The 54632-nt window shown below is 35.4% G+C and overlaps 5 protein-coding genes and 1 long non-coding RNA gene across 7 annotated transcripts; 2 read left to right on the top strand and 4 right to left on the bottom strand.

The window, feature by feature from the left end:
- Positions 1–441: 441 nt before the first annotated feature.
- Positions 442–3068, bottom strand: LOC113712515 (uncharacterized). Its single transcript, XM_027235994.2, has 2 exons — positions 2129–3068; positions 442–1556 (listed from the first exon to the last, which is right to left on the bottom strand). Exons 1-2 carry the CDS (start codon positions 2770–2772, stop codon positions 800–802), a joined length of 1401 nt encoding a protein of 466 aa, XP_027091795.1. The 5' UTR covers positions 2773–3068; the 3' UTR covers positions 442–799.
- An 11070-nt stretch (positions 3069–14138) lies between these two features.
- On the bottom strand, positions 14139–16422 carry LOC113712680 (probable inactive poly [ADP-ribose] polymerase SRO3). Of its 2 annotated transcripts, XM_027236188.2 has the most exons (5): positions 16052–16420; positions 15279–15977; positions 14920–15161; positions 14704–14843; positions 14139–14576 (listed from the first exon to the last, which is right to left on the bottom strand). In XM_027236188.2, exons 2-5 carry the CDS (start codon positions 15974–15976, stop codon positions 14481–14483), a joined length of 1176 nt encoding a protein of 391 aa, XP_027091989.1. In that variant the 5' UTR covers position 15977; positions 16052–16420; the 3' UTR covers positions 14139–14480. The 2 variants fall into 2 exon arrangements, with proteins under 2 accessions (XP_027091989.1, XP_027091988.1); XM_027236187.2 differs by having other exon boundaries at positions 15279–16422.
- A 3300-nt stretch (positions 16423–19722) lies between these two features.
- On the top strand, positions 19723–24500 carry LOC113712401 (RNA-binding KH domain-containing protein RCF3). Its single transcript, XM_027235809.2, has 9 exons — positions 19723–19862; positions 20001–20736; positions 21228–21638; positions 21750–22004; positions 22155–22508; positions 22758–22837; positions 22956–23067; positions 23714–23871; positions 23999–24500. The coding sequence occupies exons 2-8, from the start codon at positions 20002–20004 to the stop codon at positions 23855–23857; spliced, it is 2091 nt and encodes a 696-aa protein (XP_027091610.2). The 5' UTR covers positions 19723–19862; position 20001; the 3' UTR covers positions 23858–23871; positions 23999–24500.
- A 533-nt stretch (positions 24501–25033) lies between these two features.
- Positions 25034–30663, bottom strand: LOC113712402 (amino acid permease 6-like). The gene is made up of 7 exons (XM_027235810.2): positions 30412–30663; positions 30001–30234; positions 29799–29892; positions 29420–29634; positions 29188–29330; positions 25634–25861; positions 25034–25541 (listed from the first exon to the last, which is right to left on the bottom strand). Exons 1-7 carry the CDS (start codon positions 30518–30520, stop codon positions 25116–25118), a joined length of 1449 nt encoding a protein of 482 aa, XP_027091611.1. The 5' UTR covers positions 30521–30663; the 3' UTR covers positions 25034–25115.
- On the top strand, positions 26970–27396 carry LOC140015288 (uncharacterized). The gene is made up of 2 exons (XR_011821889.1): positions 26970–27107; positions 27208–27396. It is a non-coding gene; the product is annotated as an uncharacterized lncRNA (long non-coding RNA).
- Positions 30664–47195: 16532 nt separating the features above from the next.
- LOC113712403 (amino acid permease 6-like) lies at positions 47196–50584 on the bottom strand. Its single transcript, XM_027235812.2, has 7 exons — positions 50423–50584; positions 50044–50260; positions 49838–49931; positions 49456–49670; positions 49224–49366; positions 47781–48008; positions 47196–47688 (listed from the first exon to the last, which is right to left on the bottom strand). The coding sequence occupies exons 1-7, from the start codon at positions 50546–50548 to the stop codon at positions 47263–47265; spliced, it is 1449 nt and encodes a 482-aa protein (XP_027091613.2). The 5' UTR covers positions 50549–50584; the 3' UTR covers positions 47196–47262.
- Positions 50585–54632: the final 4048 nt, after the last annotated feature.

Raw genomic sequence — 54632 nt, forward strand, 5'->3', positions numbered from 1 at the left:
TTTGGTGCGTACAGCTAAGCTAAGCCAAATTCAAATGGTTGTAGCGTAATCTATTACTTTGATATGCTAAAGCATTACAGCTATCTCCCAACACCCTTAATGACATGATTTTAATTATCCCAACCCTTCAGTTTTCAAACCTTGCGTGCAGGCGACATCATCCTCCATCTGCCCAATCGTCAATTGACATTACTTCATTTCACAATTTGATTATGATTAGAAACTTATCTCTCTGTTTTTTTTCCAATTTTCAACTGACCTACTCCACAAGGACAACAACAATAATATCACATCTGTAGTGGAGTCAAGCTCGCATAACGCAGAAGAATGCTCAGCAGAAAAGTGTAATACATTACCTCAAGAAAAGACCGAACAAAAGAATTACGTACCATCTAGAAAATCACTTCAACGTATGCTCAAATTAACGCAAGCGTTATTCAGTTAGGCGATCAACTTGGACAGATATTATCACAAGAGAAGAAGAAACCACCCTTGACAAACCAAGAAATGGTAAAACCCCAGAAAAAAAAATACATTTAATTAGCCACACACCTAACAAAAAAACAGGGGTGCCCTGTCAGTCCCAAGTTTTCCACTCTCTCTTATACACAAATCAAATGCTATATAGGCTATATAGGCCTATAGCAATCTCTCGTTAGTAGTACTACTACTAAAAACTAATCGCCATTAGACAATCTCCTAAACGACGACGGATCACAAAAAACCATCATCATCTTTTTAATTTCTTTTTACCACTCGCAAATACCCCTAAAAAATTATGTAATGCAAGTAAAAATGATCAGCAGGGTAAATCCTGTGGAGGGCACAATTCTTTGCGCAACTTTTGCGAGAAAAGCCGACACGCATCCATGCTAAGATCAACGGCAGCTGACAGAGCCACGTACGCAGCTGCATCCTCCGTGCAGTTCACGTGCTGCACACTAACTTCCACCGTAGGTGGTCTATTACATTTGCTTTTTCTGCCGTCACCCTCCCCTGCCACCCTGGCAGACATCACAAACCCCCTGTACACGCAGTAGGGCCACAACCCATATCCGAAGTCCCCGCTGCTCCTAGGGCTACACGCCGGTGACGCCACGCTCCCAGGGGTCGACCTCCCATTGGCCGTTCCGCCGGCACCACCCGCGGGTGACCCTGAGCCCAGGTCTATCACGAACTTCCCGCCTTTGCTGCTGCTCAAAGTCGACTCGGCTAAGACTATCCCGGCAGCAGCGGCTGAGTCGGGGATGAGTTCGAACCGGTAGCCGAGGCCGTCCGCTGAGCCGCGCTCTCGCCAGGCCTCCAGCCGGCCCCACGGCTTCCAGGTGCCGTCCCCGGGGCGTAGGATGAGCCACGAACCGGGATTGGACCGGCTCACCCGGTCTGAACCGGGTGAAGCCACAAATGGAGTGACCATTGAAGCAGCTGCCACGGGCGAACCGGACAGGTCGTGGACCGTAATGGACCATCCTTTTCGCTCCTTTCCGGGCCTCTCCCTTTCGCTCCCAAATGAACTTAGCCAGCCCCGTGAACAACTCAGCTCCGACGGCAACGACCTATATTTATTTATTATATTATATTATATAATAATAACAATAAAGCCCAAACAGGACCCAAAAAAAAATTTAATTATTACGTGTAAAACACTAAAGATTAATCAAACAAAGTAAACAGTAGTAATTAAAAGCGTGACAGAAAATAAAGGTAGGGATCTTTGCTTTAAATTGAACCTAGGGAGCTCGAACAAGATACTTGTATAATTAGGCCCTGTAAAGATATCTTACTAATGTATTAAGTACCCTTTTAAGCTCTAATTTTCGTTATAAAAGAAGAGTAAAGTAAGTTCTACCTAGTAAAAATTTGCCTTTATCGTACAATTCCAGCAAGCATTTATTCTTCACTTTCACACTTTTTTTTCCTATTTTTTACCAAAAATAGTACGCATCGAATTAATACTACTTTGGTAGAGAGATTATTAAATACTAGTAATGCTCAACAACAGGAAAGGCCAGTAGAGTTTTAGTAACATTATTTTAAGTACTCATGCAAAATTAAAAGCAAATTGTTGAAACACAGAAAAGAAAAGGAAGGGAATTAGGGGGGAAAAAAAAAAGAAGTAAAAACTGACCAGGAACGTTGATTGCGGTCGGGGGCGGAGCGGAAGCTGAATTTGCAAGTGAAAACGGGTTGACGGATGCTTCCTTGAATCTGAAACACTTGCGGGCTGCATTCCGGTTCTCCGTCGAACTGGAAAACGAACCTCGGGTCGGGTTCCGACTTGACGTTCAGGTGAAACTGGGCACTGGAGTTTTTGGATTCTTTGCCCACATTAATCCACCCGTTATGGAAAATCACAGCCCTAGTCTCGGTTCCCGCCAGATCCAGCGGCACTCTAATTTTCCCCAATAATCTCCCGGAATTCACGCCGCAAGTGGTGCCCCGGCCGCCGGTGTAGATCGAGACTGTGAGGTGAAGCCTTTTCGAACTCCCACCGAAGAGTGATTTTCCGGCGAGCTTCTCGAGATCCGACTTGCCGAGATTGAACGTCGCCGCGGCTGCTGAGGCCTGGACTTGTGCGGCGCCGTCAGGGGACTGAGGCTCCGGAGTAATGTACGGGACTACAGCCGTCTGGAGAGGGAAATTCTTGAGCTTTATCTTACAATAACACGGCGACGACGAGGGGTGAACCACGGACCTCGCCGGCTTCGCCGCCACCGGGATTTTCAGCCCCAGATTACCCACAGTAAGTCGCACGAAAGGACACGGATCCATGTGAAACACTCGTGCCCTCCGGAGCGAGTTGAGTCAACCCAGCTCGGAGAACAAACCCCAAGACTAAAGCAGCTACGACTTCAGGAGGGTTTTTATTGTTAGGCTCTAAAGTGAGGAGGCAAAGGAGAGAAAAGGGCTGAAGGGAAAAGGAAGGAGAGTCATGGGAAAGCGTGAAGTCGAGCTCCTCTAAATGCACCAAAACGATAACCAAAATTTGACGTTATATCAGAAACTTCAGCCATGTTTTTGGAGATATCGTCGAAGAGTTACTTATCTGGATTCTGATTTTAGGTCACAAGCAAAAAAAAAAACGAAAGAAAAAGGAAACTACGGGATTTGTATATTTTGAACAGTAGGATTTTCGTTGGAGGGTTTTGGAGTTTTGCTCAATCGGATGAGATGAGTGTACGGGGAAGCGGAGGAGGTTACCAAATTAAAACGAACTGTAGGGAAGAGGGAAGTCTTGGGGCGGGGCTGTGGATTACAGCTGTGTACAAGCTGGAATTTGGAATTAATTAATGAGTGGGACCCATGATGTAGGGCATCTCTTATTCTCAGCTATGTTTTCAGAATCGGATTTGAGTATCAACTATCAACTCGGTCAAGCTCAGACGTAAAGGTCAATGGTTCAATCGAATTCGATAGGGGTTTAACCGAATGATATTATAAATAAAAATTATTTAAAAATTAAAATATTATATGTAAAATACCTAATAATATGTTAATATTAATAAAGATATATTCATATATATGTGATATTTTAAATATATTTAACAAGAAAATACAAAGAAATTAGAACAATCAAGAAATAATTTATATTATTTAATGAGCAATAAGAAGTTTGAAATTAAAATTATGGATTTAATTGAAAAATAATACCAAATTTTAAGAAAATATTGATAAAGTATGAAATATTTGAGATATATTAATAATTTTTAACAATTTAGGGATCAAAACATAATATTGAAAAAGTTTAAGTTTTTTTTTCTTTTTTTGAAAAATTTATTTGAACCGAAAAATCCGATTTTTTCCGGTCAAACCTGATTTTTGATTAGAATTTTACTTACCTGATTTTTAAGCATGATTCAGACAGAACCGAGTTTTAAAACACATCTTATCAGTCCACTCTTCTTCTTCTCTTTTTTTTTTTTTCTGGGCCCGCATTTTTTTATTTTTACCAAATCGCTCCTGCTTTGTCTGGCAATGCTTTTAATGTCCTCCCACTGATATAAGCTATACTCATCAAGTTTCGGGTTGCAAGACCCTTTTGAGTAATTTTCTTTACCCTTTCCACCAATAAGAAATGCTAGTTTTCATTTCATGCTTTGAATCGTACATGCAAGTTTTAAATTGATGCTAATTGAATAGCGTGCATTCCTTAGACGTCTGTCTAAAATTTCTATTATATATAACATGCAAGTATTTCTAGAAAAATAATGGTGTGTTTACTCAAAACATTAAAAAATATATTTTTTTTTCCGGAAAACTCCCTACCACCCTTCACTCGCATGGCATCCTTCGCCACCCGCACTACTAGCAGCCACTAATATTCTATCTAATACATTTTTTAATATATTATTAAGGATTAATCTTATCTATAAATGCTGATAATATATGCATTATCACCGTCAAATGTTTGAGAACTAGGACTGCAAACGAACCAAGCCGCTCGCGAGCGGCTCGAGTCGATCGAGCTCAAACTCGAGATCAAGATATTATATCTATATATATATTTTTTATTTTAAGTATATATATTTTTTAATTTTTTATTTTAATAGTAAATTTACATATATATCCTTAATATTTTATTATTTATTAAGAAAAAATATTATTTTATTTATTTTTAAAAAAAATAATTATTTTTATTTTTTTTCGAGTTCGCTCGAATCAAGTCGAGCTCGAACTCAAGTTTGAAATTGTCGACTCGTCGAGTTTGAATTCATTAAAATTATGTCAAGACTCAATTCGATTAGGCTAAAACTTGACTCGGTTCGACTCGTTTGCAGCCCTATTGACAATTAATGTGAATTTTAAATTGTAATTCAAATTTGGGAAAATCATTCAAAACGTCCATCACATTTTACAAGATGACTTTTTTCGTCCCTCACTTTTAAAAGTGTAATTTTACATCCATTACAAATTCAAATTGACCAAATTTGGTCCCTACCTAGGTTTCTGACTAGTTTTTTACCAGAATTCACCACGTGACTTACATGTGATCATTTTTCAATGGCAAATTTGTCAAATCAAATTTTTACATAATCTGATTCATAGTTTCTCACATTTCACATTCCCTACCTAAGTTTCTGACTAGTTTTTTACCGGAATTCACCACGTGACTTACATGTGATCATTTTTCAAGGGCAAATTTGTCAAATCAAATTTTTACATAATCTGATTCATAGTTTCTTACATTTCACAAAATGAATTTTTTCATCCCTAACATTTTACAAAATGAATTGTTTCGTTCCTCACATTTCAAAAAATGAATTTTTCCATCCCTTACATTTTTTAAAATGAATTTTTTTATCCCTCATTGATCATGTGTATGAAAAGATTTTTTTCTATAAACCCACGTATATGTCTATTTGATTTTATCTGAACAGTACGAATAACATGTAATTTATCTCTATTGGATTTCATCTAAATATGCTAATCATAGTTATACACATGCTATACAATAGATATATATAGAGGTTTAAAACTAATAATTTTTTTTGAAACCCATGTATATATTTATATGATTTCACCATTTAAACCTATTCAATATTCACCTGCTATTCATATTGTTCAAGTGAAATTAATAGATATATACATGGATTTTTAAAAAATTATTCACACACATGATCAATAAAAGATGAAAAAATTCATTTTAAAAAATGTGAATGATGAAAAAATTCATTTTGTGAAATGTAAGGGACGAAAAAATTTATTTTATGAAATGTGAGGGATTATAAATCGAATTATATAAAATTTGTTTTGATAATTTTGTCCTTAAAATATGATCACATGCATGGCACGTGGTGAATTTTGATAAAAAAAAAAAACTAGTCGGAAACCTAAGTAGGGACCAAATATGACCAACGAAAATTTATAAGGGACGTAAAATTATATTTTTAAAAGTGAGGGACGAAAAAAGTTATTTTACAAAATGTGAGAGATTTGAACGATTTTCCCTTCAAATTTTATATCGTTATCAAATATTCAACAATTATAATATTGTATATGCTGTTAGTTAGTGTATATAAGATTAATTTTATTCTTAAAGGATTAATCTTATGTACATTGTATGTATCAATAGTTTATATCTATTTATCGTTGGATGCTTGATAACTAATTTAAATTTGAAATTGAAATTGAAATTTTGTATTGTTTTAAGTATCCAATCGTTATCTTATTACACCATTAGTCAGTGTATATAAGATTAACTCATTCTTAAAACTTGTAAGTAATTTAAAAATGTAATTGTAAATACTGCATGCATTAGGATAAAAGCTCGTTATTTTCATCTAAATTACTCATGCGGACAGCATGTGCCAAGATTAGGTATTTAAGTGGCGAATAAATAGGGATTGGAGTTGACATAACTCATCTTGTTTGCAAAAAATGAATAGTTCTTGCATTTGTTTGAATTGCGATTTTTCTTCCAAAAAATTTTGAACAAGTCTTTCTTATGCTGCTGCTGTCATTGTATACACCACAGAGTTGAATAAATATCACGTTATTTAAATTTGATATTTGAACATCAAATTTTATATACGTGACGTGGTACAGCGTATTTTTGCTATAAAAGTTTTATAAAAAATAGCAATCCAAAACCATGACCTCCCTCGGAGTTTGTGCTCCATCGTCCGTGACGTGAGCCGAAAACAGAAATAAGGGTCTACGAGGTGACAAGTGCACGTGCGACGCAGGCTGGTGCGAGAACTTGAGTACTGGTATAAGAGAGAGACCAGCGGATGTGAACGTGGGGATTAGCTGCCTTGAATGATGGTACGTAGCTGCGTCACCATGGTGTCACGTACTTGTAGTGGCGTTGGAGTTATAATAATAAAAAAACAGAATGAATATTAGTACTAGCTTGATTTTAATTTAAAAAAGAAAAAAAAAAAAAGAAGAAGATGATGCAATAGCTTAACAGGGTAGGGACTCGTATGCAATTAAGTGATTCAATATGAGTGTGAGATACCTAAATGCTATGTTTCTCTTTCCATAATGAATCCTATCTTGTTTCATCGTCAATCCAAGCTGTTTATGGTTCTTTCTATCTCTCTGTTAATGGCAATTTAATCATTTTAAAATTCGTTGAAGTGGGAAAGTCAGCAAAGATTGAGGTTTTAAGTTAACCTGAGATTTGCGTCTTGGTATCTGTATCCATCTGTACCGTTTTGGTAATAAATAAACAATTGATATTGGATTTGGGGCTCTGGCAAACAGAGGAGCTGGATACAAACTAATGGATTTGTACCAGTATTTCTTTGCTGTCACGATGGAGCGTATAATTGCTAGAAGATCCGTTGGTCACCAAATTGCTGTTGTCCTAGTATGATTCCTCTTTTTTTTTTTTTTTTTCCTTTTTTAATAGAATTTTTCTAGCGGGTAACACTCATTATCACGTCCAAATTTTACATAACCTATCATGTATATATATACACACTAATAATTATACATTTTATCTAATTAATTTTAACTTTTCAAAAATCTAACACCTGATATATAGCTTAACAACCGTTAGAGAGATCATTTTCAATTATATTAATCCATCTAGGTTGCTATTTTTTGAAATTGTTATAGAAAAATATATTGTAACGATTTGATGTATATGAGACAAAAAAAAGGTGATCGAGAAATGTAATCACAGAAAGTATAAAAAAAAAATTTGAAGAAAAAAGGCGGTCCAAAACAGGTAAGAGTACTAAAGTCACGAGAACCTAATGTGATACTTTTGTATTTTTACTCTTGACAGCAGGAATAAATGAGTTTGGGATTGGTAAAAGGTTTTTGTTATTTGGTATACCCTTTCTTGAATGCTCTAGAATGGTTAGTTCATGTGACAAAAGGAAAAGGGTGCAATATTGGCTGGTGCATTGCATGGCCCTTCGCATTACACCCCTTTGAAATTCTAGTAGATTAGGATGCGCAGTCTCCTTGCTGACCGTCAGATTCAATATGAAAATATGAATTCCCCCACTTTTTAGTAAATTATTTCGTCTGAAATGTGCAACTCCTAGCCAACAGTTATTCTTGAACAGCAAAATGTTGGAAATGGTAGATTAAACATGTGATTGAGATTTTGAGTTATAGCAAATTTTGCTTTTTCGAGTGGCTATTGCTTAGATAGGTTGTCGTGCCCATATTTAATTCACCAGTTAAACTACTTGCAAAGGGCTATAATCTTGCCAATTATCAGCACCTCACCTGCTTATAAATGCACCTTAAATCCTTGCCTGCTCATTTTTCTAATTTGTTGCTTTTATTATTGTTTTAATCGTAAAATCTCCGATTTACGTGGTATCGGATGCAAATGTAACCCTCTTTGGCACATAAAACAAAGTAACATGTAGGCGTGACAATTTTCTGATACGACACGACACGAATTTAACACGAAATTAATAGATTTTGACTGAGATTTTACGGGTTCTAGGTAGAATTGGGTCAAACCTAATGAACTCGAAAAGAAAACAGGTCGGATTCAGATCATTCACGGGTTGACCCGATAACCCGTTTATGAATTAAAAAATAATTTAATAAATGTAAAAAATACTTTATTTAACTAAACTAAGTTATTCTTTTTTTTTTAGAGGCATTAACCACTTAGGTTCCGTTTGATAAAACTGAATCTGAATTCTGAAATCTAAAATCTGAATGCTAAAGCAATTAATTTGCTGAATTTTAAGCATTGAAAAGAAATATATGAATTTCTAAATTTTAATGCTAAACATATTTATACTGTTTGATAAACATTTATAACTAAATGCTTAATAAGCTAAATTTGATAATTTTGTCCTTATATCTTTTCATCCAAAAAAGAAATAGAACCTATGATTTAATTAACTTAAAATAGTTAGATATGAAAATGATAATATTTATTTTTAAATCAAATTAATATAAAATATGCAATATATTATACGAGGAGTATGAACAAGATTTGAAAGACATTAAAAAGGGAGAAAGGATAAATAGAAAAATGTTAGATAGAAAATATCAGATTGTTTGATTAGATAAAAATTTTGAACATAATTATCAAACAAGGGTAGATTTGGTAGATAAGATAAGGTAGTTCAAATAATTCTATTGATTCTTTTTAGAATTAAGCATTCAGTTAGGATTCTTGTACTGAAAAAAATATACATAAGTTTAGCAGACGAATTTTTATTTATCAAATATTCAAAATATCTGAATATCTGAAAAAATTCAGTTTCAATACTTTTTTATATTATCAAACAGACCCTTAATCCTAAATGAATTTATTTAACTTGTATGAAGTTGGGATTGTTATGTTTGGACAAATGATGTATTATATTATTTTCTACTTTTATAGTGTTTTAATTTATTTCAGTTCTAGTTTGGGATAAAAAACATTTACTGTATTTTAATTTATTTCAGATCTGGTTTGGGATTGTTTTATCAAGATTTTTATTGCTTGATTATGTAGTCTTGTGCGGAATAGGTTTTGTTAGAAATTATAGTGGCAAATTCGTAAATTGAAATTATGTTTCGAGTCATATCAAGTCAATCGGATAACCCTTCAAATCAAAAATTTCGAGTTTAGGTTAGATATCCTGACCCGTCACGAGTTGGAAAGTCAGATTCAAGTCAGCAGGTTTCTGTTGTACCTGTCATCCACTTGATTGCCACCTCTAGTAATACGTAGTTGCACCTATAACTCACACCACTTGTATACTTCTCGTAGCAGTTAGACCTAGCTTCCTCGTGAATTTGTTCACGATATTTGTCCAAAGTAATAAAGCATTGAGAAGCTATTACTTGTCTCTTTGTTACCCCCTCTTCATTTTTTTTGGCGGAAATTCAATCAATTTTGTTCTAATTCAAGGTGCAAACAAGTCATATTTAATCGAGCCGTTCGCGAGCTTATTTGGTTGAAACTCAAGTTGATTTTGAAACACTTGAACTTGAGCTTTACAGATGAAAGTCAAAATTTCGTTAGGTTTAATAGAGCTAAATCAAATATATTTTGGAGGTTTCTTTTTTAGTATTTATTGCTATCAAATGTGTATCATATGCCCTGTTTAAAATTATACAAAATATTTATCATTTAAACTTGATTGAATTCAAATCAACTTGATTGGACTGAAGTTTGCTAAGAGTTCAAACTCGAGTAAACTGAAAATTAATTGAGTTCAATTTCGAGTTCAAGTTTTAAGAATTTGACTGAGATTTTGAAGCATTTTAGCTCGAGTACACGATTCAAGTAGCACCCATAGTTACAATCCTCTCTGCCTTTCGTTTGGGCCAAGTCAATCGCAAATCCAATTGGTGACTCGTGACATACCATGACCTACAGAAATACTGAAATAGAAGCCGTCCATTGCAGGCAAGAAACGAAAACAACAACGTTGCTCAATCTGGTGTGCATAAAAAGCCCAAGACCGAAAAGGCCCCATTTTCAACTCAACTACGAACGTGCAATCCAATATTTAAAAAAAAAAAAAACATATATTAGTGCCCCAACTCCATTATCCTCTCGGGGCTGTGGAGGAGGAAAACCAGACACAAAAGAAAATGTCAGTCTCAGCCATATTCGGTACACGGATGGTGACGATGCCGAACCCAGTTGCGATAAGCGGTGGCGCCACCAAAAACACGGCGGCAACAAGAATTGTTCCTGCCGGCGATTTCAGCGGCAGCGGTGGTGTTGGGTTGGTGATAGAATGCTCGTCGAGGCCACAGAAGAAGGCAACAGCACATCACAAGAAGACTCGCCCGCGTAAGTCTCAACCGTGGGACATCCGCCGACGTGGGCCCACTGTTTACCCGCCTCTCCCTCCTCTGCCGCCGGAGTGGACGTTTGTCAGTGAGACCACGGCTGATGGTCAGTCTACCGCTCCTACTCCTCCTCAGCCAGCTGAGTCCTGATAGTGGCTTCTTTGGTTCATTGGCCTTCTAGGTTTACCATTTTATGCCAACATGCTTGAGGGTAAAATTGCTTGAGGTTGTTATTTATTTTACTCCAACTTTTATTTTCAAACTTAAATGCAACTTTAACATATGTCGGGTATTTTAAAGGAGGACCCTTTTTTTTTTTTTTTCATTGTGCACATTGGGTGGATGGTAAATTTGTATCTGCAATCAGTGATACCAAATGTTTTGTGTGTCAGTCTCGGCCTTATCACTTGTACCATCAGCTTTGGCGCAACAATTGGTAGAGAATATATTACAGATCATTCATTCAACTGAAACGGTACGCAGAAAGTTGCCTCTTAAACGGCTAAAACTCTGGGACTTGGTGGCTGGTTAATTGTTTTTTTCCCGCAAATGAGGAAAGGGGGGAAAAAGGAAAGAAATACTTAAAGAAAGACAGACTGGTTGGTTCATTTGCCTCTGAAGGACAAACAAAGGACGTGCCTGCATTGCTTCCTGATGATTTGAAACATTTATTTTCGTCCAAATAAGTTGATGTTTTGAAACGTGTAATGTAGACTTTCTCTCGATGCCCAACAAAAAGAAAAAGGAAAACAAAAGAGAAAATGAATTCATCGACTCATCTTACATATTAACCACAAAAAAGTAATGTGGGTTCTATTGCCTTAGGATCCTCTTTTCTGCAGTTTTTTTTTTTGTCGCACTTTTCTGAGTTTGACGTCCAAACGAAGAGTTGCAACTACTACTGACATGATACGGAAATTCTTCTGCTTTTAGTTTTAGCGTGCTTACTGCTGACGAACCTTTCCAAGTTGAGGGCTTGAATCGGGCCAATACGGAAATTCTCCGAACGAGCAAGCAACACTGACGAGACCATGCTCAGGTTTAGTTCCATGTGTCCAGCTGACAGGATAACTGCTTGCCCATCAGATGAACCTTTTTGATTTGCAAGTACAGAACCCAGATAGTTTTAAAGCGATGGACACAGTTCTCCCTACTGCAGACCTGTTTTCAGTTTTCACTTGTGCCGCTAAATCCGTGCTTGACACAAAATCATAGTAAGCTGATGAACCCGAAAACAAATACGAATATGCTACAGAGATGCTACAAGTTCAAAACCGCTCTTCCAGAGGTGATTCGAACCACAGGTTCTACACAGAAACTACCACAAAAATGAAACCTCATGAAGGCGGGCGAAAACACCATTGCAACACAAAAAGGAAAAATTCTCTGGTAAAGCTTCTTAAGACGTATACATTCCACTAAAAGGATATACAGTTGTGCAGCATTGGCCGCCCACTCCAAATTAGATAATACATAATAGAGAATGTAAACCGAAGAATAAGAAGAAATCAAAAATACAAAAAGAGATCAACAAATAGCAATGGCTAAGGTGGTTGGTTAATTAGGACTGTACAAGCTGGATCAGCCAAATTCTTCCCTCTACACTAGCAGGATCAGAAGATAACTTGGAAAATCTCCTTCAAATTTCCAGCATAGGAACTGCTTTGCAGCAGCATGAAGTCCACCACATGTACAGTTGGGAATTTCTTCGAGTTGTACAGCTTTGCTGATAAGCACTCTCTCTCAAAAGCTGCTTCCCAAGCTTTCAGCGCAGTCATCATCTCTACTTGCTCCTTGCTAGACTCAGGAGAAAATCTGTGAATAAAAGAATCAGCCAGCTACTGGCACCGAATTATTTATTTGGGAAAGGAAATGCTCGACAGCAACTGCGATGAAAGGGCTGTAGGAGATGAGCTATAGCTTGAGACTTGAGTTGACCGGGGACAGCCGGCCCAGCTACCCCGCTAAGCTGCGGAATAAACGTAGAAACTTCTCACTGTACCGTCAGCAACTGCACTCAAAACTCACGTCGTCACAAACCAAACACCACCACATATTCCACCGGATACACAATTTTGCTCCTGCTACACTCTTTTAACTCAAAGGAATGATATATTTCCAATGCGGAACTGGAAAAAACTACCACCGACAATATTTTGCTCCTGCACAAAGATCCTCGACGTTGTGCACCAGGCTCCAACCAGCGGCAGCGGCAGTTCCCCAAATGACGCAAACTGCATGACTTACTGAGACGGAGCAAAACTCTACAGACGCAAAATACAACCAAGCGAAGAAACAGTCGGGGGGAAAAAGAGACCGTGCAAGCCAGACCAGCCGGCCTCCAGGTACACGTGTCGCTCATGTAACACATGCTGCCAAGCATGAGATGTCTTGATGACCTTAAGATGACGCTTGAGATGATGGTATATTCATTGAATAACCAGAACGGTTGAGGGACCATCCGCCAAGTCACTAAACTAGGAAAAATTGTTTGTTAATTAAATTTAATGCCTAGCCATTTATTCATGTGCTTTCCACTACTAGAGCTCCAAAAAAGAACTAATTACGCAGATTGCCTGCTAAACTTGGTCTTAAGAGTATCAATCCACTGGGTCCTCTCCTCGACACTTAAAAATATTTGATGGATGACTACAAAATCCCTGCCACTTATCATTCAAAGCAGATCCACTGCCAAACTTTCCATCTAAAAGCCACTGCAAAAGAGTCAACATCCGACTTAACATTTGAAAGAAAAAATAAAATAAAACCCAACAGGAGTTGATTGAGTCAGGCAAATACACCCTAAACAAAACAAAAAATAAAAAAAAATGTTACAGGACTCTAGAGCTGTTGAAACGCACTTCACGTGGAGTCTACTCAAGGTCAATGAACCAAACATCCAACTCAATGACTGCAAGAACAGGCCATGCCCACAGCAACAGATGATACACCTCGCCTAAGTTGTCTTTGATAAGTGTGTACGAATGTAACCATAGAAGTTGCGCAAGCATGAAATTATCCTCACTTTAAACATGCCAGAAAGACATTAACTTCAACAAAAAGCCACAACAGGAGGATTGTTAAGGGCATTTCCCTACCTAGGCATCATAAGTTTCAAACTGTCTGCCATCAGTATTTTGGTATGCAAATCATCCAAATGTCACCAACCTGCATCTTTAACCAGTGTATTGACTTGTTAATATAACCTCCTAATGCAGTGCACCCAACCTCTTATAAGGCTTAAAATTTTAATTCTTTTCAATATTTCCAGAAATCCTTCACCTTCAAAGTGCTAGTGACATTGCAACGTGTTTCAGTTAACGTGTTTCAGTTTTAATGACCCTTCATGAGTCATGGCAAGACATTCGCCAGCAATCTACTGTAGTTGCAACAAGTTTATAATTTGACTAACAAGAGAATATTCACATAGCATCCCTACACCATATAACTTGATCCCAACATAAGAAGTTCTCCTCAAAATTGAGAGGAGGAGGATCATAATGCCAATGAAATTACATAACCGAGCTTTGCTCAAAACAAGTTCTAAATAACTAGAAGCATCACAACAACAACAAATGTGACCATAACTACAAAAGGAGTTGCGAGAGTAAAATAGTATAAGCCTAAGTTTTCTGCTGTATTTGAGGATTCCCTCCATGATCCTATCACAGGTAACATTACACGGTCTCTATAAAAAGGAAACTCCAAGTAAGGATAGTTTCTTTGTTTTCCAACATTTTAAAACTAAAAGGACCTCAATCTCAACCACGAATTTCATTAATAGCCGAGCGCAGCATTTCGTCTCCCACAACTGATCTCAACTGTTCCATAAACATATCTTTCCCCACCTTCCCATCCTGTAACACAGATTTCAGGACTAAAATCAGTCAAAAATAGGAAAAGAAATCAGGTGTGCATAACCAATTAATATTTTGCTTGAACTAATATAATGTCTTGATCACACTATTTCATTGCAATACATACCTTGAGTGAGCCACACAAAGTTTGTAATTGAAGAACTTTGAGAGGAGGAAGAGATCTCCCAAGCTTGGCAAATAACTTTGCAACAAAGGGACTTGGCACAGGAGAATCCAACTTAACACATGGAGTACCAGTAACTTGATCTGAAAAGACACAAGCAGTTATTTTTGCACGAACACACAAGTCATCCAGACTGAGAAGATATGGAAGAATATCTACCTTGCACATGATTGGCAGATTTATAGCTGACCACCAGCTCTGGAAGAATGTGTGTACTCATATTGGTAGGCCATACCACATACCACTTAGGATCTGTCAACTGATCCACACCAGTATCAAAATCCAAACTTGAAGGCAACTTCTGGTTAGAACCAGCCTCAATTTTCTCACATTTGCCCAACAGGACTCGGCACAAAATTACATGCTTTTCGCCATTATCATCTATGTCTGACATCATGGCACTAAAAGTGCACCCAAGCAACAATCAGAAGAAAAAAAAAAAGAAGATAGCAGATTAACGTGAGAACAGCTAAACCTGCTCTGCATGGTCAGAATACACCTATAAAAAAATCAAGTACCTGATATGCGGTAACTTAGCAGGAGATAAATATACACCAACTCCATGAGGTCGAGGAGTTTGGACCTGATCAGGCATTCCAAACCCATGAGCCAAAATACTATCTACACCCTCTGCTGACGTCCCATGCCATGCAAAAACCATGTTAGCATCTCCTCTAGCTTTCTTCATTATCTCCATCTGCTTCATAAAAACTTCATATCGCGCCTTGTCCAATACCCCCGTCCTTGTACACTGATGAATCCTAGTGATTGTAGCATCAGGCTCCACCGATAGCAACCCAGACAAAAACAAATTTTTAACAATGGTATACTCCTTCTCCCCTTCCTTCAACAGCTTAGTCTTCTCCCACCTTGCCTTATCCACTTCATTCGCAACAATTTGCCGCCTTTTAGCGTCTAGATTCCTGACATTGGACGAACTCCCTTCCGATTTTCCCCTCTCAATTTGCTCGACTTCAATTTCCTCACCGACTCTCTTTCTCTTGCCCGATAAACTGTCCAAATTATCAGAATCCTCCAAAATCTTTACCTCAATTTCAATTTTGGGACACTTATTCCCCAAAATTTCCTCATTTCCATCATAACTCACAAAAGCCTCACTAGAATTAACAAAAACTTTAGGGAAAAAACACTTCCCTTTCACATCAATCCAAGCAATTGACTTTTCATCGCCACTATCAAATTGAATTTCCAACATCCTATAAAAATCAAGCAAAAAATCACAACCTCGAATATTTACCTCAACCATTGGTTTACCTGCCAAGAAGCTTACCTTCACCAAATCCAAAACCTCCTTCGGATAATCCACCCACGACCCGTTCACGTCGTAGTACATGACCCGCACCGGTTCAGCACTCTTCCTGAAATTCTCGTGATTCTGAACTAGGAGCTGCGCTTGGCGGTCACAAAACGAAGATCCGGAAGCAAATCTCCGCTGCGGAGGAGAAACCCTAATTCTCATTTTATTATTGTTTCTCATATTCACAATTTTTTCCGAGCAGAAATTCCCATTTCCCGACATCGCCGAATCGGAACTCATATAATTCATGTCCGAAGAAAATAAAAAACAAAAAAACCGCCCTTTTTGAGAAGTTCTGTAACAAAATGAGATGAACAAAAGAACTTCTGGAATGAAAGGGCTTCGCCGCCTCACTATATATACACGAGATCAGTAGACTATCACGGGTCAGTGAATTTACCGTTTAGACACTGGATTTAGGTCGGTTGTAGAGAAATGAGTTTGATAAGGCAAGGGTTTTTATGGTATTTCATAGAAGGAGGTAGGAGAATTCTGATACTCTGACTAGGCATTAGAGAGGTGGAGTTTTGGCGTGGGGTTGGGACTAGGGAAGGTTTGACTTGTGGATTAAGTAAGAGAAAACGGTCCAATGTTGATGACGGCTGATGTGGGCTCGAATGCATGTTTAAAGAGGGTTGCTTCGGCCCAAAGAAATGGGTGTTCTTACTTTGATAAGGACAGCATTTGCTTGCCGGGCAGGTAGAACATGGAGTCTCTTCGTTTCAAGGGATTTTAAAAAGTCAATCTTTTGACTTTTCCTTTATTCTATGTTAGACAATTGGATCGACAAGTTGTATGGTACTTGGATTATTTTGGGTTTTATGCTTTTATGTTAAATTAATGGAAGAAGAAGGCATAAATAAAGGGTTCAATGATTTGACGGCAATGGTGATGAGAAGAATCCAAGCGGGAGAGATAGGCAAAAGGGGAGAGCTATTTTGTAGTAGTAGTGTGTTTTTGTGTGCTTTTTTGTATTCGTCTTTGCATGTTTGATTCTCGAGCAAGAAAGAAATATCATATGGCTTTTTACATGGCGTAGTTGGGTAACCTAGGGCTAGGTTTTGTAATTAAATTGGGATTTGTTAATGTGAGCACGAAATTCCTTTCATGTACTCAGCAAAGTAATTCAATTAATTTCTATCTCTATTGGTCGTTCACGAATTCGGAATCTAGATTTGTGTCTTTCTTGGTCAAAAGAAAACACGCTAATTAAACTTGAAGAAGGGTTTTGTAGCTAATATGAACTATTATTACCTTTGGATTTGTTACGGATCAAAATGTTTTTTTTTTTTTAAATAAGATTTGCATGTGTTTATAGTAGTGTGTTCAAAGGAGAACTTCCTTGAAAGTATAAACATCTAATGAGGAATATTATGTAACACCCTAAATGATATTTGACTTGTTTCTTTTGTTTGGTGAAGGATGAGCCTTGCATGGTACTATATAGGAACATATAAACTCAAAGTTCTACGTAACATCTCTTCATTATTATAAAGTATAAAATATCACTTTTCTAGAAGCTTGCAGTCCTTTTATTTATGTAATATAACAAAAAATTAATTATGAATATGTAATCATAATTCAGAGTTTGATTTATGAGCAGTATAGTCATATTCACGTGAAATTGAAATTGTTCTTCGAGAAACACACCTACAGATACAGAAACTTTGCTCTTTTTTTTTTTTTTTGCAATTTTTTGGAGTTTTTTTTATATAGAAAATGTACCATAGTCATTTGATATTTGTGAAATGAAAAGGTGATAACAATTTGATATATGCGAGATAAAAAAGTGATTAGAAAATGTATTCACAAAAAAAAATAGATTTTTTTTAAAAAAAATGACTTTGCAAAAAAGGTATTTATTGCCTATGCATCTTTGTGGTAGGTACAAACCTTAGAAAGGGCAGTTATGTTGGCAATACATCAAAGAATTGGGTGTTAAAAGGTTATACTTTAGTTCTTATTAGAATCATTTTCTAACATTTCCGTAACCTTTAATTTATTTTCTCTAGCTGTAGAAAAATATATATAGTGAATGTTATCATCCCCAAAACAGTAGAAACAAGTCCAAGACACACCTACTACGGAAAGCTACAGTTGGCTGGTCTCGAAATTTAAAGCAAAATGTGTGTACATGCTTATTGAGTTCAATCATTTCACTAATTTTTATTTTGTGACTATGGTCAAATTTTTGGCTTTTCTATTCAACAATTATATTTTTCTCTCTCTAAGCAATACGAAGAGATATATATATATATATATATGTATGTATGTATGTATGTATATATGTATGTATATATATATAGCATGCATTCTCGATCGTATTTGCATATGCATGGGAAAAAATAATTTTTTTTCCTAAAACGGCAAAAATATATTCATGAAGTAGTAGTGTGTTTGGACAACCTAAATAGGTTGCTCAACTCTATTATTCTTGAAGCAAATGAGTACATGTATCTATGTTTAAACGAACTACTAATAAAAGAATTCTGGGCCATATGTATCATTTGTGAAAAACTTCCACCTCATTTAGAAAATTTTTGAGTGTCAAATTAAGACACTAATTAATTAAGTTAGTCAATGTGAAATGGCAGTTATTTATTGTTTGCTTATTAGAAAATACTACTACGTAATTTTCCTCTATTAATGGTTCTCATTTTCAAACCCCCAGGACAAACTCTAGTGACTAAAAAATTAAAAGAGAAAAAAAAACTCTATTTACAGAACAGCTTTTTTATTTTATTTTCGGTGTGAGAAACAGGTGAATACTAGAGAGGGAAAACAGGTATGCTCAAGCCCAGCCCAATTATTCAATGCAACTAGAAATTCGCAGTGTGCGAAAAAACTGCTGTGAATTTTTGGTCTTTCCAAAAAATTTGACATGGTTAGTTGGACCAAGGAGAAAATTGAAATGATTTTAGTTATTTGAAAGTCTGAATTACAAGTGGAGTAAAATATATATTTTTAATTAAATTGCAAAGCCAATTTTTTTCTCAATAATCATTTGGCCGGAAGCTTTTCAGCTCGTGTAATACTTTTTTTGTGATGCGATTAATATAAATGGACTCGGGGCAAGTTGGTCGAATTAAGTACAAATAGGTGCAATTTGTTGTATTTCATCCACAACGTGTTGTACATTGTTAATAGATGCAGTTGTATTTTATGCATTCAGTTGATATACACGAATAAAATTTGTGTGTACAATAGAGTCATATAAAAGAAATACACCTTATCACGTATAAGATATAATTCTGACAATTGTACCAAAATTCCAACTGCACTTGACCCAAGTTCGATATATTTAGTCAATACTTTAAAAAAAAAAAAAGAGTTAGCTGGAAAACATGGATAGACAATTTTCAATTTTATTTTCCAAATGCTTAATTTCTTGCCAAAACAGATTCACGACCTTTTTCCTTCTTGGTTATAAAATGGATTCCTTCATGTACGCTAGTGTACATAGAAAATGAACGTCAGTTGTACGGTATAATGACCCAATTAAAGGGCTGTGAGGGCCAAGATAGCAATGAGCCCAAAGGGTAAAACTGGTAGCTTTGGTAGATTCCTGAACAGCGAACACAGTCGAACCGAATGAAACGGGTCGGTTTAATTCCTGTAAACAGTTGAACCCATATAAAACCCTTTGCCTTCAGGAGGGTTTCACAGTCGAAGTGTAATTCATGCAATTTTCCTGCAAAAGCTCCCCTTCCTGATAAGAAATCTTAACACACTCTGGCCAAAAGCTCAGTTGAAATCCAAATCAAAGCCGACCCAAGTTAGACCCGTAAGTCACCTTACCTTTCTTGATTATTGAAGCTTTAATCAGTATTTTAATTCTGCATTTTTTTCAATGAATATCCGTTTTTTTTTTTTTTTGGCTGGGTTCGGAATTAAAACTATTTTTTTTTTTTTTTGGGGGAAGGATGTCTGCTCAATTGACACCATCGAAGAGACCGAATGAAACAGAGGCAAACGGTAGAGGGAAATGGCGAAAATCTGGAAATTTTAGTTCACCAAATTCTTCAGTAAATGGGACTATGTTGCGGGTGCTTTGCCCTAGTAACAAAATTGGTAGTGTTATTGGAAAAGGGGGCAGCATTATATCCCAATTGCGCGAAGAAGCCGGTGCGAAAATTCGAGTTGAGGAGCCAGTTCCGGGATGGGATGAGAGAGTAATTGTTATTGCAAGCCCAGATAAAGGAAAGGAAAATGGAGGAGCTACTGCTGAAGAGCAGCAGCACCAGGGGAGCAAGGAGGAGGATAATGGTGAAAATGGGGAGTCTGATAGAAAGGATGATGGTGGGGAGGAGAATAAGAATGATGATGAGAAGGAGGCTAGTCCTGTTGAAGAAGTTCGAGGAGGAGGAGGAGAAGAGGATAAGGAAACCGCTTCTGCGGTGCAGAAAGCGTTGTTTCTTGTTGTTGAAAGAATGTTTGAAGGGGATTCGGAGGAGAAGGACGGAGCAGGGGAGGATGAGGGCCATAAAGATACCTCTTTTGTTGTGAGGTTACTTGTTTTTTCCAGTCAGATTGGTGGTTTGTTAGGGAAAGCTGGTAGTGTAATTAAGCAGATGGCTTTGGAAAGTGGAGCCCAGATTCGGATTCTTCCCAGAGATAAACTGCCTCCTCCTGCATCTCCTTCTGATGAACTGGTTCAGGTAATTTACAGTTGCTTTTTCAACTGCTATCGACTACTGCAGTCTCACCATTAACTTGATATGTGGGTTTAGTTTTAGTTATCTGAAAGTTCATTAGAATTGTTTATGACTACTGCTTTCCACTTTTTCCTACCTGTTTCTGCCTTGTTTTGAGTTGTCAAAAATAGTCATTCAAGAGTATTGATTCTAATGTTGTTGCATGGGTGATTGAAAAAGTGACCTTTTTCTCCCCTGTACCTTTGGTTGAAAGAAACGACGGTTCCTAGTTTCTTATTTGGTTCCTTTGCCTAGGATGTTGCTTGTCTTTCCTATAAATTTGGAAATAGTGGGAAGCAGAATTTTCATTGCTTTATAAGATAAATTACCTTCCATTTAGATTGGTTCTACCAAAACAACAAGGGATGCTGCATTAGTAGACAACTGTACTACAAAGACCTACTTTTGGTGCTGAAGGTGCTTGTTCAACCTTTTATTTGATGAGTTCATTGCAGATTTCTGGGGTGCCAGATGCTGTTAGAAAAGCTCTTACTTCTGTTTCTCAACAACTACTTGGGAATGCCCCTCGGGACCAACGTTCTCAATCCTCTGGACCATCATCCCATTCACTTGGCCGTCCTTACAGACAGGAACCCTTTGTACAATCAAACCATGCTTTCCATGGGCAAGGGATGCCTTATTCTGCTGGATATCGTGATGCTGAAGGCAGTTTTCCTGATCGTATGTATCCTTCTCAGGACATATTAGCATTCCGTTTATGGTGTCCTCATGACAAGATTGGAGGTGTAATTGGAAAGGGGGGAACTGTAGTCAGGGCAATTCAAAATGAGACTGGCTGTGAGATTAAAGTTCTTGATGCTGCAGCCGACTCGGAGGATCGCATAATTGTAATATCTGGTCCAGCGGTATAATCTAGCACTTCAACCTTTTCTGGATCTGTAGATCCACAGTTTGCTAATATTTTTGTTTCTTGCCTTATGAAATAGTCATTATTGGAATTTATTTTACCATTTCAGCACCCAGATGAAAGGATATCTGCACCTCAAGATGCAGTGCTTCGTGTGCAGTCCAGAATATTTAGGTCATCATCTGAAAGTCAAGAAAAAAATGTGACAGCTAAACTTCTTGTCTCCTCAAATCAAATCGGATGCCTCCTTGGCAAAGGAGGATCCATTATTGCTGAAATGAGGAAGTCTACTGGAGCTTATATCCGTATACTGGGAAAGGATCAAAACCCTCAAGGTGCTTTAGAAAATGAAGAAGTAGTTCAGGTTTGTTTTTGGGTATCTTTGAACGGTGTTTGTAAGCTTTATTGCTTATGTGTTTGATGTATCTGCCCCAGTCTTAAACTTTTTGCAGTTTTACATTTTTTCTTTAAGGTATTAGTCTTTCTGCTTTAGATGTATCTATTACCATTACAGGTAAATGGAGAGCTTGAAACGGTGCACGAGGCCCTTTTGCAGATAACTTCAAGGTTACGGGAACACTTCTTCCGAGATGCATTTCCTTCTATGAACTATCCTTCAAATCCTGCCTTTCTTGACCAAGTACCTCCATTTCCACCATATTTGGGAAGGGGAGAACATTCACCTCCAGGGATGTATCCGAATCTAGGTCCATCATTTCGCAAGTTTGATTCTGTCGGTGGCCTGCCTCCTCCGGGAGGTTTTCATCCACTTGATGAGCGACCTCCTTTTATGCAAAATTTCCACAGACCAGGATTCCCACCTCATATGTCAGAAAGATTTCCACCTTCAGCAGCATGGGGGCCTCAGGTTGTCCATTGATGCTTGTTACTGTTATTGCCAAGTACTTTGTACTTCATATCTTGGAAATGATTTTAGTCAGCATATTTTGCATCTACTGGTGCTTTTGTGAAGTTTTTTGCTGACTGGTCCATTGCTTCTGTGGCTGTTATAATTTTGACTCTTTTAATTGTTAAAGCTATAGGCAATTTCCTACAAGATCTATCTTAGGTTATGCAAGTGAAAGGTCATTCACTTGAGGTGTTTGATCCAATGCAGGGGCCAATTGAAGCCGGTGGTCCAATGGGCTTGCCTGACTATGCAGGACCTCCTCCTAGGAGGATTGGTGGATTTGGAGGGTCTGTAAATTCTACAGTGTTTATGCTCTTCTGTCATGCAGTTTTGATGCTTTAATATGCGTATTAGTTATTCCACACATAAATAAACAGAATAAGCATTATGTCCTTCATGATGCAGAGGAAATCATGCCGCTATTATCACAAGCACTACCGTGGAAGTTGTGGTTCCGCGTTCTGTTGTTCCTGCAATCTATGGTGAGGATGGTGGATGTCTGAGACAGATACGTCAGGTATAATCATTATGATTTTCCATTCATCTTCAGATTTTTCTGTTGTGGTAGAATTTTTTTTTCTGCCTTAGTTTTATGCTGTTCTCATGTGAAGAAAGCTGGTTTTCTTTCCATTTAGCTAAAGATCTCATCTAGCATAAATTCTACTGTGTAACCTTTTGTATGCATGGACATAAAATGCATTAGAGGATAAATTGCTTTCTTTTCAGATTAGTTTTCCCATTTTTTCATTGCTTTTGTGCATAATAGTTTCTTCCAGCCCCTGGTTCTTCTAAGAGAATGTTTATTCCTAACCACAGGAAAAGATAATGTCAAGATATGCTTTGCAGTGTCCTTAGGATGACAAATAATAGTTCTTACACTGAAGTTCTATATCATCCTGTTGTTCAAGCTGTTTTTAGGTTTCGAATTATTGTTCTTGGAAGTTTCTGATAGGTTAAAACTTCAAGTAGTCAACCTGCGAAATTATTCGTGCCTTCAAAATTTTGTACTCAGTTTTTTGTATATAAACAGTAGCTAAAAGGAAACTCAAGATGCTTGATTTCCCCTAATAATCATGCTTGCAGATAGGCTACATATTGTTTGAGCGCTATTTTTGTAATTTTTCCCTGGTAGATCAAGAAACTGACATTACCCACCTGTCCAGATTTCTGATGCAAAAATTACTATTACTGATTCTAAACCTGGGGCAACAGAAACTGTGATCATAATATCTGGAACACCAGAACAGACTAATGCTGCACAGAGTCTTATTCAAGCATTTGTAATCAGTGAGACAGATGCCACTTGATTTTTGATATTAAGGTAATACTTCATAGTTGCAGGATGCAAGTTATAGTTTCTGTCAAGGAAATATGGAAAAGGCTTTAGCAAGGATCTTTTAGATGTTCACCTCTCATTGGTATCTGTACTGTTTCATCTGGTTGTTCAGGGAGATCAATGTACTTTCTCCTGTTTCCATCTGTGACCCCAAGTGAAGATTGTATTGACAGACTGATGATGGCCTCTGCTGACAGCAGGATGCACTTGAAATTTTGCTTGAGTCATTTTCTACCTTGCTGATCAATTTTTCTACCTTGCAAGATGCCCTTGACTTTTTGCTTGAGCCATTTTTTGACAGCAAGATGCACTTGACTTTTTCACTCCTGGAAAGCGTGGTGTTCGGTAAACATAGCAGTCAAACAGTACTTCTGGTGGTTATCAAATGTTAGAAAAGGGAAAAAAAGAAAATTATGTTAACTGGGATATGCTTGGATTGGATGATTAACTTTAGGGAGTGAAATTAGATTTTTTGTTTGTTTGTTTGTTTAAGTTTGTCTCTTTAAGCTTTGATGGCTTTGCATAATGTATCTGTGATTAATACTATTAGCTCAGGGGAAAAAAAGAATTAGAATGGTCATTTTTATTAGAATTTCAAGTGGTTTGAGTTGACATTTCCAGTCTTGTTTGATCTGACAAGTGAAAACAGAAAACCAGAAAGAATAAGACGAATAAAGGAATAACTAAGGACTAAGTGATGCTGTACCCGTCTAGTTCATTAAACTTTGAAAACTTTTCCTTTGTGACGAAATGCATCAGTTTGACTTGGTATTTCTGTTGCTTTTGATGATGTGAAAAAAGGTGCAAATTTGGGTCCATTACTTGGTCCTCTATCTAGTATTTCTCCATAATCTATCAGTTTTTCTTGTCTTTCTTGGGCCATTAGTTGGGTCAATATGGCAGTGCACAAATACTATAAAACTAGGGACTGTTCTCTGTCTACATCTTGTCCCTGCGTCATTTTCTGGCTTATGTTGTGCTAGCAACAGTTGGAATTAAGCATAGGCATACAAGGCTGTAGATTTTAGAAATTTTTAGTATGAGCACCTTAAGGATAAGTATGATCTCGTTGGTACATGTCAAGTTGAAAGTGCGTTCTCCATTCTACCCCCTAAAGCAAAACCTGCTTATGGTAAAGATAGTGAAATGACATGGATGCATATTTTGCAAAATTCTTATTATGAAATGCTACATCAAACACATTTCACAAATTGACTATGTTGCAGAAATTATTGCTGTGTTTTAAAAGGCTTGTATGTCTTGACCTCCTGGGAAAGCCCTTGTATGGATCCTGCAGCAGCAACAAGTGATACAACCAGGCAAGCCCAACTGAGTACTTTAAGCCATATCCATCTGACAGAATACTTTGGTATCTTTGCCTGTGCGATGTGCATTTCTATGGGGAAATACACAGTCAAAGGATAGAAAGAGCCTGCTCCTATCAAGCCCAAGAAGTCATTGAAGAATGGGAATATCATAGCTATTACAGCTGTTAGTATAACGTATACTGTCCTCCACACCAATCTGAACAAGTTAATGTAGTAAGTACCATACAGTGGCACATTAACTGCATGTTCAGTGTTTATGAATTTGTTTTCTGGCCATATGCTACTGCAACGATTCTCAACAAAGCCAAATATTGGCTGTGCAAAAACCTGCATGATGGTCAAGTGTGTTGAGATTAGATGGTTGATGGGATTAGATCAGTGTAGTTGTGCCTTGGGAAATGAGGATACAGTAATCCCACCTGGTAAGCGCCAATTAGGTGAATGGCAATGCAAACATTTGCAAAGTCAATTAGCCAAAAGGGTTCGTAGAAGCCAAATCCGGTGAGGAAATTTCCTGGAGCATTGTTTCCAAATGCTGCATAGCCAGTACAACCACACAGGACATAGAATAGGGTAGTCGTTGAAACTCCAACTCCAGAGGCCCATTTCATGACCTTGCTTTCTGGTGGGTGTGATCTCAGCGTGTCCTGCAGCAGATATAGGTCCACCATTTAGCAACAAAAGCCTTACAGCTTTCTTGTTCCTTATTTTTGGTGATCGCCAGAGAATTACCAGAAGACTAGCAGAAGGTTTTCAAAGGGGGCAACAATTTCTTGCCTTCTTTGGAGTGTAAGATTAAACTATTAGTGGACATGGTAACATTGCCCATGTAAGCCCAGAAGTGTATCTGGCAAACTTAAGATTGAGGGAAGCCGCTTACAGCTGCCTTTAGTGATGTGAGCACAAGCAGTTTTGCCATATTGGTTTGATCAATGAAAGTGTGTTGATCAACAAACAATACTGCTTGATACTGTTGATGGAATTAAAGCCTTCAGCAGTGACCCTAAATCAGGTAATGCAAAATGTCGCGATAGAGAATGATATGGTGTCAATTCTAAATTGACATAAAGATGCGACGTAAAGAAAGCCTTAAAGAGGTTGCAGGGACGGCCAGTGGGAATGTTTGGACCAAATTTTAAAGGGCTTCCCGCCCTTTTGCGAGGACCGCCAATTGCTTCAACATTTGGACCAAATTTGTACATTTGTGGTCCGTAAGGAACAAATTTCAGTGTCAGTGCCAAAACGCCTTTACAGTTTAGATAGATAAAAAGTATAAGTCCCGATAACTAAGCCGTGCTACCATAATTTGAGCAAAAAGCACATGACAACACGTATGTTCATGTTTTGTGTGTGTGTGTGTGTGTTTTTTTGTTTTTGTTTTCCACAGCCCAACTTTGTTTAGCGGTCCTTATCAGGTCGGCGCGGGCACATGGCCGAAAGAACTAATTTTTGTTCATGTTGTTAACTGGGAGCAGTCAATTATTACGCTTCTGGTTCACTTCAAATGGCGGTTTCTTCTAGTTGACAAAACAAATTAGTTCATGAATCTTCTTAATTCATCATACTCTTTCTTGCTTATGTGGGACCTTTTATTTTGTATCTTCAGAATTAATATATATGACAAAGGTGACATGGGACATGCAGGGCATGCAATCATAGAGTGCAAACAAACCATTTGGGAAGCAATATGGTGGAACGTAAACATCCCACGTTGCCATAGGGTTTGTTTCAGTGACGCCATATGCAGCTATCCTTACAAGTTGCAACATCATTGAATCATAGAGCTCAAAAATCTTCTAAATCTGTGCCTAAGCTCTGCATCTTGAGATGCGTGTCAACTGTCAAGACTCAAGAAAAGGAAGATACTCGAGACAAACTAGCATACGCATAGAGGTTTGATATGTTACGTTCCGTCCTTATGTCTGAGCTGTGGTTTGAAGCTGTGATATATTCTGTGCATATATCTTATGTTTAATCAGTGGAATTTCAACAGGTTGTGTCTGCAAGTTCTGAAGGCATCCAAAAACCAAAAGGGATAATTTCAGAAACATCCCATCCCTTGAGGTTTTTCGCAATTTCACTTGGTACCCTTGAAATTTTTAATTATATTACACTTTCCTCCCTTGACCCTATAAGATGACCATAACAATCTTAATATATTAATATTTTTCATTCAATTAAACGACACGCTTCTAACCTTGTGCATAGGAATGCACCACACAATTAAACGTCTAATGAAAACAAAAACAAGATGCACTCATAGAATAACTAATTACTAGTCCTAAACACAATTCCAATATATTACAAATTAATTTTAACTTTGCTTGGAGGATCTGAAGATGAATAGAAGAAGATGTAAGCTAAAGGTTTAAAAAGGACGGAGCATGTGTTGGTACTCCAACGTTTGAGGTACATGATGTTATATTAATAAAATTAGTGAAAATTTTTAAGTCTAATAGTACCGAATTTTTTTGCTTTTGTAAACATAGATTGAGGTTTTATAATTTAGGGATTGATAATGGTGGTGATGATAATAATACTAATTTGAATCATAGGAATATAAAAGGTTTAAAATAGTAGGGACGAGGGTTGAAAGTGAATTTGAAATTTTGTGCATATTCCAATATTTTTTTAAAGAATTTTATAAGAAGGTAAAATAAACTTCACAATTTCATGAGGGCGTTTTGCATTATTCATTCAAAATTTTGACCATTGAATAGTTTTTGTTATTAAAATGATAAACTCAAGGGAGGTATGCATAATTTTCAAAACTTGAAGGGCATTAGGTGAAATTGTCAAAAACCTCAAGGGAGATTTCTGAAACGATCCCAAACCCTATGTTTTCAGAACGGACCGGATAGTGACTCGGCCGAGGTCAGGGGTCAGGGGTCAATGGGTTCGACCGGGGGTTGATAGGGGTCGAACCGGATGACGTCATAAATAAAAATAATTTAAAAATTAAAATATTATATATAATATCTAATAATATATTGATATTAATAAAGGTATATTCATATATATTTGATGTTTCAAATATATTTAACAAGAAAATACAAAGAAATTAGAACAATCAAGTAGCAATTTATATTATTTAATAAATCTTAACAAGTTTAGAATTAAATTTATGAATTTAATTGAAAAATAACATCAAATTTTATGACAATATTTATAAAGTATCAAATATTTGAGGTATATCAATAAGTTTTAACAATTTAGGGCGTCAAAACATAATATTAAAAAGTTTGAATTTTTTTTAAAAAAAATTACTGTTGAACCGGAAAAACCAATTTTTTTTCCGATCAAACCCGATTTTTGACCGACTTTGACCGAATTTTAAATTTTCGATTTTTTAATATGACTCGGACCGGCTACCTGATCGGTTCCCGGTTCGACCGGCCAGTCCGATCCGAGTTTTAAAACAGAGCCCAAACCAAAAACAAAAACCTTGTGGGCTGCACCTACCTAGGCGATTTTAGTATTATGTATTTGCCATAAATTTATAGTACTGTTGCTTTATGCTTTTATTGAAACGAATTAATAAATATGATACATAGACTTGGAGTTTTGAAGGAAATTTCCACTGGTCAATAAAAGTTAGGAAGGTTTTGACTCCGATCACTGTCACAAGATTGCCAACCAATTGATTTCACACACTGGAGGCGAGCTTTGAACATTCAACCTAAAAAGAAGTATAGCCAACATGTGTTTGGACTTCGGTCTGCTAAAATTATCTGCCAGACTTAACTACGTGCCATACTTCAATTGATTAGGCACACAATTCAAGATACGTGAGGGATGCGCCATATGTTTAGATTTTCCATTTCCCCCCTTCCTTCCTTTGTTATCTATTTCGGCCTCCAGGTCGGCGGGGGATGGGGAGAAGGTATACAGATCTCTGCTAGTTTAGAGCATGGAGCCATGCATAGGCAGACACTTGTGAGAATCATAGATGAAGGAAGAGAATTAGGATTACCTGAATTTCAATAAGGACAGTTGAATAAGCATAAGCAAAGGCTATATCTCCAATGGCTTGGAAACTTCTCCAAACTTTCTCTGTGCCTGACACGTCTACCCCAACTGTTACCCCCGTCAAGGTTGTCTTTGCAATCCCGTCCCCTTCACAAAATCCATGGACCACAAGATTTAGGATCCAAAGATATCAGCAAATTGTTGTAATAATAATTGGTTGTGATGTTGGATTTTACCTGCAACTTTAGCTATGGAGAGTCCAAGGCCAATTGAAGAATAAGCAAAAGACATCACGGCAGCCAAAATAGAGAGCCAAGAGAGTTTGTGAAAGTTTGGTATTTGGCTGAGAAAAATTTGGATTGCGGCAAAGATGATCATGAAAGGGTTGTTTGATATATGGCATTTCACATGGTGGCCGTTCCTGTGGAAACAATTTGACCTTTTGACCGCCCTGAAGACAACCGTGGAAGAAACCGTGTCAGAAAACAGGCCTCGACTTCTTCAATTATTGAGCATAGTCATTCATTCATTACTCCTTTTCACCAAGCTATTTTCATTAAATAAATTCATAGCTAAAAAGGGCAAAAATCTTGAGTATGTAACTTGAATACTTACACCATACTAATGGATGCCGTAATTGTGTAGCCAATCGTAACTCCTATGAGATTGCCATACTGAGCAATTCCACAAAGCTGAACCTTGTAGCCTCCTAAATTCAGCACAAAGAAAAGGGCATAGCATATTTGGCTTTTACACAGTGAGAATTTTCTTTCTAGTTTCTTCAAGCATGCATATGGTTAGTATTTCATAAACTTACCCAAGTGAGACCTGACAACATCCATGTAAGTGTAGTTTCTTCTGCCGGTTATAGGACCAGGAGACCGGTAAGAATCCGCAAGCATAGTTGAAGTGAAGAAGGTGATGAAAGAAAATGCCATGAGAACAGCAGGACCAGCCACCCATCCCAACTGAGCTATAGCCCATGCTAGAGATAGCACTCCAGAACCAATCACAGCAGTTATGATGTGTGCACTTGCAGTTATCACCGTCCCTTCACAAATTTTAACAGAAAATAAGAAGAAGAAGATAACTCAAAAACTTTTGGTTAACCAGGATGACAAAGAAACCTTTTTTTTTTAATCCTTTATTGCCATAACTTTAAGAATGTCATGGCAAGAAACTTATATATATATATATATATATATATACACTATATAGATATATGTACCTGTTCGTTTTGGACGGCCGTCATCATCAAAATTCTTAAGATCGCCATTCTCTGGAGCTTCTGGATTTTGTTCGAGGTACATGCCATTATTCTGAAACTCTTCCTTCATTTTAGTGTGTGTGTACGTGTTTTTACTTGTGGTGTATGGTGGGTATGTGTTATGTTGAGAAGTGGAAGGTAGAGAGGTTATATTGGGAACGTTCGCGGGAGGAGACAGGAGAGGGGCCAATGAGTGAAGGAGCAGAAGTGGTCTGAATTAAACAAAGGGTAGGGTGTGTATTTAAGTCAAAGCCAAGTGTTTGGAAATTGAAGGTAGACAAGTTCGAAAGGCAACGTGTTAATAGAATATGAAAGTCCGTTTGGCCCTTTTAGCTTTCAAGGGGGTGAGAGTCATTGGTTAATTGGAGTACGTAATTATGGCAATGGTTGAAAAAAAAACTGGGCTTAGATTTTTCATATTGTGAATGTTCAATCCAATTATTCCGTTTAGACCATCTTTCCCAATTAAGCATCATGAAACCCAAAGTCTTCGGAGGCTGTGCACCCTCCACACACAATGGCGCAAATGGTATGCAGTGAAGATTCAGTGGACAAAGCCTCTGAGATTCCATGAGTCTCAACTAAGCAAAGATCACCTCAACTATCAAAGAATGGCACCATGAGATTGTGCCAAAACAAATTGGTGAGTGCGACAAATGGATCAGGATATTACGTTTTCGGCATAAAAATATTGTGACAATAAAAGAATACGAGTAAATGCAATATTTCATAACTTAATTTTTACTTTTATTAGTTGGATTTTTCCTAACGGGTGCCTTTAGGACACTCACTAACATATCGCGCATTTACATAACATATCATACACACACACACACACATACTAATAATTATTATCCTTTTTTGATTTTATATACTTTTTCTATTTAATTTCGCCTCCCGTACCTTGTATTTATTTACTTTTTTCTAATTAATCTTATATTGTAAAAAAAATAACACATGAAATATATCTTAACGAGTACCGTATGAGCGCCCGTTAGACAAGCCATTTTTAGTTAAAGTCTAGGAATTTCTAAAGAGTCATATGGACCTCTGGTTACACATAGGTGAGAGTGCTTTTCACGATTATCTAAGCTATTTATTTGAATTCGGTCCAATTTAAGTTGTTTATTTTGAAATGAGCAGCTTATTTCGGACCAAACTCTAATTTGATGCAGTGCATTATGTAGTTACACGTACAATCACGCGTCCCCTTTTATGTGTTGTTATGCTCATATTGAGTTACGCTCTATTCGTAATTATACTCCACACAACTCCACCTTAAATTTAATAATCCATGCATTACTCACCTGTGGTATGCATCAAAGCATATGCAGAGGTGAATTCAAAATGGAGGGCTAGACATTCGGACTGTTTAAACCTTTAAATATCCTACATAGGTTAAAAGTCCATTAAACGTTCCCCTAACCAACATAATTAATTATGCTTCCCCAAGCTACGCCCGTAATATCAGCAAACAAAAGAATTTAATGTCACAAATCTTAACACAAGTGGTCATCTCTGTGTCCACATTTCATGAAACGAAAAGCAGGTTAAGACATTTGGTTCCAACTTATATAAGAGCCGTACAAAGTGATCGGCATGATGGTGCCTGAGCAGAGGAAATGTGGCTGCAAAGAACCAATACAAAGTTGCAAAAATCTGAGCATAATTATGAAGAGGGTTTAGAGCATAGGTTCGGTTTATAATGATTGTCAGCTCTCTCCGCCTCTGATGGTGCTTCGTCTGGATCTTTTTGGTCACTACAAAAAGGTCCCCACTGGGATGTTTGCTTTGGTCCGAACCACTGAATTTGTGTTAGCCATTCACTGAATTCTGAAAAGCAATAAGCAAAATCTTTTGCTCACTACTGCGCTGACTTTGGTCTCCTTTTCTTGTTTTTTCCCTCATCTTGCTATTTCGAAGTCAAATGCCCAATTCTTCCCGCAAGCAGGTTTGCTTTTTTGGTAGAATTTTGGGTAGTGGGATGGAGTACCTTCTCCTTCACTAACTTAAAAAAATGGAAACTAAAGAAGTTATTTTGACTTTAAAAGTTACCAAGTGTATTTAATGACTAATTTTCTTAAGCAAATGACTATTCTATCTCCTATTCTTCAAACTTTAGATATTTTCACTCCTTTTTTTTTTTAAACAGGCAAGCAAATGTTGACAAGTAAAGATCTGTGAAAGTTTTATATTCATCTGAAACTTTCAAAGTCGTAATGTCCTGGATGCTACTAGCTAGAATACTCAGAAAATTAACAAACAAGAAGAAACACAGCCCTTCCCATGAATATATTAGAGAAGCTCTTGGGCAAACAATTTAGAAATGTATCACAATTGATTAGTTAGTAGAGAGATATTTGTTAGGGACTCGCAAGATTTACTGTTACATGTTGACATATTTCGAACTAAAGCACTGCACAAATGAATAGTGTATCAAGGATTTTGGTTGGAAGGTGTTTTCTTAAAAATCAACAATGTACCAAAAAATTTTGCTGCAATCTTGATCTACATTTTAAACACTTCTCCTTAGTTAAGATCTGTCCATAGCTTAAGACTAAAACACAACTTCTCATGTTACTAGCAATTATCTCTTTACAGGTATGACAAACACACTAGGAATACAGCGGAGACCTACCTCTTTTAATCCCTCCCTATATATGAAATTTTGTCGTTCCCTAAATCAAGCTCTTGATTTGCTTGGTGTCTACTCCTCCATCATAATTAATTATATGCTTCTAGACAAGCTCTTAGTTAATCTTGGCCGTAAATTTCTGAATGTTAGACAAAGATAAAGATAAGCATGCCATAGATCTTGGAGAAAAGGGATTGTAAATCATTGCTTGTAGTTGTAGGATATCCCCAAGTGAAGTCCCAAATAACCAAAAAAAAAAAAAAAGGGAGAAAAATAATAAGGACCTTTTTCTTCTTTTTTTTTTTTTTGGGTCGTAGTGTGTGTTGTTATCAATGCAAATCAATTGACATGAATTATTCTTCTTTGGTATAGACTTCAGACGAAGCAATTAGAGTTTCTTTAGCTGATCAATGAACTGCTCGAGACTTTGATGTAAAATCTGTGTCGAATGGAAGAATTGCTATCCATTAAAAACGGTGGAGAATTGTCTCCTAGACTTTCAACTTCTTTTGTATTTTGTCCGTGATGATGCGTTCACGTCATCACATCATAGTTTCAAGAATTGGTTCAACATAAAATATGTATAAGATCGAGTTAGCCCAACAGAGGAAAAAGATGTATAAACCCACCCCCCTCCCCAAACCAAAAAAATAATAATAATAAAGAGTGGATTTCAGTTCGAACTTAATCCATATTATAATGATTATTCATCTAATAAGGTCAATCCTTTTCACATGAACCACGAATAAAAATTAATCTTATGTACCTAAAGACAAAAAAATTAATCTTGTGGCTGTCATATATAAGATTTTTTGGTATTTTAGTTATATAAACAGATTACTGAAACGGATTCATTGCGACCGCACAAGGTATAATTGTACTGTTTCATAAATTAAACCTACTCTTTGCCTGTTTTGCATGAGTTGACCATGTGTCTTAATTAAAAGCAAAATAAAAGGTAGGAAAGGAATAGAGTTTAAGAAGGATGGTGGATAAGGAAGAATAAAGCTCAACAGCTCTAATTTCTAACATCTTAATTTTAACCATTAGATCATGACCTCCTCAGCGTTATGTCCTTAATTTTTTATTTTTTTTTGTAAAAAAAAAGAAAGGACCTGATCCCACTTCAGACTCCAACCCTTATTTGAGTTGTTGGGTTATTCCCCATTTTTGTTACCAGGGTCGAACTCTGATGAATGTCCTAACTAGGGACTACACCACCAGGTCGGCTACCTTGGAGGGACGCGTTATGTCCTTAATTAACATGTCCATGAATATTTCGATTTCGTGGTCAAATTTTCTGCATAATGACCTGAATTGAAGGTACAAGTATACATCGAAAACTATTAGTAGTATCTTCTTTGCTTCTGCTAATCAGGTTATCTTCTTGTATGACGGACGCATAGCATCTTTATAAGTTTATCTTCTGGTACCTACCTTGTCTAATGTTGTCATGCCCTCTAACGTTTTCACATTGCTTGATTGCTGATGACAATTATATAATCTATGATGAAGATGTAACTAAGGAAGAAATGACAAACATATGTCTGATTAGATAATGACAGATGAAATACACTAGTTTATCCGCTTAATTAAGCACACAAATAATTGAACAGCATCAATTCTGCATTCGAGAACGTACGTAGATGCTGTTCAAATTAATAAGTAATTAGTTATATCTTAGACTAGCAAAAGAAATCTATAAACGTTGTCCAAGCTCGATAACTGATACGGTTTTTTTTTTAAAATTAGATGATAATACTATTATATACGCCATGAAAAGAATCCACGGGACGGACGCTTTGACGACAAGGAAGGCAACCCATAGTCCAAATTTGACAACAACACCAAAGCACATAGGTATTAAATATTAATCAAACTAGGATGAATATCCTCATGTAAAAAACCGGCCATGTACTCCATGATTTGATCTTTGTAGGGTAAGAGTTGATCTTGATTGTATTCAATTTCAGTATGTTGGCTCTTGATTCTTGTCACAATAAATGCAGTGAAGCATCTTGCCGGATAATTTATAGAGGGGCCCTTGAAGGACCTGAAATTAAGGTAGCTACTTTATATATATATATATATATATATATATATATATATATATATCCATATCCTTATACTATATAAGAATGAGTTTAAGACTAGATTTCAACCGCAGGGATGAGGCTATTTTGGGAATGTGAGAGTGTTTGAAGAGTAATTGGAACACTGAGTACAAGTCATTATAGCTTTAATTTCACTATAATTACTTATATAACCTTTCAGACATTTAAGGTTAGGGGCAGGTTTGGTATGCTACAATGTTTGAAACCAAGTTGAGTGTCAAGTACAACTGAATAAAGCTTGTATTTTGATAGAATTACATAAAAGTCATTTTAATCATTTATTATACTAACATCCAAGCCTTCCAATTTCCTGAAACATTTCTCATATGTTAAGGAATTAATTGGATGTTTACATAATTGGATTTTAATTGTAATTAATTAACTTAATTATTATCTGAACAATCATTATCATATTTATGTCCCCAAGTTTAACCGATACCCTTTCTTCTTTTTTCGATTTCACCTCTTTGATTTTATTATGGCTATTAAATATTTGGTGGAATGCATAGCTTTTCCTTTAAATTGAAGTGAGTTCTTTGGGTTTGTCTTCTTCAATTGTAGTTTTTTTTTTCCGATGATTGGTTTATTCAAGAATTTCGTATAGTTTGCCTTTTGATACTTCTAATTTAAAAAACTGACTAATTGTATTTTTTTTCTTAATAGATCCCAGAGATTCTGTGTCTGGTCAATGTACAATTTGAGATAACGTTGTCACTTTCTAAAATAATCAGAAAAGCAATTTTATCATCTTCTCCTCCTCAGCCAAGGTATTATCTCTTTATTTAAGTCAAATAACGGGCTCCGTTTGGATTAGCTGTTTTTGGGATTGTTTTTCAAAAACAACACTGTAGCATTTCGTTTTTGAAATACAAGTCCGTTTGGATTAGTTATTTTTAGGGTTATTTTTCAAAAACTATATGAAAAACTTTTACAGTAGATGTATTTTGGATTATTTTTAGAGGTATTTTTAAAACATATTTTTGAATATTTTTATAATTTATAATTTTTATATTTTTATACTTATATATATTTATGTATTTATAATACATTTATAAATATTTATAAATAAATATATTTATATAAAAATATATAAATGTATTATATTATATATAATACATAATATAAATATATTTATAAATGTATATTATTATAAATGTATAAATTATAAATGAATATTATATAAATGTATAAATTATAAATTATATATAAATATATATTTTTATACATTTATAAATAAATATATTTATATAAAAATATATAAATGCATTATAAATGTATTATATTATATATAATACATAATATAAATATATTTATAAATGTATAAGTGTATATTATTATAAATTTATAAATGTATAAATGAATATTATATAAATGTATAAATTAATATATTAACAATATATATTAATATTATGTATAATGTATTAATATAATTAATTTAAATGTATTAATATTATGTATAAATGTAAAATTAATATTATGTATATTAATATAAATGTATAAATGTATTATAAATATATTATATTATATATAATACATAATATAAATTTATATTCTAAATATACATTAATATATATATATTATGTATAAATGTACATTTATATAAATGTATAATTTATATAATATATAGTATATATTATATATATATAATTTATATAATATATAATATTTATATAAATATATAAAAATATTTTTTAAATAAAATAAAATATTTGTAATATGTATAAATAAATATATAAATATTTAATATATAATATACATTAATATTAATTATAAATATTATAATATTATAAATATGGTGTTTATATAATATTTCAATTTGTAATATTTATTGTATATTTCATTATATAAATATTTATATAATATATAATTTATAAATATATAATATATAATTTTCAATTTGTATAATATACATAATGAGGAATTTCTTCTGATTTTAGTTACCATTTTCTACAATTTCAAATTTAGAAAATATTATTTGTACCAATTTTTTATAATCAAGATAGTTTCAATTCAGATCTTTAATAATTATGCAGATTTGAACTTATTTATGAGATTATAAAGAAATGCTCCTAGCAAAAAATACCAAATCTGAATAGTTTCTACAAAACTTTGAAAAAGATCACTTAAGTTTCTTATCTATTTATCATTTTTGGGCATTATTATCTCTATAAAAAACATGTGATTAAGTCGTATTATACCCACCAAATTATATAAATAGTTAGTCAAAAATAAAATTATTTTAGATTAGATTGGACGCAAAGTGATTGATGGATAAATTTGACTTGATAATTCAGGTTAAGTTTAAGTCGAAGGAGAAATTAGAAGCATTGCTTGAGGGATCTTTCACGAACATATATAGATTCGAGAGATGAAGGATCCAATTGATACTTTAAAATGTTTTATCATCTTGGATAAGTTTTAGAAGAGACCTTTGGATACTTTTCAATTGCACTTCAAACATTCTTACATTTTCAAACTACCCTTATCTTTGCAGTTGAAATTTAAACATAACTTTTGATTACAACGGATTCTTATATAGTATAACGATAAGGATGTCTTATTGCACATTATTTTTATTAACTCACTATGTAACTTATGATTTTTCTATTAAAATTACATGATAAAATCATCATACTTCAGTTCCTATACTACAAAATATTAAACAACAATTATTAATTATCTTGAATTACAAGCACCAAATTCCCGCGCGTCGCGCGGGTTGTCTCTCCCTAGTATTATACATAAGCACGAGTTCTTGAATCTAAAATGTCGTACTTACGATGTCTCCCACCTATCATCAACTCAACTCTTTCCTAGATAGCTACTTGTTTACTTGTCATTTGGTCGATGTTTCTTTCTTGCATTTTGCAAAATTGTTTGATGTCAGCTGATCTTTTATAAAGCTTCTGCTTTTCTTATTCTCTTCAGATTTTGTGTTTGTTTTCTTGGTCAGTGTAGTTAAACGAAGACTCCATTTGTCACATAGATAGGAATCAACTTAATGTCTAGTAGTATAAATTAGTTAAAATATCTGGAGAGTCAACAAATTTGTGAAACCTAAATAATTAACCAAAATTAGCAAAAGAATATACAATGGTGGTTGGGTTGGCCTTAATTTTCATTTTCTGTGATGTTTTTCGCTTTTTCGGTTCAAGGATTTTGAAGTTTTTCACTGGGATGTGGAGACCCGATCGAATTGGGCTCCTTTTTTATTACGACATCCTTCTCGATTCACCTCTATATTCTTTCACATCTCAATAATTCGAAATACAAAATCATCTCACCATAATAATTACTATCAGTAGTAGTTTGTGTTTTGAATTTTGATGAGTATTCAAACAAATATCAATTCCGTCGCAGAGGTTCTTGCTGCGATTAGACTATTAAGATCACTCATAAGTCATAACCCGCAATGGTAAAATAACTACTAATGTGTATTCTTATATTCTAATAGTAGTAGATATCATCATATTTCAACTCATATTATTATTCACCAAACTCCCATATAATTAGCCTTTGTTTTTTCCCTCACCAAACCAAGAGTGGCTTTGGTGTATAAAGTCTATTTTATAAGTTTTTTCTTCTATAATAATTTCATATTATTCGAAGCACATTCATGAGATTAGGCCTGTCAACCGGTCGGGTCCGGGCCAAAATTCATTATTCCGGACCCGGTATACTATATCGGATCCGGATCCGACCCTGTTTACCTGACGGGTCTTCTACTTTATGTTCCGGATCCGACGGGACCCGAAAAAAAATCTGACAAAGCTTATAATTTCTAACAAAAATGAGAAAAAAATATATTTGTAAACTAATTTCTAACTAATACAAATAAAAAATCAAATAAAAAAGTCGGAATACTATATTCCGTATCCGATCTGTTTTTTTGTTTGACAAAATGGATTCGAATCTGGGTCCAGGTAACAGAATTAAATCTCTACTCATACCCGAAATAATTTGACGGATCCGGTCCGAGTCCGGTTGACAGGCCTACATGAGATGTAATTGGAGAGGTCCCAATCGTCTAAACTCAGCATTGGACTAGTTCCATCTTCTATATATGCGTAGTCCCCATCTAAAAAGTAAACATGACCATAAAATTTACCATCTAGAAACTGAGAGGATCTGAGAAAAACATAGAAATCCAAATGCACAAGCACAAGAAGTCTTTCTCAGTCAAAATTTACCATTTTTCTGGGATGCTAAAACGAATGGATCTATGGGACGATGGTGGAGGAAGAAGCGACAAGGATCATTAAATGCAGATGAAGAGTCCTGCTTCCGTCAATAAGAAGAGGCCAAGGCCATGACCATCACCCACAATTATTTAATTTTGGCACCTTAATATCAAGACCAAGTTGAATGATACTAGTATCTTATCAGCAACGATTGTCTATGGCTATTCAGGGACAACGACAAATATGCCATGGGGTCACCCAACTAATTAAGAGGAGCAAAATATGCCTGGAACAATGATTTTTTTTTTTTTTTTTTTTTTTTTTTTTTTTTTTTGGTGTCACAGGTTATTCTTGAGCCCTACTCGTTCTCAAGGCCCAACTTTCATGACCAGTCTTAAGTTCAACGTAAGACAACTTGGCTATAATTTTCTTTCAACACTTTGTTTTTTCTCCTTTCACTTTAAGATTTTTCAAAGGGGGCCAAAGTCTTGTTGAGATTTGTCCGAGAAGACCCGGAGTCCTGGTCCTCTATTATTGTACCAATTTCAACGTATGCTTTTTGTGTTAATCGGGTCCAATCCCAACTTCTACTCAAGACTTTTATCAGCGGTGTTTTTTCGCATAATTTGAAGGGATAATTTCAGAAACCTCCACTAAAGTTCTTGACAATTTTGCTGAGCTCACCTAAAGTTTGAAAAATTACACTTACTTCCCTTGATTTGATAGTTTTAGAAACAAAACCTTAAAATAATATTGATTTGGTCAATTTTTTTAAATGAATACCCAAAAATGCCCTTATATAATGAGTTTTAATTTATTTTCCTATACAATTATAAGATTATCTAGTATAATTATAAGGAAAATGTGCCAAATTTTTCATGTCCATACTTACTATTTGATAAATAACCATAATAATAATTTTATCACTATGATAGGTTACTTTATTATGAATTTAGATTTATAAGATAGAAGAGAAAATATTGAAATAATTCATTTAGAGTTTATGAATTTTTCGAGTAGTAGAATTATCATAATTTAGTAGTAGTTTTGGGCCATTTCTTTTTTATTTATTGTTAATTTTAGTGCCAAAAAATAGAAAACAAAGATCAGCAGAAATATTCGATTACATATAAAATTAACTCGTCAAAAAATTATTAGTTCGACATTTGGTTACAATAGAAACTAGAAACAACAGTGGTAGTTTTATAGTTATATTGGAGAAAAATTTAGAAAAAAAGGAAAAAAATAATTTTAAAACTCATTTTAAGTATAAGCATACCAAATAAGGGAATTTTATTAACATATTTAAGGGTAAAATTATCATTTTAAATGATAAGGGAGGTATATGTAATTTTTTAAATCTTAAGGGAGCTGAATAAAATTGTCAAAAACCTCAGAGGAGGTTTCTAAAATTATCCCTAATTTGAATTATTGCGAAGATGTTTTCCCACTTCAGCAGGGCAGCAGCCGGAGGAAAGAGTTAAGAAAATACTAGGCAGGACATCCACGGGATGGCAATTGATTTTTTTGTTTTTTCCTTCCAACCTTCTTCCCTCTCCTAATCCCTCCCTGTCCCCAAACTTGGCAATTAGGTGCGAATCTTGATCTCAGGCGGAACTCAAATCCTTGGCTAACAGCCCCAATGGAACAACTTAATATGTGGGTCACGTGACAATTTTCTTTTAAGACGATAAAAGATAAGATAAATTCATCATTTTAAAAGGAATTACTATGGCATTAACACGAGCTTAAAATAGACATGCTAAACTTTTGGATAGCTAAATTTTTTTAAATAATATTTCGCTTGCATCATAAATATATTTCTGAATTATCTTTTTATCTCATACATATCACATTATAAAAAGTACTATGATAATTATTTCAAATACTGATACTCTATCCGAACACACTCACAGTTATTTTTTGAATATCTGAAATTTCTAACCTAAATGGATGAATTTTTCATTTTGTTTGGTCAGCAAAATTTCTGTTGATTTATTATCAATGAAACCACCCCAAAAAAAAAAAAAACCCCAGTGCATAGCGAAGACATATGACTTTTGCTGGTTGATTAAATTAAAGAGGATAACGTTTGGATTACGCTATTGAGTGTTGATAAGGGAAACTTGTACGTTCCTTTGTTAACTTGGTTAAATAAAATTAAAAGGGTAGAATAGACAGTCACAGGTGTAATTAAGCCAGAAAATGATGCCCCAATAATTTATATGTTCTCAATTGGGATTTAAAGGGACGAAAGACCATGGAAAAATCCTTACCCTAAACGTGGATGCACCTTCCTTCTGTCTAGTTATTTTCACAGAAGAACTACCATGCAGTTTCTGCTATCTTTCCAGGGTCAATTTGGGCGATTTGATGGATCAGATATATCTCCAACATCAAGTTTCAAAAGCTAGTCAGCCAGATTCGAGTCCACAGGTTTGGTTTGGCAAATTGGAGAAAAGTTGTTGCAATTTCTCATTCACGGCTTCTCCTAGTGCCTGTAGCTGTTTCAACCTGACCCCATTGCTTTCGAATTCGAAGCCACTTGGCAATGTGAATGTATGCGTCTTTTGAATAGGAAAGCAACCTAAAGCAGTTTGATGATGATCTGCAACTCTAAAGCTTGTGCAAGTGTTCAAGAGAAAATTAAAAAGCACATGCAGTATTAGTGTTTGAATTGCAAATTTTCAAAGAAAAATTGTTATATTTTTCGTGAACAGATACTTTCTTATCTCACGTATATCAAATTGTTATAGTAATTTTTCTAAAAAAAAAATCTAGAAATGCAATCCAAACAAAGCTAAGCTTCAAGAATCATTTCTGCGGCATATTTTGGTATTCATTTTTACCTTATCACACTTCCTTATCTTTATAAATATTATTCTGTGTATTCTCCAAAAAAGAAAAAATATATATATAAAAACTGAAAGAGAAGAGGTTCAACCGTGTATATTCTTATTGTAAGTAGTTTAAAGTCTTGAGTATGAGATCATATATTGATTAGTGATTGTACCGAGCAAGACAAAGTTTTGTTCAACTTTTCATGACTAATCACATTCAACTCCAAAGAAATTCTTAGACAAACAAGGATGATTTGAAACAACTAATCTAGATTGTGTTTGACTTGCCATTTAACAAGTAAGTACCTGTCATTGCGGGCAGGGTATCTATGCTTTGTGGTTTCCAATTTCTACTTCCTACTACCCTGACCGTCTAGCACAGGTGTGTTGTCTAACAGTAACTGGATACTAGTCAATCATCATTAGAATAAGCAACGTAAATACATTCTTAGTTGATAATGAAGTGATGTGGATACCTCCATTAAGAGATAGAAGAAGATGTACGCTAGCCAAATCTTCATGCTGATCATATTTACAACTCCAATGAGGGATTCAAGCTCAGTGAACAAAATTAAGGGACATCATTTTCTTGAAATAAAAAAAAAAAACTCTTGTTTCATCCACAATTACAAGTTTTAGTTTTGAATTATTATTTTGTTTTTGAAGAAATTCCTTTTCTTTTTTCTTTCACTAAATCCAAGATTCATATGATCCCTAATTTTTGTACAAATGCAATTTTTTTTTTTAAAGTAATCTATCATAAGTAATGAGTCGATCATATCATCACTAGATACAATTAATTTTAGAGTTCCTTCAAGAAAAATCTAAAAAGAATAAAGGGAAAAAAAGAAGGGAGAGATCGGATTCGGATGCATTTTAGTTTTAGTTCTCAACTTCTCATCTCATTCTAATATTCTGTGTGTCATGCATGTAGCTGTCGGATGGGACCGCAAGAGAGTTAAAAATAGAGTGATAGTCAAGGTCCTTGCCCTTGGCCTTGGCAATACAAATTAAGGCCATTGCCGCATCATGGTTGAATTTCTACCAACTATTTTATGCTAAAATTCTGTAGACAGACAAAAAGTTACAAAATTGGCCTGCTCAAAGCGAGAACCCATCAATAGTTTGCTAAATATTCAATGGGAAAGCACGTGAAATTGAATAGAAAAGTTACACGAGGAGAGTAATTTTATAGGATATGGAATGAAGAGTGGAATTCAAAGTTAAGACAAATATGAAAAACGGTACGTAGTTTTGGACCCTTGCTGAAGACTATGCATTAGGCATATTCAACTGTGGAAAGTCCATCTGGAGACTAAAACATTTTTGGACAGAGCATTAGGATTTAGGACTTCTCAAATTTGTGCGAAGGGTTGACTCAAAATAAACTTTGGCATCCCTAAGCTTTCCCTAATGTTTCATTTAGTTCGTTGAACCACTGAGTGTTATTAAGGAGCATAAGCTAAAAATGCCCGACTCGATTTTGTTGGCCCTAAATATTGGAGGATGTGGACTCTACTTTTGATCACATACATGTTCATAAGTTTTCAAGTTAATGATGAGAAGATTCTCTCTACAAATATGGGACAATGAACATGTTAAATCGGTCTTCTTCTTAGCGCATTCCTGACGGATAAAGAAAGGAACCGACAGCTGACTGTGATATATACATACGAAGTTCCATTGCTAATGCTACCTAAAGGAGTATGTGATGGCAATGTTTGGTGAGTGGGTGGGTGGGTGGTCCATTATTCAGCAATTCTTTTGAGTGGTCTATTATTCCTTTATCATATTTTTCAAACAATTTTGCAGCAAAGGTTGAGGCTGCAGGCTGCTGTTCTTAGAATTTCACCAGCCGATATCAGATATGGTCGAACCAATCATTCCATTCTCGTAATCCCATGTTCAAATCCCTTTATTCTGTGTCATGCAATGTAAACACACGCCAAATAGTTCATCTTTTAGGCCAAGCTTAGGAGTTTTTTGGATCTCCGCTCACCTAAGCTAAAGTGACTTTAAAAAAAGTATGATATGGCTAATTGATAGATACAAACATGAAAATTAGGACGTGAGCCACTTTTTAATACGTCTCTGTCGTATTACCTGCATGTCACTTAGAGTAAAATTTGCCTAAAAAGAAGAGCAATATACGGAAACATCTCTTTTTCTTAATTATGTTTATGCGCGTACATTTTTGCATTTTTTTTTTGTTGCTAATAATGTAGCAACAAGTATGATGTGTCACTTCTTTATTTCTTGTCAATTTTGCTGAAATGCATCAAGAGAGATTTTTAGGAAATAAGGAAAAAACGAACATTTTATTGAGTTATAAACCTTGTCTGAAATCATTAGCTTGGAACTTGTAACGAGTAAACATCTTGAAAAGCAATTGAGATTCTCTGTGCCATCATCAGGTACCAAATTCAGTTCTAATCCTATTTATCACATGAGGGTAAAGAAAATTTAAATAAATAGCACATGACAACTTAAATAATAGAACACTTAGTATAAATATAGAAATTAACACTAACTTGCCACTGAAAAGTGACACTAAGAATCCCATGTGCTTGAAGAAGTTCACTTAGTGCTCGAAATCATTAATTCGGAACTCGTAATGAGTAACATCTTGAAAAGGTTCACTTAGTGTTAGTGCTCGAAAATTATAATCGCCTGGTCTAGTAATTTTGTAGAAAACGGAGATAAATGGTTTTCGCACAGTTGTGGGCTGGATAGTCAAAATCGTATAAAATGGAGAGTTGTCGGCTAGAAACTAAAAAGCCTTTGGGCCAACGAAACGGAAACATGACTTTTGCAATTGGATATTGGGCTTTGTAGTTTGCAACTGTGGGCAATCTGTAGCCAGAAACTAGGGGATCATTCTCTAACTATTCTTATTCTTTCTATGGGCCTACTTATAAGCTTTACAAATCTATCGACCTCTACCTTTCATCCGGTGAATTTGAAACGGAATTTTTACGCAATCAAATAAGACAGGCTGTTTCTCTCTCCTTCTTTTCCCATGCTTTTTGCTATTGACAATTTATCTTTTTCGTTTTTATAACTTCACTCAGCTCTTTCGTAATACAATTTTATCACTTAGACACTCACTAATATTTTAGATGATTTGTTATTGACTTACACTTTCATAATAAATATTTTTTTTTACACCAGACTTGAGTTGCATGGATGACAGACACTCTTTGTCCAACTATAAAGAAATTCATGAATTATAATTATTAGAAAGGGCAAAATATTTATAGAGTCTCCAAACTATTCAAACTATATACTTTTATCCCCTTATCCATTTTAATTTTAAAATTGATCTCTTAATAATAAAAGTGTTGAATTTTGATCCTTTTGTCCATTTCCAGGGTTAAAGTTGATGGGTGTAAAAAACAATTGAAAAATCAAATTTTCAAATAGTTGCATTATTGAAAGGGCAATTTGCGATTTGAAATAAAAGAGGGGCCAAAAGTTAATAGTTTGAAAACTATTGAACTAGCTTACCTATACTAGAAAGGTTATCCCAATGTATCTATATCTATCTATCTATATCTATATTTTTGATAGAAAACTAGAGAAATTCATTTAGGTGAGGATAAGTCCGCCGAAATTGCGGAAGAAAGAAAAGGTGGTGGAGAAGAACTCCAACTACAAAAATCTGAAATAGACCTACCATTCCTAGCTAATAAGTGGGCAGGCACATTTGCCTGCCTAGGGACCCAATTAGCCTCCCGTGCGGCGAAATTCTGTAAACTAAATATCTATATCTATATTTATTTATATATAAAGCGTGAGTAAGATTTGGTGTTACAAAAATATGTCACTTTTTGAATTGTCAATTTTACTCTTATCATTATTAAGCGTGAAATGATCACAATATATAGTTACAATTAAAAACTTAAAACCACTTTTTCTTCTAAGTTTGTCAATACACTTGCAGTTCCAATTTCTACTTCCTACTGCCCTGACCGTCTAGCGCAGGTGTGTTGTCTAACAGTAACTGGACAGTAGTCAATCATCATTAGAATAAGCAACATAAATAAATTCTTAGTTGATAATGAAGTGATGTGGATACCTCCATTAAGAGATAGAAGAAGATGTACGCTAGCCAAATCTTCATGCTGATCATATTTACAACTCCAATGAGGGATTCAAGCTCCAGAAATTAAGGGACATCATTTTCTTGAAATTTAAAAAAAAAAAAACTCTTGTTTCATCCACAATTACAAGTTTTAGTTTTGAATTATTATTTTGTTTTTGAAGAAATTCCTTTTCTTTTTTCTTTCACTAATTCAAGATTCATATGATCCCTAAGCTTTGTACAAATGCAATTTTTTTTTTAAAGTAATCTGTCATAAGTAATGAGTCGATCATATCATCATTAGATACAATTAATTTTAGAGTACCTTCAAGAAAAATCTAAAAAGAATAAAGGGAAAAAAAGAAGGAAGAGATCGGATTCGGATGCATTTTAGTTTTAGTTCTCAACCGCAACGGATTCATTCAACCGTGGAAAGTCCATCTGGAGACTAAACACATTTTTGGACAGGAGGACAAAGCATTAGGATTTAGGACTTCTCAAATTTGTGCAAAAGGTTGACTTAAAATAAACTTTGTGACATCCCTAAGCTTTCCCTAATGTTTCATTTACTTCGTTGAACCACTGAGTATCAAGCAGCATAAGCTAAATATTGGAGGTTGTGGACTGTACTTTTGATCACATAGATGTTCATAAGTTTTCAAGTTAATGATGAGAAGATTCTCTCTACAAATATGGGACAATGAACATGTTAAATCGGTCTTCTTCTTAGCGCATTCCTGACGGATAAAGATTTGAGAAATTTTTAGTTTGAGCACCTTAAGGATAATTATGATCTCTTTGGTACATGTCAAGTTGAAAGTGCGTTCTACCTTCTACCCCCTAAAGCAAAACCGGCTTATGGTAAAGATAGAGAAATGACATGGATGCATATTTTGGAAAATTCTTATTATGAAATGCTACATCAAACACATTTCACAAATTGACTATGTTGCAGAAATTATTGCTGTGTTTTAAAAGGCTTGTATGTCTTGACATCCTGGGAAAGCTTTTGTATGGATCCTGCAGCAGCAACAAGTGATACAACCAGGCAAGCCCAACTGAGTACTTTAAGCCATATCCATCTGACAGAATACTTTGGTATCTTTGCCTGTGCGATGTGCATTTCTATGGGGAAATACACAGTCAAAGGATAGAAAGAGCCTGCTCCTATCAAGCCCAAGAAGTCATTGAAGAATGGGAATATCACAGCTATTACAGCTGTTAGTATAACGTATACTGTCCTCCACACCAATCTGAACAAGTTAATGTAGTAAGTACCATACAGCGGCACATTAACTGCATGTTCAGTGTTTATGAATTTGTTTTCTGGCCATTTGCTACTGCAACGATTCTCAACAAAGCCAAATATTGGCTGTGCAAAAACCTGCATGATGGTCAAGTGTGTTGAGATTAGATGGTTGATGGGATTAGATCAGTGTAGTTGTGCATTGGGAAATGAGGATACAGTAATCCTACCTGGTAAGCGCCAATTAGGTGAATGGCAATGCAAACATTTGCAAAGTCAATTAGCCAAAAGGGTTCGTAGAAGCCAAATCCGGTGAGGAAATTTCCTGGAGCATTGTTTCCAAATGCTGCATAGCCAATACAACCACACAGGACATAGAATAGGGTAGTCGTTGAAACTCCAACTCCAGAGGCCCATTTCATGACCTTGCTTTCTGGTGGGTGTGATCTCAGCGTGTCCTGCAGCATGTATAGGTCCACATTTAGCAACAATGGTCCACCATTTAGCAACAAAAGCCTTACAGCTTTCTTGTTCCCTATTTTTGGTGATCGCCAGAGAATTACCAGAAGGCTAGCAGAAGGTTTTCAAAGGGGGCAACAATTTCTTGCCTTCTTTGGAGTGTAAGATTAAACTATTAGTGGACATGGTAACATTGTCCATGTAAGCCCAGAAGCGTATCTGGCAAACTTAAGATTGAGGGAAGATGCTTACAGCTGCCTACAGTGATGTGAGCACAAGCAGTTTTGTTGATCAATGAAAGTGTGTTGATCAACAAACAATATTGCTTGAGACTGTTGATGGAATTAAAGCCTTCAGGAGTGACCCTAAATCAGGTAATGCAAAATGTCGCGATAGAGAATGATATGGTGTCAATTCTAAATTGACATGAAGATGCGATGTAAAGAAAGCCTTAAAGAGGTTGCATGGACGGCCAGTTGGAATTTTTGGACCAAATTTTAAAGGGCTTCCCTCCCTTTTGCGAGGACCGCCAATTCCTTCAACATTTGGACCAATATTTTTTAAAGGATTTTATAAGAAGGTAAAATGAACTTCGCAAGGGCGTTTTGGATTATTCATTCACAATTTTGACCATTGAATCGTTTTTTTTTATTAAAATGATAAACTCAAGGGAGGTACGCATAGTTTTCAAAACTTGAAGGGCACTAGATGAAATTGTCAAAAACCTCAAGGGAGGTTTCTGAAATTATCCCAAACCAAAAACAAAAACCTTGTGGGCGATTTTCGTATTATGTATTTGCCATAAATTTATAGTACTGTTGCTTTATGCTTTTATTGAAACGAATTAATATGATACATAGACTTGGAGTTTTGAAGGTAATTTCCACTGGTCAATAAAAGTTAGGAAGGTTATGACTCCAATCACAATCACAAGATTGCCAACCAATGCATTTCACAATTCACACACTGGAGGCGAGCTTTGAACATTCAACCTAAACAGAAGTATAGCCAACATAACTACATGCATACGTGAGGGATGCGCATATGTTTAGATTTTTCTTTTCCCCCCTTCCTTCGTGTGTTATCTATTTCGGCCTCCAGGTCGGCGGGGGATGGGGAGAATGTATGCAGAGCTCTGCTTAGTTTAGTGCATGGAGCCATGCATAGGCAGACACATCTGAGAATCATAGATGAAGGAAGAGAATTAGGATTACCTGAATTTCAATAAGGACGGTTGAATAAGCATAAGCAAAGGCTATATCTCCAATGGCTTGGAAACTTCTCCAAACTTTCTCTGAACCTGACACGTCCACCCCAACTGTTACCCCCGTCAAGGTTGTCTTTGCAATCCCGTCCCCTTAACAAAATCCATGGACCACAAGATTTAGGATCCAAAGATATCAGCAAATTGTTGTAATAATAATTGGTTGGTATGATGGATTTTACCTGCAACTTTAGCTATGGAAAGTCCAAGGCCAATTGAAGAATAAGCAAAAGACATCACGGCAGCCAAAATAGAGAGCCGAGAGAGTTTGTGAAAGTCAGGTATTTGGCTGAGAAGAATCTGGATCGCGGCAAAGATGATCATGAAAGGGTTGTTTGATGTATGGCATTTCACATGGTGGCCGTTCCTGTGGAAACAATTTGACCTTTTGACCGCCCTGAAGACAGCCGTGGAAGAAACCTTGTCAGAAAACAGTCCTCGACTTCTTCAATTATTTTCAATAAATAAATTCCTTTTCACCAAGCTATTTTCAATAAATAAATTCATAGCTGGAACAATAATAAAAAGGGACAAAAATCTTGAGTGTGTAACTCGAATACTTACACCATACTAATGGATGCCGTAATTGTGTAGCCAATCGTAACTCCTATGAGTTTGCCATACTGAGCAATTCCACAAAGCAGAACCTTGCAGCCTCCTAAATTCAGCACAAAGAAAAGGGCATAGCATATTTGGCTTTTATGCAGTGAGAATTTTCTTTCTAGCTAGTTTCTTCAAGCATGCATATGGTTAGTATTTCATAAACTTACCCAAGTGAGACCTGACAGCATCCATGTAAGTGTAGTTTCTTCTGCCGGTTATCGGACCAGGAGACCGGTAAGAATCCGCAAGCATAGTTGAAGTGAAGAAGGTGATGAAAGAAAATGCCATGAGAACAGCAGGACCAGCCACCCATCCCAACTGAGCTACAGCCCATGCTAGAGATAGCACTCCAGAACCAATCACAGCAGTTATGATGCTCGTGCACTTGCAGTTATCATCGTCCCTTCACAAATTTTAACAGAAAATAAGAAGAAGAAGATGACTCAAAACTTTTGGTTAACCAGGATGACAAAGAAACCTTTTTTTTTATCCTTTATTGCCATAACTTTAAGAATGTCATGGCAAGAAACTTATATATATATGCACTATATAGATATATGTACCTGTTCGTTTTGGACGACCGTCATCATCAAAATTCTTAAGATCGCCATTCTCTGGAGCTTCTGGATTTTGTTCGAGGTACATGCCATTATTCTGAAACTCTTCCTTCATTTTAGTGTGTGTGTACGTGTTTTTACTTGTGGTGTATGGGGGTGTGTTATGTTGAGAAGTGGGAGGTAGAGAGGTTATATACTTATATTGGGAACATTCGCAGGAGGAGACATGAGAGGGGCCAATGAGTGAAAGTGCAGAAGTGGTCTGAATTAAACTGAACAAAGGGTAGGGTGTGTATTTCACTTGGGATCCTCGGTGACATATTTTGAGTGTCAATCCAATTCCACCTCTAATATTACGTCAAGTGTCTTGTTATTATTTGCATTTTAATTTTTTAATAATTCAAATTAATTTGATTTAATACAAATTTTCTCTACCATCTAAACCTTTGAACCAAAATTAATGGTCCGGTCTAATTCAAATACCATCACTTTTGAGTTAACTACTCACGATCTGGGGAAAAAGAAAAAGAAAACCTGAGCGATTGAGCCACCAAAGTCTTTCATCGGTGATTGCTTTGAACAAAGCCAAAAAGATAGAAAAGAAAGTGTTGAAATAATTCATTTAGAGTTTATGAATTTTTCGAGTTGTGGAATTATCATAATTAGTAGTGGTTTTGGGCCATTTCTTTTTGATTTATTGTTAATTTTAGTACCAAAAAATAGAAAACAAAGATCAGCAAAAATATTGGATTATATATAAAATTAACTCGTCAAAAAAATTATTAGTTCGACATTTGGTTACAATAGAAACTAGAAACAATAGTGGTAGTTTTATAGTTTTATTGGAGAAAATTTAAAAAAAGGAATAAGAATGAAAAAAATAATTTTAAAACTCATTCTAAGTATAAGCATACCAAATAAGGGAATTTCATTAAAATATTTAAGAATAAAATTATCATTTTAAATGACAAGGGATGTATGTATAATTTTGCAAACTTTAAGAGAGCTCAGTGAAATTGTGAAAAACTTTAGGGAAGGTTTCTAAAATTATCCCTAATTTGAATTATTGCGAAGATGTTTTCACACTTCAGCAGAGCAGCAGCCGGAGGAAAGAGTTAAGAAAATACTATGATAGCTAAATTTTTTCAAATAATATTTCACTTGCATCATAAATATATTTCTCAATTATCTTTTATTTCATATATATCACATTACAAAAATCTCTACAATAATTATTTCAAATGCTAATACTCTATCCAAACACATTCACAGTTATTTTTTGAATATCTGACATTTCTAACCTAAATGAATGAATTTTTCATTTTGTTTGGTCAGCAAAATTTCTGTTGATTTATTATCAATGAAACCACCCCAAAAAAAAAAAAAAAAAACCCCATTGCATGGCGAAGACGAATGACTTTTGCTGCTTGATTAAATTAAAGAGGATAACGTTTGGATTACGCTGTTGAGTGTTGATAAGGGAAACTTGTATACGTTCCTTTGTTAACTTGGTTAAATAAAATTAAAAGGGTAGAATAGACAGTCACAGGTGTAATTAAGCCAGAAAATGATGCCCATTCGAATATAGTTCCTTTAAACTTGTATATTGTCAATTCGAATTTAAAGAGACGAAAGACCATGGAAAAATCCATACCCTAAACGCGGATGCACCTTCCTTCTGTCTAGTTATTTTCACAGAAGCACTACCATGCAGTTTCAGCTAGCTTTCCAGGGCCAATTTGGGCGATTTGATAGATCAGATATATCTCCGACATCAAGGGCCTGTTTGGAAGGCCTATTTTTTACCAAATTTTTATTATATTAGTTTTTTAATAGCTTGTGCTACAGGAACCCAAAAACTTATCAAAATTTTTAACTTACACACTTAAAATATCCAAAACACAAAAAAAAAAAATTCCCTTCCCCTTTTCTTCTTCTTCCTCCCTCACCACCACCTCCGTCGCCAGCTCCGGCGCCGATTTCCGATACCGGTGCCGGTCTTCTTTTGTTTTCCCCCTCCCCTGCCATCCTCCCCTCTTGTCTTTTTTTTTTCTCTTTGCGTCTCCCCCATTTCCTCCCCCACCTCTCTGTGAAAAGAAAAGGAAAGAAAAGAAAAATGGTGAGAAGCGGGAAAGGAAACGGGGAGGCGGGAGTGGCGGGGCAGAGGGATAAGGTGCAGAGGGGGGTGGCGGGGGAAGGGGAGGAGAAGGGGAAAGGGAGGAGAGGGGTGGCGGAGGTAACGAGAAATGGGGAGGGGGAAAAAGTTTTTCACCTTACAAAAACTTCTACAAAATTTTTTCAAGAACTTCTACAGTACACTACAGTAAAGTTTTAGATAAACTCCCAAAAAATTCAGGTTCCAAACAGGCCCTTTCAAAAGCTAGTCAGCCAGATTCGAGTCCACTGGTTTGGTTTGGCAAATTGGAGAAAAGTTGTTGCAATTTCTCATTCACGGCTAGGGCTGCAAACGAACCGAACCGCTAGAGTCAAGCTCAAGTCGAGCTCGAGTCGAAATCGAGGTCAAAATATTAAGCTTGTTAGCTCGCAAGCTCGAGTATATATATATAATATTTTTTATTTTAAGTATATATATATTTAAGTATATATATTTTTTATTTTTTATTTTAATAGTAAAATTACATATATATCCTTAATATTTTTATTATTTATTAAAAAAATATTATTTTATTAATTTTTTAAAAAAATAAATAATTATTTTTTTATTTTTTTCGAGCTCGATCTTGAAATTGCCGGCTCGTCGAGCTCGAGCTTGGTAAAATTTAGTCGAGATTTGGCTCGATTAGCCCAAATCTCGAGTCGATTCGACTCGTTTGCAGCCCTATTCACGATTTCTTCTAGTGCCTGTAGCTGTTTCAACCTGACCCCATTGCTTTGGAATTCGAAGCCACTTGGCAATGTGAATGTATATGTCTTTTGAATAGGAAAATACAGATAAAGTGAAAAAGAAGAGGTTCAACCGTGTATATTCTTATTGTAAGTAGTTTAAAGTCTTAAGTATCAGATTATTTATTGATTAGTGATTGTACTGAACAAGACAAAGTTTTGTTCAACTTTTCATGACTAATCACATTCAACTCCAAAGAAATTCTTAGACAAACATGAAAATTAGAACGTAAGTCATTTTTTAATTTGTATCTGTCGTATTAGTTGCATGTCGCTTAGAGTAAAATTTGCCTAAAAAGAAGAGCAATATACATAAACATCTCTTTTTCTTAATTATGTTTATGCGCATACCATTTTGCTTTTTTTTTTTTTTGGTTGCTAATAATGTAGCGGCAAGTATGATGTGTCACTTCTTTATTTCTTGTCAATTTTGCTGAAATGCGTTAAGAGAGATTTTTAGGAAATAAGGAAAAAGTGAATTTTTTTATTGAGTTATAAACCTTGTTTGAAATCATTAGTTCGGAACTTGTAATGAGTGAACATCTTGAAAAGTAATTGAGATCCTCTGTGCCATTATCAGGTATCAAATTCAATTCTAGTCCCACATATTATATGAGGGTAAAGAAAATTTAAATAAATAACACATGACAACTTAAATAATAGAACACTTAGTATAAATATAGAAATTAACACTGACTTGCCACTGAAAAGTGTCACTGATCCCATTCCCATGTGCTTGAAAAAGTTCACTTAGTGCTCGAAATCATTAATTCGGAACTCGTAATGAGTAAACATCTTGAAAAAAAGTTCAGGGAAAATCGTCCAAAACGTCCCTCACATTTTGTAAAATAACTTTTTTCGTCCCTCACTTTTAAAAGTATAATTTTATATCCCTTACATATTCACTTCGGACAAATTTAGTCCCTAACTAGGTTTCCGATCATTTTTTGGCCGGAATCCATCATGTGCAAGGCACGTGATCATTTTTAAAGGGTAAATTTGTCAAATTATATTTTACATAATCTGATCTATAGTCCTCCACATTTTATAAAATAAATTTTTTCGTCCCTCACATTTTATAAAATGATTTTTTTCATCCCTCACATTTCACAAAATGAATTTCTCCATCCCTCATATTTCAAAAAATGAAATTTTCATTTCTCACTAATTATGTGTGTGAATACATTTTTTTAAACACATGTATATGCTTATTTGATTTTGCTTAATAATAATAGCATAAACACATGTATGTAATTGGGCCCAACTTGTGGGCTATCTTCTCTTTTTGTATGATT

The sequence above is a fragment of the Coffea arabica genome, chromosome 10e (genome assembly GCF_036785885.1).
Source record: "Coffea arabica cultivar ET-39 chromosome 10e, Coffea Arabica ET-39 HiFi, whole genome shotgun sequence".
NCBI lineage: Eukaryota > Viridiplantae > Streptophyta > Magnoliopsida > Gentianales > Rubiaceae > Coffea > Coffea arabica.

Excerpts from the sequence above, each read along its gene's own strand:
- LOC113712403 (XM_027235812.2), bottom strand. The coding sequence starts at position 50,548 with ATGAAGGAAGAGTTTCAGAATAATGGCATGTACCTCGAACAAAATCCA. Across the intron at positions 49,671-49,837 it reads ACGGCATCCATTAGTATGGT|GGCGGTCAAAAGGTCAAATT; the intron begins GTAAGTATTCGA and ends GGCTGTCTTCAG. Across the intron at positions 48,009-49,223 it reads CCGTCCTTATTGAAATTCAG|GACACGCTGAGATCACACCC; the intron begins GTAATCCTAATT and ends TACATGCTGCAG.
- LOC113712401 (XM_027235809.2), top strand. The coding sequence starts at position 20,002 with ATGTCTGCTCAATTGACACCATCGAAGAGACCGAATGAAACAGAGGCA. Across the intron at positions 21,639-21,749 it reads TTGTAATATCTGGTCCAGCG|CACCCAGATGAAAGGATATC; the intron begins GTATAATCTAGC and ends TTACCATTTCAG. Across the intron at positions 22,838-22,955 it reads AGGATTGGTGGATTTGGAGG|AGGAAATCATGCCGCTATTA; the intron begins GTCTGTAAATTC and ends TTCATGATGCAG.
- LOC113712402 (XM_027235810.2), bottom strand. The coding sequence starts at position 30,520 with ATGAAGGAAGAGTTTCAGAATAATGGCATGTACCTCGAACAAAATCCA. Across the intron at positions 29,893-30,000 it reads TGTTGTCAGGTCTCACTTGG|GAGGCTACAAGGTTCAGCTT; the intron begins GTAAGTTTATGA and ends TGCTGAATTTAG. Across the intron at positions 29,331-29,419 it reads CTCCATAGCTAAAGTTGCAG|GGGACGGGATTGCAAAGACA; the intron begins GTAAAATCCAAC and ends GATTTTGTGAAG.
- LOC113712515 (XM_027235994.2), bottom strand. The coding sequence starts at position 2,772 with ATGGATCCGTGTCCTTTCGTGCGACTTACTGTGGGTAATCTGGGGCTG. Across the intron at positions 1,557-2,128 it reads GACCGCAATCAACGTTCCTG|GTCGTTGCCGTCGGAGCTGA; the intron begins GTCAGTTTTTAC and ends AAATAAATATAG.
- LOC113712680 (XM_027236187.2), bottom strand. The coding sequence starts at position 16,327 with ATGAATTATATGAGTTCCGATTCGGCGATGTCGGGAAATGGGAATTTC. Across the intron at positions 15,162-15,278 it reads GCTAAGTTACCGCATATCAG|TGCCATGATGTCAGACATAG; the intron begins GTACTTGATTTT and ends GTGCACTTTTAG. Across the intron at positions 14,844-14,919 it reads ATCTGCCAATCATGTGCAAG|ATCAAGTTACTGGTACTCCA; the intron begins GTAGATATTCTT and ends GTGTCTTTTCAG.